Source organism: Sorghum bicolor, chromosome 3 (genome assembly GCF_000003195.3).
Source record: "Sorghum bicolor cultivar BTx623 chromosome 3, Sorghum_bicolor_NCBIv3, whole genome shotgun sequence".
In the NCBI taxonomy this organism is placed as follows: Eukaryota; Viridiplantae; Streptophyta; class Magnoliopsida; order Poales; family Poaceae; genus Sorghum; species Sorghum bicolor.
In genome coordinates this window covers 41,612,747-41,684,835 of record NC_012872.2, presented here as the reverse complement: position 1 = coordinate 41,684,835, position 72,089 = coordinate 41,612,747, and positions in this window count along the sequence as shown.

The following is a 72,089-nucleotide window of genomic DNA, read 5'->3' as shown; positions in this document are numbered from 1 at the left end:
TGACATGGGAGAAGACGAGTATGATCCACCCATCATCCTTGGAAGACCGTTCCTCAGCACCGTTAAAGCAATTATCTACATTGGAACCGGAGAAGTCCATATGCACTTCCCCTCAGACAAGGTACGCCGTTATTTTACTGACCCTAACTATATCATTGAAGAATCTAAGCAGGTCAGAAAGAGACGCAACCGCAACCAGAGGAGGCAGATCATCAAGGACGGATGGGCAGACTATGAAGGAGAAGTTGTAAGGTCAGAAAACGTAGAGTTTAAACAGAATTATCCAGAGGAGATTAAAGCACCGAGTCAGGTATGGAAAATGAAGATAACTATACAAGAAGACGAGGCACTGCCGGAAGTACCGACTACGCCACCCAACGAACCTCAGGACGATTAAGAAATTGGAGAGTCCTGTTCGGAGGACTTAACAACACCGAACGCCTTGCCAAGAGGTAAACTTGGTAGTTACCCTTTCCCTTTCAGTTATTTCAAATAGTTTACTTAGTTAAACATGCTCATGCTGTCTTGAAAAGAAAATAAAAATATGAAAAACAGTAAGCCCCATGTGAGTATACGAGTGGCATAAAACCCATAAGTACTTTCACTGTGGAGGCAAAAAAATAAAAAAATATTTTTCTGCTTTATAAAATAAAAAAAATTATAAAAACAGGGAGTAATAATTATTAAGGAGTCTCAAGATGATGAAGGCTATATATTTATGCCAACACTTAATTAGTTCCACAAGCTTTGTTGTCTATTTGAGCTCCACAGAATTTAAAAATCAAGAAGACTAGCAGAAGGAGGACATTCTAATCGCTGTCAAAATGCTGCTGACTTTCAAATACACCTCTGCCGCCTGCTAGCTACATCAACAGAAATTACGTCAAAATTCAGCTTGGGGGAGAGCACCCCCATTTACCTCGATAAGTATTTCTATCTATCTTTATACTTATATTATTTTAGAATATTAAAATACACATAAACTATGGAAAAACCAAATAAAGATTTTATGCTTATATATGTCTTTTGCTTAGTGTGTTTAATAAATAAATAAAGTGGCTATGCTAATCTGTATCTAAATAAAACTTAAGCATGGATATGATGGAAAGTTGCTCTGCCTAATTTGCAAATTTTAAAGTTCTCTCTCTCAAGTTTAGATATAACTGTTATAATTTAAAGCTTGCTCTAGATCTAAACTTGTGGGATAAAAACTTGATCTGAAGTCTAAGTTGTTAACGGATACGATATGGGAAGGCTGAGCTGCTGTTTATCTGTTCCTAGAGATGCTAGAATTCTGGAGAATTTTATCTTTGAAAATCTTTAAAATGTTGCATGATGAGTTCCTGTATGATGAGAGTTTAAATTCCTACCACAGCCATATATACATGCTTGCTATACTTTGAGCCACACATTTACTATTTACTGCTTATGAGCATTGAGTGTGGTCAAGCTGTGTAGACCCTTAGGAGCTTGTCATGTGGTTAAATCAAGATTTCACTTGCACGTTCACTCATATATGCTACTTCTATTCCGGAAGTACCATCCACATATATCCATTCATTTCCATCTCCAGAACCACCTAAAAATATTCTACTCCTAATTCGGGAGAGAATAGCCAAAAATATTTCTATTTTCCCCTTGTGAAATAAATGCTCAAGTTATCTTGTTACTACTACTTGCTATATTATCTCATGAGATGAATGCTCAATATTAAAAAAAATAAAAAATAATAATACGAGGAAATAAAAAGGAGCAAGTGCTCGGAACCTCGAAAGAAAAGAAAAAGTGAGACGAGAGGTGAAAATGGACAAGTGTCCGACAGTAGAATTAGGGGTGCAAGATACCCACCTGAGAGAAAAGAAAAAGAAGAGCATCTCATTCTCCTCATAAAGTTTCAAAAGCAAGGAAGGTATGTATCCCCTCAAAAGAGCAAAGTAGAATTAGACTTCCACCACCATTGTTTTCACCATTGTTATCACCATCATCACCATATACCATTCATTCGCCACACATGCACATCTTGATTAAACTTATTGACTTGTTACTTTGGATCCATTGTTTGACTATGCAAATAAATGTCTTGTAAGTATGTATACTTTATCTCCCACCTATGAGCTCCAGATATTAAAGCCTTATTAGAGTAGGGTGAGAGAGAAGGCAATGTCACTATGCTTTATACCACAAATACCACATATCTTGAGAGAAGGCATATACCATCACTGCCTTGGTAAGGATCCAAAAATACCACAAAAGAGAGACCTGAGAGAATCATACAAGGAATCTCTGAGTTTTATTTGAAAATCTGCAAAAATCCCAGAGCTATAGTTGATCAAGAATAAGAGACATGGCACTTGGCTAGACTGTTCTATCTTTTAACCACTCAAGACAGAAGTGACAGTTACAAGTCCCATGGTGAAGGTAAAGTAAGTAAGTTTTAAGTCTTAACAGTTTACTCTAACTCAGAGATAAGATCTTATTTAAAAGCATGTGTACCGTCAAATTTTTAAATATAATGCAACAACTTATGATCCATAGCTGAGTCTATCCTTGCTCAGGGACGAGCAAGAGGTAAGCTTGGGGGAGTTTGTTGACGGTCCTTAAGTATCAAATTTAATTATCATATAAATAAAGAAAAGGATCCAAATGAAATCAAGATCTAGACTTAGGGTTTTATCTGACAGAATTCCACGAGTTTTGGTGTTTGTCTATTTCTGCAGGGGGTTATCAGGAAATACGGAAGAAAGGCCCACATGTCAGGATAATGTAAAGATATTAACGTGCTGCGCAATTATCTTACATCTAGAAGACTCCAGAAGCCACGAGACCGAAGCGGAGGCGAAACGGGGCCAGAGGCAGGGCGCCCGCCCTGTCCTACTGGGCGCCCGCCCCCTGTTGGATTCCAAACAGGACTCTGCTTTGCGGGAAGTCTCCACCGACCTAAAGGATGAATCTAAACCATACAATCTATGTCGGTTTGATCCAAGGGCCCATATTCACTTGAAGGGACTATAAAACCAGACCCCCTGGCCCCTGGAGGAGAGAGCCTCTCAACCCTAATTCATTGTTCCATCAAGGGAGAAGAAGCCTCTGATCAAGATTAGAGCCACCACATCAATTAGACATCTAGATTAGCATAGCTACATAGGATTAGAACTAGAAGGAGTCAATCTTCGATTGGTTTCCGGATCTGTCAGGAGGATTCTTGGTAATTCTCTAATTGTGCTTCTAATTGCTTTCTAATTATCTTTGTTCTTCAATATTATGAATATGACTTTGTTCTACTTCAATATATTGCTTATGACTTTGCTCTACTTGCTTATATTCAAGATTATATTGTTCTTAGTTTATCATAGTTATGTACTTGGCTTAGTTAGATTGGATCTATATACATGCTTAGGATCGTATAGCGTTTACCCATCGGATCCATGGGTAAATGATAGATATTGTGTAGGCGTGGTGCTTATACCGTATTTATCTGCGATTGTACCCAATATGCCAGATCGTGGGGTGGTTCGTGATAGTGACAGCTTCATTGATTCTTATATAGTCCCCCTCTCGTGTATTGGGCTGGCAGAGCAACATTATTACAGGGGAGTGATTGCTATGTTTCTCATATTCCTTGCTAATATCACTATGCATGGGCGTAGTCTTGTCTCACAATGATTGCTAAGTATGCTTGCACTAACTATGATAATGCTAGACTATATAGTTGAGAATAACTTATGGAATATTCTTGTAGTTCGTTCTAATACCATGCTAATGACTTTCTAGAGTATCTAATTGAGGTGCTTATCACATTTATTATGTGGCTAGATCAGATTAGTTATCCTTGTCACTATTATTATTTCATATATCTTTTACGTGACACTTATCCCTATATGATGAGTTAGATATAATGTTCTCAATTATACATGCAATGATAGATGCTCAATCTCATATTCTATTCTGTAATCATTAGTGATGATTTCTAATCCCTTCCCAGTGGTAAAAATATAAATAACGATACCTGGAATACTTCCCGGTTAAAATGCTACATCGGTATTAATCTGTGCGCTTGCAGATCTCATTCATTATTTATTTAGAAGAGCAATTGCATATTTCAATACCGCGTCTCTTATATCATGCTGGGGATGACAACTTGGCTTAAGTGGTGTGAGGGATAGGTTTGGCATTTTTGGCACCGTTGCTAGATTTAGAACTTAGTCTACTTTTAGTAATGATGTTAAGAATACCCAACAAATACTAGGTTGTCATCCCCAGCATGGCACTAGAGTGTACTATGGTATTTATACGCACACAGATAATCCGCAAGCGCACGGATACCGTTGAAGCTTTTACCCGGTTAAAGGTTTTATCGTATCCACAGGGAAACGGGAGAACTGATCTACGCTCTAACTTAACCAAGATAAGTAAATAGGTGTGAATAGGAAAGATGGTAGAATCGAATAAGAACAATATTAAAGGTAAGATAACAGTGAGTGATAATATAGTAATAGAGAGTAGAGCAATTCTAGTATATGGGCGATGGTAGCAGAATAGAGAGGATAACTATGGTTTCTCTACTTCAAAGGGGTATGTCTATGTCTGGGACGAACCACGTGATAAGAGTACACCACAAAGGATGCTTATCCATAGGCCCATAAACCCTACCCGTCCTGCTAACGAGAGGTGGACTACAGGGGACCAACGTAACTGTCTCCTACGCGGCCTACCACACGATCCAGCTAGTCAGGGGATATCCACAAGTAATCTAGGTCTAAGCACCACGCTTACACCTATACTACAACTCTAACCTATAGGGTCCTATAGATTAGAAGTACTCAAAAGAGTTGTGAACCAGAACATACATGATTAGTAATTGCATAATGAATTAGAAGTAGATTACTAGAGTCATCCCATGAGCAAGCTTGATTAGAGCTTGATCATGACGAAGTACAACCGGAGGAAGAACCGACAGGCCGGCCTCTCCTCTAATCCTCCTTCGCTCTCCATCTCGCTACTATCTAGATCTACTCTAGTTTAGAGAAGAGATGAGAGCTCTCATCTCTAAACCCTAGCTTTTGCTCTGTCTATGAATAATGAATAATGATCAAGGGGGGTGCCTCCTCCAGGGGCCAGGGGGTCTGGTTTTATAGTCCCCTCAAGTGAACCTGGGCCGTCGGATCAAATCGACATTGATTGAACGGTTATTCTTGATCCTTTAGGTCAGTGGAGCATAATCCGCGAGATTGAGCGTGATTGGCCACAGGAGGTGGGCGGGCACCCAGTAGGACAGGGTGGGCGCCCTGTCTCTGGCCCCGTTTCGCCTCCGCTTTGGTCTCGTGTCTTCTGGAGTCTTCTAGATGTAAGATAATTGCGCAGCACGTTAATATCTTTACGTAATCCCGACATGTGGGCCTTTCTTCCATATTTCCTAATAACCCCCTGCAGAAATAGACAAACACCAAAACTCGTGGAATTCTGTCAGATAAAACCCTAAGTCTTGATGTTGATTTCATTTGGAACCTTTTCTTTATTTATTTGATAATTAAATTTAATACTTAAGGACCGTCAACACTTCCCCCACCGACAGCACGGGCCCACACGTCAGCCACGCGCCCGCTTTTCTTCTTCCTCCGCGCGCTGTGTTCGAGCAGGACGCGATCCCACCCGAACCGATCCCAGGAAACGCGCGATTACTTGCTCTTTTCGCAAACCGAGGGCCTATAAATGCCCCAAGCCTTGCCCCGCACCCCGTTTTCCAACTGCGCCGCGGGATCAAGCCCTAGGTGCCCTTAGCAAGCTCGGATTTGGATCTAGCTTAGGCCGAGCCGTCCCAACGCGCAGCGCGAGCTCCTTGCTTCTTCTCGGCCCTTGCAAAGTGGCTAGGTGAGTCCGCGGTGAGCTCCTCGTCCCTCTGGTGTTTTTCCTTTGGCTTTTGGTGCACGGTCGCGAGAAGGCCGAGAACGCCGGCGAGGTCATCCATGGCGCCGCCGTGGGGAGCTCTACTCCGGCCGGCAGCCGGCCACCCCTTTCCCCAGCGCGCCTGAGCCGTCCGTGTGCAGATCAAAGGCGCAGATTAGAAGATACCCCTTCGGGGGGTATTTTGTTTAAGAGCCCCTGGAGAAGTTGGAAATTAAACCCGCAGTCCAAAACAGGTTTTCCAAAATACGTTTTCTCTTTTCGGAAAGCGTAAAGGCGCCGGTTTGTTTCTGAAATACGCTTTTGGTTATTTACAAGATTGCCACTGAAATAGAATTGGTCATAAAATATTTATTTTAACTCCGTTTTTGTCCATTCAAATTGCGTTAGGTTCGTAATTATATGCTCTACATGTTAGAAATTTTAGTTTACTGTTTTGAAACTTTTTAATTCTGCAGTAGCATTTAATTAATTATTTCTCTATATGAAATCTTAGAAAATTCATATCTTTCACGTTTTAATTCCGATTTTCGTGAACTTTACGTTTGTGTGATCGTAGCGCTGCGTAGAATATTTTCATAAACTTTTATCTTTGATTTACCCCTGTCTGGTATGATGTTCTAATTATATCTTGTTTGCTTCGTGTATGATTGTCTACATTGGATTGCGTGTTGTTGATTGATGATTGGGATTAGACGGTGAGCCGTACGTTGGTGATCAAGACCAAGCTTTTGAAGACCAGCAGGCTCAGGAGAGCTTTGAGCAAGGCAAGTATAACTTGGGATCATCCTTGTTACCTATTCACTTAAGTACACATATATATCATATGCATGCTATCACCTTGTCGACCTTAACAAAATCATAGATGATTGTTACCTGTATTCCTTGTTACCCACTTGATATGCATTTGGTGTAGATGTGCTAGTGCTTGATATAATCCATGATCTTGTAAGATAATTAATAGCTATGCAATGAACGTAAACTGATGACAAATAACTATACGAGATCTTGTCTGTAAGTGATCACCGGGACAACAGTGCAACCATGGGGGCTATAATGGCTCTGGCTTTAGCTCAGTATGAAGACCTTTTCTAGCTTGTTAGAGGTTACCCGAAAGGGCGGAGGGGCTGAACCGTTTTGGGTATAGAGCGAGCCCCTGTCCCTATGTGTATAGGCTGCGCGTCATTGTGCCATTCGGAAGGGGGGTATCTATATCTGCGCGCAAAGGAAACCTTACGGCCCTAACATGTTAGACGAACTTTTGAAAGGCTTCATAGTGATCCCTGCCGACCTCCCTAGGAAGGGGGTTAAGAGATTAGCTACCTCGGGCGAAAGGGTAAATCATGACTCATGGGTAAAGATGTACAACCTCTGCAGAGTGTAAAGTTGGTATACTAGCCGTGCTCACGGTTATGAGCGGCCTTGGGGGTTCTTGCTGCGCCGACGATGAGCTTATTAAGTTGTTATGTTCATTTGATTATCGTTTATGCTAGGAATTAATTATGCTTACACTTGATCATGGGGTTAATGGATTATTTATGCTACCTTGACATTTGCTATTTAATGAACATACTATCCACTATTAAAAGCTAAATGCAGTCAAACCAGTGTCAGCTATTTGAGCCTCATGAACCCCTGGTTATACTTGTTGAGTACGATATGTGCTCACTTTTGCAATTTCCCAACACCTCAGGTTATGATAATGTGGATGACTGGAATGAGGATTATCGCTATGAGTACTAGGTTTGGAGTCAACCAGTCAACAGTGTCCCTGTATGAAGCTTCCGTCGAGAGCGTTGTTTACTCTATGCTATCATCTTTGTATGAGACTATGTGATATGTTATATTGCGCTATGTAATAAACACTGCAATGGTACATTTAAGATTTGTCTACTTATGTGTGCGACTATTCCTGGGGCACATATTAGTCTTTTTACGCATCCTATTTTGTTCTTAAAATATGGGTGTGACAAATTGGTATCAAAGCTTTGTTGACTGTCGGACGCAAGCCTAGTTAGAAATTGGCCGTCTTAAGGTTTTGAAATTGCTATAAAATTCTTGCTCTATAAACCTTGATATTTTCTTCTACACTATATCCTATTCATCTTCACCTTGTTGTTTACTTTAAAGACTTGTTCTCATCCCCACACCTTGCTTTGAATATGCTTTTGAAACTTTTCTTACCACCTTCTAACATCATTGAAATAAGAGTTTTAGGATCTTTACTCTTAATAGGAAAAGAACGATAGTACCGCAAGTTGAGTCAATGCTTGAAGTGTGAACCTTTGATGCTTGGTTTGGTTTGTTATTATGCTTATGCTTGATTTGGATCTTTGTAATGAGTGTAATGATCTTGTGGATTTCCTCTACAATTTCATTTAGTTTATAGGCTTAAGGCATGAGGATTAATGAACTAAATAGTTGGGTTTGGTTAAAATTCTGTTTCTGTCCCTTGCTGTTTTCTGGAGCAGTCTGCAAAGAATCTGGTACATCTCAAAATCTGTTTGTGCAATGTTCATCAAATGTTTCTGGGAACAAGTAGACTTTCATATCTTTCCAATGCCGCAAGAATGACCATATTACCTATTATGAGCGGCGAGTTATAACTGTTTAAAGTTGAGGTTTCTGCGCAGTCTGGAAGTCTGGAACAGTTTCGGTTGTACCCAGTTTTTGATTAACCTAATTTTGGAATATGGTAACATGATCTAAATGAAAGTTGTAGACAATTTCTTTGTCTTTCCAACGGTGTACAGCATGTATCCTTTTGAATTATGGAACCCGAGATATGATTGATTTTCTGATCTGCTGATGATGGATGATTACGCAGAAAATTTCAGATTCTGTTAACTCTTGTAATTGTCATGTTGAACATTACTAAGATGTGATTATATACCTTGGAATGCAGATGGCAGGAAGGGGAAGAGGCAGAGGCAGAGGCCGTGGCAATGGCAATGGTGGCAATGCCCCAATCACCGTCGAGGAACTCATGCAGACCCAAAATGAGATGATGCACGTTTTCATGCAACACCTACAGCAGCAACCTCCACCAACACCACCACCTGTTCATGTGAGGGATAAGCGTGGAGAGTTTATGAAGGGAAGACCTCCGGTATTTACACACTCAGCTGATCCCATGGAGGCAGATGATTGGTTACGTGCTGTGGAGAGGCAACTGAACATAGCCCAGTGCAATGATATGGAAAAAGTGTTGTATGCTTCTGGACAACTTCAAGGTGCAGCTCAGACATGGTGGGAGTCGTATCAAGCTGTTCGTCCCAACAATGCTCCTTCGGTCACTTGGTTGGAGTTTTGTAGAGACTTTAGAGCACGACATATCAATGAAGGAATAATGAGCTCAAGGAGGAGGAATTCAGATCTCTCAGGATGGGTTCTATGTCTGTGGCTGAGTATCATGACATATTTGAGCAGTTGGCTCGCTATGCTCCAAACGAAGTTAGAGAAGATGCTGACAAACAACGTCTCTTCATGAAAGGTCTTTACTATGAACTTAGGTTGCAACTAGCTGGAAACACATATCCTACCTTCCAGGCTCTGGTAAACCGTGCTATTGTGTTGGATAACATGCATAAAGGTCAAGATAAGAAGAGGAGGATGCTGGCACAAGGTTCTAGAGGCAACAACCGCCAACGTTTCAATTCTCAGCAGGGCGATCAACAGAGGTACCAGGGACCGGTTGGTCAATGGGATCGCAACCAACAATCCCAGCATAATCCTAATCAACAACAGAGTGGACAGCAAACTTCCCGCTCAGGAAATTCAAATGCCACCTCTATGAAGAGAAGTGCCCCCAATACCCCTACTAGGTGTTTTCGCTGTGGAAAAGAAGGACCTATGTCATATGATTGCCCGGAGAGATTTAACCAGCAGAACAACAATCAAAAGTCTAATTCTCATGGAGCAAAGGTGAACCACGTGGCTGCAGAAACAGTTCAGGAGGGACTAGAAATTATGATGGGTACGTTCAGTATCAACTCTAATCCCGCTACAGTTTTATTTGATTCTGGAGCTTCGCATACATTCATATCACAAGAATTTGTTAGAGTTCATAGCATTCCACTAGTTGCCATGAAAACCCATATGCTAGTAAACTCACCGGGAGGGACTATACCAGTTTCATATTGTTGCCCCTCAGCAAGTCTTTCTTTAAGGGGGTAGATTTCCCGGTTAGTCCCATGGTTATGAGAACCTCAGGCATAGATGTGATTTTGGGCTTGGATTGGATGAAGAAATATACTACGGAGATTAAGTGCAAAGAGAAAGTAGTAGTTGTGATAACGCCAAAGGGAGAAAGAATAAGTGTTGATGTAGCAGTGCAGGCTCCACCCACAGCTACAGTGAATCAGCTGGATGATGGTGTTGATCTTCACGACTGTGTAGGGAATAAATTTTCAGATAAGTTACGAGGTATGTTACTTGACTAGAGACATTGAATTTGCTAGTACAATGGAATTGGTTTTTAGAGGCAGAAGCAACTTGGGAAAGAGAGAATGATTGGAGAGAGTCATAACCACAGTGGTTTGTTTATGCACTGCTTAATCTCGAGGACGAGATTCTTTTAAGGGGGGTAGAGTTTGTAACACCCAAAAATTTGTTTTCAATTAATAGGAATTTAATTTGATTTAATTAAGCATTTTGGTGACCATTTAATCTAGTAAATATAAAATAGTTTTGGTCAAAATTAAAATTTATTATAAGGTTAGAAACATGGTGGTGCATTCATGCTGGAATCAATTTATTTGTTTACTTGCTTGCTTGCTTTTTGTCTATGTATTTTGTTTATCTCCAAAAGGATTTAAAATCTCTTTTCAAAAAGACTTTGGGGAAACAAAGGAGAAATAGGAAAAAGAAAACAGAAAAAAGGGGCAAACCCAACCAGACCCACCCCGGCCTGTTTCTTCCCCCCCCCCCCCCGCGGCCCAAACCCCCACCCCGGCCCAGGTCGCGAGCGGCCCAGCTCCCCAGGCTGGCGCGCCTTCCCTCCTTCCGCCGACAGCTAGGTCCCGCCTCCTTCCCCCACCGATAGCACGGGCCCACACGTCAGCCACGCGCCCGCTTTTCTTCTTCCTCCGCGCGCCGTGTTCGAGCAGGACACGATCCCACCCGAACCGATCCTAGGAAACGCGCGATTACTTGCTCTTTTCGCAAACTGAGGGCCTATAAATGCCCCAAGCCTTGCCCCGCACCCCGTTTTCCAACTGCGTCGCGGGATCAAGCCCTAGGTGCCCTTAGCAAGCTCGGATTTGGATCTAGCTTAGGCCGAGCCGTCCCAACGTGCAGCGCGAGCTCCTTGCTTCTTCTCGGCCCTTGCAAAGTGGCTAAGGTGAGTCCGCGGTGAGCTCCACGTCCCTCTGGTGTTTTTCCTTTGGCTTTTGGTGCACGGTCGCGAGAAGGCCGAGAACGCCAGCGAGGTCATCCATGGCGCCGCCGTGGGGAGCTCTGCTCCGGCCGGCCGCTGGCCACCCCTTTCCCCCAGCGCGCCTGAGCCGTCCGTGTGCAGATCAAAGGCGCAGATTAGAAGATACCCCTTCAGGGGGTATTTTGTTTAAGAGCCCCTAGAGAAGTTGGAAATTAAACCCGCAGTCCAAAACAGGTTTTCGAAAATACGTTTTCTCTTTTCGGAAAGCGTAAAGGCGCCGGTTTGTTTCTGAAATACGCTTTTGGTTATTTACAAGATTGCCACTGAAATTGAATTGGTCATAAAATATTTATTTTAACACCGTTTTTGTCCATTCAAATTGCGTTAGGTTCGTAATTATATGCTCTACGTGTTAGAAATATTAGTTTACTGTTTTGAAACTTTTCAATTCTGCAGTAGCATTTAATTAATTATTTCTCTATAGGAAATCTTAGAAAATTCATATCTTTCACGTTTTAATTCCGATTTTCATGAACTTTACGTTTGTGTGATCGTAGCGCTGCGTAGAATATTTTCATAAACTTTTATCTTTGATTTACCCCTGTTTGGTGTGATGTTCTAATTATATCTTGTTTGCTTCGTGTATGATTGTCTACATTGGATTGCGTGTTGTTGATTGATGATTGGGATTAGACGGTGAGCCGTAAGTTGGTGATCAAGACCAAGCTTTTGAAGACCAGCAGGCTCAGGAGATTTTTGAGCAAGGCAAGTATAACTTGGGATCATCCTTGTTACCTATTCACTTAAGTACACATATATATCATATGCATGCTATCACCTTGTCGACCTTAACAAAATCATAGATGATTGTTACCTGTATTCTTTGTTACCCACTTGATATGCATTTGGTGTAGATGTGCTAGTGCTTGATATAAGCCATGATCTTGTAAGATAATTAATAGCTATGCAATGAACGTAAACTGATGACAAATAACTATATGAGATCTTATCTGTAAGTGATCACCGGGATAACAGTGCAACCATGAGGGCTATAATGGCTCTGGCTTTAGCTCAGTATGAAGACCTTTTCTAGCTTGTTAGAGGTTACCTGAAAGGGCGGAGGGGCTGAATCGTTTTGGGTATAGTGCGAGCCCCTGTCCCTATGTGTATAGGCTGCGCGTCATTGTGCCATTCGGAAGGGGGGTATCTATATCTGCGCGCAAAGGAAACCTTGCGGCCCTAACATGTTAGACGAACTTTTGAAAGGCTTCATAGTGATCCCTGCCGACCTCCCTAGGAAGGGGGTTAAGAGATTAGCTACCTCGGGCGAAAGGGTAAATCATGACTCATGGGTAAAGATGTACAACCTCTGCAGAGTGTAAAACTTGTATACTAGCCGTGCTCACGGTTATGAGCGGCCTTGGGGCTTCTTGCTGCGCCGACGATGAGCTTATTAAGTTGTTATGTTCATTTGATTATCGTTTATGCTAGGAATTAATTATGCTTACACTTGATCATGGGGTTAATGGATTATTTATGCTACCTTGACATTTGCTATTTAATTATGAATATACTATCCACTATTAAAAGCTAAATGCAGTCAAACCAGTGTCAGCTATTTGAGCCTCATGAACCCCTGGTTATACTTGTTGAGTACGATATGTGCTCACTCTTGCAATTTCCCAACACCTTAGGTTATGATAATGAGGATGACTGGAATGAGGATTATCGCTATGAGTACTAGGTTTGGAGTCAACCAGTCAACAGTGTCCCTGTGTGAAACTTCCGTCGAGAGCGTTGTTTACTCTATGCTATTATCTTTGTATGAGACTATGTGATATGTTATATTCCACTATGTAATAAACACTTCAATGGTACATTTGAGATTTGTCTACTTATATGTGCGACTATTCCTGGGACACATATGAGTCTTTTTACGCATCCTATTTTGTTCTTAAAATATGGGTGTGACAACTCACTATTCACGAAGCCACCACTCTTGATGAGAAGATAGCTTCAAACCAGGGATGGAATGAAGAACGCACTCAATGAAGCAAGAGACGAGAAATGCATCAAGTCAAAGAGGTGGACATGTTGCCTGCGAAGATAGACCTACTCATGAATAAGATGGATGAACGTGATCAACAAAACAAAGAAGTCACATGCACGTCCACGATTCAGGCATAACTCGTGAATAGTGTGGAGGCACTGGTAACATGAGAAGCAACTATCCTAAAGTCCAAGAGGATATCAGCTACATCAACAACAACGCCAACTACCATCCTCAATAGACTCAAGGATGGAACAAACAAAACAAAGGGTGGAATCAATAACAAAGAGCAAACTACCTAGGTAACTACTCAGGTAACTACCAAGGTAACAATTTCATCCAACCACCTTTGATAGGTGTAACAGAACCGACCAAATTATAAGAGATTAAGCCTAACAGCGACCATTTGCATAGTCAAACCTTCAGGCTTAAGCCCATATAATCCCGGTAGTCCGTGAAATCTCAAAGGATTTCAAACCACACATCGTACAACAGCCAAGATCGTAATAAGTTTAGCGGTCGCCATCCACAAATACAACCAGATTACAACATTCATAAAATACATCGGAGTTCTTAAGATTATTACAAACCAAGTTCTTCAAGTAGCGGAAGCTTCATAGTTCAAAAATACAACACACACACTTAGTCTGATACAGTGCCATAGTTCGGTCATTCCCACAAAAGCAAAAGAGAAGACGGAGTGACCATCGCCCTTGGTCTAGTCATCACCCATGGCAGGGTACAGACAGAGGATGCAATAACCATAGTACATTTGACGATCTGCAAAACAACATGGGAGTAGAACCCTGAGTACGAGAAGGTACTCAGCTAGACTTACCCGTCATAAATGAAAATAAAGACTCTTTAAGGATCATGAAGGCTATATAGTGGGGTAGCTGACGACCATTTTGCAAAACCGCAAGATTCTATTATTATAAACTACATACATCTTTCTTCTTTTAATTTGCTCAAGTTGAAAGTAACATTACCTATTATCTAGGTTTGCACCTGCACTATCACAAGCAAGCATAGTGTTATGATAGTACCTCATCATAGCTTTTCTTAAAACCATTCCTCATTATAACCCAAGTGTTCCATAGTCCTTACTACGAGGACAGGGCTCATGTCAAGTGCTCACTATCCAGGAGCGATGGCGATTCGAATCGATTTCTAACCAGCTGGCGAGTTTATTCCCCACACAAACCACACTCACTGATCAAGTGAGCTACAGATCACCGTATTGCACTATCCAGGACCAATTCGCGGGTTCGACAGGCACCGCCCGTACCCGAGGACCGTTCCGGCGACCGAGGTATCCAAGGTATACCAAGGTTGCGTGCCGCACCCTCGTCGTTCTCCTCAACCATCACCAATACAGCGCGTACATCGGGCCGATTCCCGGCACGGATAGTGCTCAGGCTTCGCGGTCGGAACGACTTATCCTTCTAGCTAAATGTGGGGCATGCGTTCAACATGACAAGAGGGCCGTCAACGATCGGTCCTTAATCGACACAGGCAGGGGCTCTATGGTCAACCCACCATAAGACCCTGCCCGGTCTCCAATTCCATTCCGCACTTGGTTATTCTTTTCCCCAAAGCAACCACTGCTCAGTCAGGCAGGTATCCACCTATATCTCGCAGGTGACAGGGAATCACCCGACTTCTACCAGACTAAGCAAACTAAGCATAGACTCCGTGCCTATCTACATAGGACAAGGTAGATAAACGAGTAGGGATAACAAGGAGTACATATGCATCAACGGTATCAAGCAATTCCTATCACTTAAATGCAGTATAGTAGAACAAGCATAGTATATCCTGTAAGTTAGCGAGAATAGGGAGACTTAGAATGCTCCGGGGCTTGCCTTTCCCAAACGTGTTGGGTCGGTGATCCGGACACTCCTGTAGTTCCTCTCCGGACTCCTGTGCTTCCGGAGTTTCCTGCTCCGAAATCTCCTCTGGCTCCTCGGGTCCCACCTCGTTCTCCTGCGAGCCTGTATGCTGCATGTGTGCTCATGAGTGGAGTGCGAGATGCCCGAGGGGATGCTTGTATGAGAAAGTACCAAAGGGTCATGACATGATGCGTAGGCGATTTAATTGGTCATGCTCTTTACAAGGTAGTCAACATCATCCAAGAGTAAGCAATTGGATTAAACATCTAGTGCATTCTCTTCTACAATTATTTTTCAAGTGTGACCAGCAACCCACAAGTTGCTTCAAAGGTACACCAAACCCAAACTTATTCTATTCAACCTATACATACAACAATTCATAATTTTCTCTATTCATTTATAGGCCCATTAAAATTTACATGCAGTTCTGTTCATCAATAAATTCCATAAAAATTACAGGAGACTACCAGCCAAGCATAAAGTCTACTGTAAATTTTTCATAATTTTTGAATACTTATTTTGAGCTACAAAAATCACAAGATTAATTAATAAGGACCATTATAATTACTCTACTGTGGTAGAAGTGTCAACACCAGATTTCATATATTTACAATTTGTCTAATATCATAAGAAACACCAACAAAAATTTCCAGCTTAATTGCATGATCCAAATAATTATTAAAAATCATAAACCACTGCCATGCAAGCATTTAAATTACCATAAATTCATTTATACACCAAATAATGCATAGCAATATTTTCCCAGTGAGTAAACATACATGCAGAGCCAACAAATCTAGTTTCACATTTTTCATAGCTATACTTTAATTATTGTGCATTTTCCAAGTTTAGCAAAAACATGGATTAATCAATTCTGTCCAGGAAAAGTGGCCAAACATGACATGCAATTACACCAAACTGTAGATCTGAAAATCTAAAGTACACCAAAATTTATTTCATCAAATTTGGAGCTGTAGAACTCAAGATATGGATTTTCCAAGTTTTAAATCAATTTCTGGAAAACCTTTATTTAAGAAAACCGACGGAAAACGCTAGATTCACCCGGTTCCACACCCGCACTGGCTCTGATAGGTGGGATCCAGGGGTCGGGGCCCCACAGGTCAGCCATGCAGAGCTCCGGCCAACTTCGGCCGGCCGGCTTTCGCCGACGGCGAGGTCTCCGGCCACGGGGTGAGCATCAGCGTGCTCCCCGCAGCGAGGCGCATCCAGGGGTACCCTCGGATTGGCTGGAGGATGACCGAAACACCTCCGACGAGCGTGCATGGCGGCACGGCGGCGCTGCTCGCCGTGGCCAGGCCGCTCCGGTGCGGTAGAGCGCGCGCAAAAGCTCCTCCGAGCTTCCTCATCGAGCTACGGACCTAACGCGCTAAAGAGCGAGTGAAACTAGGCAGGATATCGCAAGATCCGTCGCGGCAGAATACTCCGGCGAGCTCGGGGTAATTCTAGCGAGCGATTCACGGCGCACGGCTGCTTCTCACCTCGGTAGAGCGTACGCAGGGGCTTACCGCGGCGACGGCGAGTGCGCTGGTGCTCTTGGCGTCGAGGTTGGGGCTCTGGTGCGACCGGCGGCGAGCGGCGGAGCTTTCTCCGGCAATGGTGCGGGCGGAGCTGCTGCTGCTGCTGCTGCGCGGGGAGGAAGAAGAGAGAGGGGGTGGCAGGCGACAGAACGGAGGGAGTGGTCTGGGGGCGCGGGGCGGCGTCCCGACCAGGGGGGGTGGAGGTGGCCGGCCGCGGCGCGTCCAACGCCGGCGTACGGCCGCCACGTGGCCGGCGCCGGGTGGAGCGAGGCGGGCGCCGCGCGCGCGGGAGAGAGGGGAGGGGGAGCGGGCCGCGCTGCCCAGCTGGGCCGAAAGGGAGGCGGGTCGGCCCAGCAGCGCCTGTCCCCTTTCTCTTTTTTTTTGAAATTCTTTTCTCAAATTCTTTCTAAATTCATTTGGACCAATTTAAAATCATTTTCACCTCTTGCTCCCAAAAACAAAGTTGTTCCAAAACAAAAACCCTACAACTTTGTTTTAATAAGCAAGACCAAGTTCCCAACAGAATTTGAATTACAAATTAAAACTAGTTCTAGGTTTTTAAATAAATTCATTTTGGACCTTTTGCATAAATTCCATTTCTCAAATTCTATAGCTCCAAAAATTGCACAAAAATATTCTTAGTTCTTCTTACACATAAATCACCCTAGTTTGAATTTTTCACATTTTTAGAAACAAGCACCATATTTTTAGCATAATTAAAACACACGAAATAAAGCACATAAAATCATATTTTGGGGATGAGATGTCATGCTCATGATGCTATGCTTGATGGGAGTGCTTATGAATGTTTTGCTAAGGCTAAATGCATGCTTAACACCTAGGGTGTTACAGCCCTTCCCCCCTTAGGGAAATCTCGTCCCGAGATTTTGGGTTACTAACCATTTCTTATGAAATTTTGGATAAACTGTTTTCAAGTAATCCTCTGTTTCCCAGGTGGCATCCCTATCGTCATGATGACTCCACACCACCTTATATGTTCTGACAATTCTGTTTCGGGTTACCCGTTCCTTGGTATCCACAATTCCCACTGGCTGCTCTTTATACTCTAAGTCTGCTTTTATTTTGATCCCTCGAGGTTCAATTCTTTGCTCAGGTACTTTCAAACATTTCCGCAGTTGCGACACATGGAAGACCGGAAAGATCGAGCTCAACTCCTCAGGTAACTGAATCTTGTAGGCCACTGGGCCTTTCCTCTCTAGTATTTGATACAGTCCCACATATCGGGGTGCAAGCTTGCTTCGAACTCGGAAACGTTGAACTTTCTTCATTGGCGTAACTTTGAGGTACACGTAGTCACCTACGTTGAATTCAAGTGGCCTTCTTCTCTTGTCAGCATAACTCTTTTGTCGTGATTATGCCGCTTGCATATGCTGTTGTATGACTTGCACCTTTTTCTCAGCTTCGTTCACAAAGTCGATACCATAGTATCTTCTCTCACCAGGTTCAACCCAGTTTAACGGAGTTCTACACCTCCGACCATATAAGGCTTCGAACGGAGCCATCTTGATACTCTCTTGATAACTGTTATTGTATGAGAATTCAGCCAGAGGTAACCATGATTCCCATGATCCCTTGGATGATAGCACACAGGCCCTCAGCATATCTTCTAACACTTGATTTAGCCTCTCAGTTTGGCCTGAAGTTTGGGGATGATACGCCGTGCTTCTTATCAGACTGGTCCCCAAACTCTTATGCATTCGCTCCCAGAAGTGAGCGGTGAACTGTGGTCCTCTATCCGATATGATGGTCTTGGGAATATCATGCAACTTGACAATCTCAACCATATATATATCGGCATACTCAGGAGGTTGGTAACGAGTCTTCACAGGAATGAAATGGGCCGATTTGGTCAATCGATCTATGATTACCCAAATCGAGTCATTCCCCTTCCTTGTCGTTGGTAAACCTATGATAAAGTCCATACTGACCTCTTCCCATTTCCACTCTGGAACTGATAACGGTTGCAACAGACCTGCAGGCTTCATGTGGATGGCCTTAACTCTGCAACACGTGTCACAACGGGCTACATATGCAGCTATTTCTTTCTTCATCTTGGTCCACCAAAAGTGGGGTCTTAGGTCCTGATACATTTTACTGCTGCCAGGATGAATAGAAAGCTTCGAGAGATGGGCTTCATCCATGATACGATTCTTCAATTCACGATCTTTCGGGACTACTAACTGATGTTGAAACCACAGTACCCCTTTTTCATCAACTCAAAATTGAGTCTTTGGGTCATCTTTGATCTTCTCCTTGATGTGGAAAATACCCTTGTCTGCTTTCTGAACTTCAATGACTTGACTCTCGAGTGAACAACTGAGTTGTATGTGGCATAAGACTTCAGGATGCATGAGATTGAAACCATCTTCAAACAACGGTTGAACCACTTGGTAGTGCAGTTTACGGCTCAAAGCATCTGCTACTACATTAGTTTTGCCTGGGTGGTAGTGAACTTCCAGATCATAGTCCTTGATTAACTCTAACCACCGTCGTTGCCTCATATTCAGCTCGGACTGAGTGAAGATGTACTTCAAACTCTTATGATCGGTATAAATGTGACACTTATTCCCCAGTAGATAGTGTCTCCAAATCTTCAAAGCGTGCACTACTGTTGCTAACTCGAGGTCGTGAGTTGGGTAGTTGACTTCATGCTTTCTCAACTGTCGGGAAGCATAAGCTATCACCCTGCCATCTTGCATCAACACACACCCCAAGCCACTTTTCGATGCGTCACAAAACACATCAAAAGGCTTCTCTATATTGGGTTGTGCCAGAACGGGAGCAGTGGTTAGCAACTTTCGCAAGGTGCGGAAGGCTAACTCACACCCCTCCGTCCAAACAAACTTATGGTCCTTTTGTAGCAAACTTGTCATTGGCTTAGCAATCTTGGAGAAGTCAGGTATGAATCGACGATAATACCCGGCCAGACCAAGAAAACTTCTAACTTCCAAAACAGAAGTTGGTGCCTTCCAGTCCATGACCTCTTGCACTTTTGACGGATCCACAGCAATCCCTTCTTCAGACAGAATGGGCCCTAGGAAAGGAACTTTCTTTATCCAGAACTCACACTTGCTGAACTTGGCATATAATTGATGCTCTCGTAATCGTGTAAGCACGATTCTCAGATGCTCGGCGTGATCTTGCTCATTTTCTGAATAAACCAGAATATCATCGATAAACACCACAACAAACTTATCCAATTCTGGCATGAAGACTGAATTCATCAGATACATAAAGTATGCAGGAGCATTTGTCAACCCAAAGGACATGACAAGGTACTCATACAACCCATATCTGGTGGAAAAAGCAGTCTTCGGGATATCTTGCGGACGAATCTTGATTTGGTGATACCCAGACCTTAAGTCTATCTTGGAAAACACTTTTGCCTTGGAAAACTGATCAAATAAGATATCGATCCTTGGCAAGGGATACTTATTCTTGATCACTGCATTGAGTGGACGATAGTCCACGCACATGCGCAATGACTGATCCTTCTTTTTCACAAACAACGCTGGACAACCCCACTCCGACAAGCATGGCCGGATGAACCCTTTATCCAGTAACTCCTTTAGTTGATTCTTCAACTCAGTGAGTTCATTGGGTGGCATCCGGTACGGCCTTCTAGATATTGGTGTTGTACCTGGTATTAACTCGATTTCAAACTCTACCTCCCTATCTGGGGGAAGTCCTGGTAAATCCTTGGGAAAAACATCAGGGAACTCACATACCATGGGTATGTGTTCTAGTGGAACCACCTGTACTGCACACGAAAGACTGGTGAAGTCTAACCGTCGAGGTAGCTTGACCTGAAGCACACCCTTCCCTTGCGGGTCTCTCAGGGAAAGAGTTCTATTCCCGGCATCTATAATCGCGCACCAGTCAGTCATCTTGTTCATTCCAATGATGACATCAAAACCAGCCCTGGCATGACCACAAGGTTTACACGAAACCTCCGGCCACTGATGTCGAAGGTAACTCCCGTTACCATTTTATTAGTCAACACATCGGCTCCGGCTAAGCTGATGCGATAGCCATAACCCAACTCAGTAACTGGCTGGTCATGCTTTTGTGCAAATGCTTGGCTCATGAATGAATGCGATGATCCAGAATCAAACAAAACAACTGCAAGATGGTGGTTGACAGGAAACATACCAGCTGTGACCGGTTCTCCTTCCGGGATTTCCTCAATCGAGGTATGGTGCACACGAGCTGGATAGGTTGGCTGCTGCCTCTTGGGGTAGGGGCATTCCTTAGCAAAGTGCCCCATCTTGTGGCAGTTATAGCACGGACCCTTGGGCGCATTGTTGGCGGCAGGTGGTGCAGCTTGAATCGCCACCTTGTACGGCTTCTGCTGCGTTGGATGCCCGGTGCTCCTTCTCTGTGGCGGTCGGAACCTAGCACCTGGGGCAGGAGGACGATACTGCTACCGCCCTGTCACGGGTGCCCTGGACTGGGATGATCCAGCTTCAAAAGCCCTCTTATGTGACTTGGATGCACTGTAGTTGTTGTTATTGTTCTCCTGGGTCAGACAGACACTGATATAGGCATTGAAGGTAGCCCTGGCTCCTGTACCCATGGTCTTTAGCATCTTTGGATTTAAGCCTCTCTGGAAACTAGCAATCTTTTTGGCCTTCGTGTTCACAAACTCAGGGGCATAGCGAGCGAGATTATTGAAAGCGTGTAAATACTCCTTCACAGATTTCGTCCCCTGGGACAGCCTCATCAACTCCCCGATCTTCATTTCAACTAAACCCGGAGGAATATAATTTCCCCGAAAAGCGGTGGTGAAGCGGTTCCAGGTAATTGGGGTCCCCTCTGGGTAGGTGGTACGGTGATGGGACCACCAAATTCTAGCAGGTCCTTGCAACTGATGTGCCGCATACTCAGCCTTGAGTTCTTCGGTCATCCGAAGAAGACGAAACTTCTGCTCCATGGTGTTGATCCACTCATCTGCCTCGAGCTTTTCCAAAGCCTCTTTGAAGATTGGTGGCTTGGTATCCATGAAGTCCTTGAAAGAGCTGCACTGATTGGCTTCACGGCCGCCCTGGTTATCCCCACGACGGGTGTTGTCAGCTATGTTACGCAGAGCTTCTTCCATGTTGCGCTGCATCTGTTCCATGTTGCGTTGGCTTCCCAGAAACTACGCGAAAAACACGTCCGCAGTGTACGGAGGAGGCGGTGGTGGTGGCGGTGTTGGTGCCCTGTCTTCATTCCGTTGAGCCCCACCTCCGGACGTACCCGCTCCAAGGCCCGGGTTGCTGTTACCCCCGCCACGTGTTTGCACCATCTGCACACGTGAATGATAAGCAATAGTTAGGAGTTGCTATCAATGGTAGACATGTGTAGAATTATGCCGTACTGAATTTACTGAGGGAATAAATTCGCACAATAAACAGAGGCACAACAATTCATCATCCACGCACAGCATCACCAACATATTACTTAACATTCAAGCAACAAGGTTCGCATGCATCCAACTTGCCAGCATACACACACTGGACTTTCAGCATTAACTCATAAAGTTTTACATAGACCAGATCCAAAAGTACAGGACATGCCATGCAACATACAACAACAAAAGAAGAAGGACTAGCTCTAGAGCCCTAGCATCTACTCGCTATGATCACTGTCCATGCCGGAGCCATCCTCATCCTCATCTCCACTAGCAGCTGCTCCTATCGCGGGATCCGCGTCCATCTCGTCCTCAGAGTCTAACTCAGCTGCTCCAGGCAGGGGGTGAGGATGGAGCTGGTTATGCAGCTGTTGGATCTCCTCATGCAAGTTCTCATTGTACTCTTCCGCATTAGCTAGCTGCTGCTCTAGCTCCAGCTGTCGGGCCCTCAAAGTGTCCTCCTCGTGCCAGGCTTCATTCCTCTGTCCAAGCACATGGACTAGCATGCGCTCGCAGTTCCTGTGAGCAGTAGTCACCCTGTCCTTCTGCTCTCGCACTGCAAGCAGGTCCTGGCTCAGCTCACTGTTCTTCTGAACTGCCTGGTCTCTCTCTCGGGTCACACGGACCAACTCTGCCTGTAGCCTCTCGACCTCAGAGTCGAACTCACGCTGCAACTGACGCTTCTCATCCTGGATGGTGAGAAGAGACACGGACAAGCGACCCAAACAACGCTCCAGGCCTCCATAGGTCTTCATCAACGCGTACATGGCACTCATAGCTGCGCTATCACTGTGCTGGTCCTCATCCGCACTCTTCCCTAGAGCGTTCACCTCGGACTGATCCCACACCGAAGTGTAGGGGTCACCCCGGGGAAACACCCCAGCGAAGGCGTGGGCCAGCTCGTATGGAAACCTCTCCATGAGGTCCCTCAGAACTGCGAAACTGCCCTGCTGGCACCGTGGAAAGGCGTGATACCTCGGGACTCGTACACCCAGCCACCCCAAGCGGGGTCTCCTCCACTGGTAGGGACAACTGCCTCGATCCCCACCAGTGTCTCGTCACCAAGCGGCTCCTTATCCCAATAATAGCGAGGCTCCCTTCCTTCACGATACCCCATCGAGCTAAGCACCCTCCAAAGCAAAGTGGGCATCCCAAACTCCTCCAGGAACTTGCTCTTATGTCGTGAGCTCCTAGCTGCCAACGGATGGCGAGGAGCCTAGTGCGTGCCATCTGCTGCAAACGGAATACCTTGGGTAAGAGCGAGGATTATCTTTAATTATTTTATTTAGAATGGGGACAGATTTAATTAAGGGGGAAAGTGAGCAATGATATGAAATAAACATGATGCATGCACGAACTTACGATCTCACAAACTTAGAAACAGAAGTTAACACTAAGCGGAATATGCGGTGGCACACAACGTTCTCTCATAACGTAGCTAACGTTCTAAGCGAGAACGTGGTCAGTGTACCTGCAAAAAACTCATTTCAGCCCACCCACAGTATGATCGTACAAAACAGGAATTTTAAAACTATGCACTCCACATACACAGACACCCGTCCATGCACATGACGTGTCACTACCCACATCATCGCCCTAATGACGGCATCGCCTCTCAGGACGGAATTCCCAACATGCGGTACTGTTCCCAACACACACCCAAAACATGTGTGCATGACACAGTACCTAACAACACTCCCCTAGACCGGCAGTGTATCCGATCATGCTCTCACAGCTCCCACTTACCGTGGCGTAGAGGAAAAATGGTTCCATACATTACCACTCAAATGAATGGCACTCATACTATTGCACGCCGTATGAGCAACGAAAATAGAAATATGATGCATTAACCCCCGAGTCAGTACTTAACTAGCCACCTTAGAGTCCTTAACTGGCCATAAAGGATATGACCATGGCACACTAGATAGTTTTCCCAAAACTTGGTTTAACACCTTGATCATTATTGATTAAATAATAAAATCTTTTATTAAACCGGTTTAGATTTTTGTTTAGAACGTACTTATGAATAGTAACTCGCTAAACCTTGCTCCGATGCCAGCTGTAACAGAACCGACCAAATTATAAGAGATTAAGCCTAACAGCGACCATTTGCATAGTCAAACCTTCAGGCTTAAGCCCATATAATCCCGGTAGTCCGTGAAATCTCAAAGGATTTCAAACCACACATCGTACAACAGCCAAGATCGTAATAAGTTTAGCGGTCGCCATCCACAAATACATCTAGATTACAACATTCATAAAATACATCGGAGTTCTTAAGATTATTACAAACCAAGTTCTTCTAGTAGCGGAAGCTTCATAGTTCGAAAATACAACACACACACTTAGTCTGATACAGTGCCATAGTTCGGTCATTCCCACAAAAGCAAAAGAGAAGACGGAGTGACCATCGCCCTTGGTCTAGTCATCACCCATGGCGGGGTACAGACAGAGGATGCAATAACCATAGTACATTTGACCATCTGCAAAACAACATGGGAGTAGAACCCTGAGTACGAGAAGGTACTCAGCTAGACTTACCCATCATAAATGAAAATAAAGACTCTTCAAGGATCATGAAGGCTATATAGTGGGGTAGCTGACGACCATTTTGCAAAACCGCAAGATTCTATTATTATAAACTACATACATCTTTCTTCTTTTAATTTGCTCAAGTTGAAAGTAACATTACCTATTATCTAGGTTTGCACCTGCACTATCACAAGCAAGCATAGTGTTATGATAGTACCTCATCATAGCTTTTCTTAAAACCATTCCTCATTATAACCCAAGTGTTCCATAGTCCTTACTACGACGACAGGGCTCATGTCAAGTGCTCACTATCCAGGAGCGATGGCGATTCGAATCGATTTCTAACCAGCTGGCGAGTTTATTCCCCACACAAACCACACTCACTGATCAAGTGAGCTACAGATCACCGTATTGCACTATCCAGGACCAATTCGCGGGTTCGACAGGCACCGCCCGTACCCGAGGACCGTTCCGGCGATCGAGGTATCCAAGGTATACCAAGGTTGCGCGCCGCGCCCTCGTCGTTCTCCTCAACCATCACCAATACAGCGCGTACATCGGGCCGATTCCCAGCCCGGATAGTGCTCAGGCTTCGCGGTCGGAACGACTTATCCTTCCAGCTAAATGTGGGGCATGCGTTCAACATGACAAGAGGGCCGTCAGTGATCGGTCCTTAATCGACACAGGCTGGGGCTCTATGGTCAACCCACCATAAGACCCTGCCCGGTCTACAATTCCATTCCGCACTTGGTTATTCTTTTCCCCAAAGCAACCACTGCTCAGTCAGGTAGGTATCCACCTATATCTCGCAGGTGACCGGGAATCACCCGACTTCTACCGGACTAAGCAAACTAAGCATAGACTCCGCGCCTATCTACATAGGACAAGGTAGATAAACGAGTAGGGATAACAAGGAGTACATATGCATCAACGGTATCAAGCAATTCCTATCACTTAAATGCAGTATAGTAGAACAAGCATAGTATATCCTGTAAGTTAGCGAGAATAGGGAGACTTAGAATGCTCCGGGGCTTGCCTTTCTCAAACGTGCTGGGTCGGTGATTCGGACACTCCTGTAGTTCCTCTCCGGACTCCTGTGCTTCCAGAGTTTCCTGCTCTGGAATCTCCTCTGGCTCCTCGGGTCCCACCTGGTTCTCCTATGAGCCTGTATGATGCATGTGTGCTCATGGGTGGAGTGCGAGATGCCCGAGGGGATGCTTGTATGAGAAAGTACCAAAGGGTCATGACATGATGCGTAGGCGATTTAATTGGTCATGCTCTTTACAAGGTAGTCAACATCATCCAAGAGTAAGCAATTGGAATAAACATCTAGTGCATTCTCTTCTACAATTATTTTTCAAGTGTGACCAGCAACCCACAAGTTGCTTCAAAGGTACACCAAACCCAAACTTATTCTATTCAACCTATACATACAACAATTCATAATTTTCTCTATTCATTTCTAGGCCCATTAAAATTTACATGCAGTTCTGTTCATCAATAAATTCCATAAAAATTACAGGAGACTACCAGCCAAGCATAAAGTCTACTGTAAATTTTTCATAATTTTTGAATACTTATTTTGAGCTACAAAAATCACAAGATTAATTAATAAGGACCATTATAATTACTCTACTGTGGTAGAAGTGTCAACAGCAGATTTCATATTTTTACAATTTGTCTAATATCATAAGAAACACCCACAAAAAATTTCCAGCTTAATTGCATGATCCAAATAATTATTAAAAATCATAAACCACTGCCATGCAAGCATTTAAATTACCATAAATTCATTTATATACCAAATAATGCATAGCAATATTTTCCTAGTGAGTAAACATACATGCAGAGCCAACAAATCTAGTTTCACATTTTTCATAGCTATACTTTAATTATTGTGCATTTTCCAAGTTTAGCAAAAACATGGATTAATCATTTCTGTCCAGGAAAAGTGGCCAAACATGACATGCAATTACACCAAACTGTAGATCTGAAAATCTAAAGTACACCAAAATTTATTTCATCAAATTTGGAGCTGTAGAACTCAAGATATGGATTTTACAAGTTTTAAATCAATTTCTGGAAAACCTTTATTTAAGAAAACCGACGGAAAACGCTAGATTCACCCGGATCCACACCCGCACTGGCTCTGACAGGTGGGAACCAGGGGTCGGGGCCCCACAGGTCAGCCATGCAGAGCTCCGGCCAACTTCGGCCGGCCGGCTTTCGCCGACCGCGAGGTCTCCGGCCACGGGGTGAGCATCAGCGTGCTCCCCGCAGCGAGGCGCATCCAGGGGTACCCTCGGATTGGCTGGAGGATGACCGGAACACCTCCGACGAGCGTGCATGGCGGCACGGCGGCGCAGCTCGCCGTGGCCAGGCCGCTCCGGTGCGGTAGAGCACGCGCAAAAGCTCCTCCGAGCTTCCTCATCGAGCTACGGACCTAACGCGCTAAAGAGCGAGCGAAACTAGGCAGGATATCGCAAGATCCGTCGCGGCGGAGTACTCCGGCGAGCTCGGGGTAACTCCAGCGAGCGATTCACGGCGCACGGCTGCTTCTCACCTCGGTAGAGCGTACGCAGGGGCTTACCGCGGCGACGGCGAGTGCGCTGGTGCTCTTGGCGTCGAGGTTGGGGCTCTGGTGCGACCGGCGGCGAGCGGCGGAGCTTTCTCCGGCAATGGTGCGGGTAAGTCAGAGTCAATGTTCAAGATGCATCTTGAAGAGAAACCGAGATGGTCACTCAATTCTCTCCAAGACAACATAATATCCTATTTGAACATCCGAAAAGCAATTCCCCCCTCATAATATTGTAAAGTGCAAAGAAACTCAAGGGTGAGAAGATGGGAACCCAGCTCAGTTATGTTCCAAAAATTTGTCCATCCCACCATCTGGAAAACTAAATCGAATTCAGTATCCATACTTATTTCTTGTAGCAAGATAGGATCAAGAGTGGGGGTGTGAATGAAATCCTTGTTCTTTAGCTGCTGGAAAACTTCCTTTTCCCTGCGGGTCTTTATTCCAAGGTCTCCTATCTCGAGAAGGACCTTGACTTGCTGATCAGATGAAGATGATGGAGCTTGCAGGGGTGTCGGGTCGATGCTCATCTCTGAGGAATGTCGGGATGAACTCCTTGTACCTATGTTCTTGAGGGCCTTCTCTGCGTTCTTCACCTTCTTGAACATCCTGTAGACAAAAGTTGACACACAAAACTAGTGAAAAATGTGAGAGAAAATGTTAGTGGTCAGCTGTCTGAAATGTTCGTAGTCTAGGGGTTAGTGTTTAAGACAAGTTTTTATTTTGGTAGCACCTCCCCCTAAACAACTTTTACTTCCGTTCTGGACAGCGGGATCACTACTAACTAGGTGAACCTTACTCTCTCACTCAGGGACTACCAACCTCTCTTACACTCTCCTCTTCCTCTCTACTCTCTTTCTCACTTCACTACAAGAGCTCCTTCTCTGGAAACTGAAACTTGCGTGGTTTTTTGGAATGTTTGTGTGAAGATTGGAGGCAGGAAGTGGCAATTTATAGGAGGAAAGGGGGCAGGGCGGGCGCCCTCTGTAGGTGGGCGGGCGCCCACCTTTGGTGGCCATCCTGGCTGCAACTTTTCTATTTCCTCCTTTGCTTGGCTCTTACGCAGAATAATAGTTCATGGGTGGTGGTTGGTCGGTGGAAAAGTGCTGGTGAGTGGAGTTATGTTGGTGGATCAAATAATGTGGTGGGATGTGTGTGAGGTGTGGTGTATGACATGTGGGACCCAAAGAGTGTGGGCCATGCTTCTAGAAGGTTGCTATAATTAAATATAATGCAGGAAAATCTATTGAAACTTATTGATAATGGAAAATATTGTCGTGCCTCCACAATAATTAATAAATATGGGTTGTCACACACCACAAATATTATTTGTATGGGGCTTTTCATTATTATAATAATGCTATGAATAAATATAACTAATACGAAAATTAAATATGCAGAAATTTAATGTTGCAGATAAATACCGAATTACCTCCCAGTGAGGGTTTGGGATTTTTGGGTCCCCCAAGCTGGACCTCCAAATCTTTTAATCTTCTGAATTACCTTCCTCCGGAGTTGGTGTCTCCAGTTCTTCTTCATGAACTGCATTCACTGTAGAGTCTCTCTCTGGTCTGGGCTTGAATGTGAAGTGTTCTTCTTTTCTGTTTATGTTGAACTTGATTTCTCCCTTCCCGACATCAATGTGGGCATTGGCAGTGCTCAGAAATGGCCTTCCAAGGATGATGGACACTTTTGAGTCAGGACTCATGTCCAGTACCATGAAGTCTACTGGCACAAGGAAATCTCTGATATTTGCTGGAATGTTTTCGACGATGCCCAACGGGTGTCGAACTGATTGATCTGCTAGTTGTAGGCACATTGATGTTGTTTCTAGGGTCGTATGCTCAAGCTTCTCGTAGACTGATGCTGGCATCACACTGACACTTGCTCCGAGGTCACAAAGTGCATTGTTGAAGTGTTGGTTTTTGTTTGAGCAATCAATAGTGGGACATCCTGGATCCTCCTTCTTCCTTGGTGGTTTGTTGAGGATGGCCGCACTACATTCTTCTGTCAGCTTGATAACCTTAGTGGTGGGCAGTGGTCTCTTCTTGTTAAGAATATCTCTGATGTACTTTGCATATGTGGGTACCAAACTGCTCATCTGACTGTAGTCCTCTGTTTCTTCAGGGAAATGGCAAATAGTTGGTGTCGTAAAAATCTTTCCTCATTTCTCCAGTTCTTGGTGGTTGTAGCAGATCTTCTGCTTCAACTGGGCTTTCTTCTTCTATCACTGCTGGTTGCACTGGTGCTGATGTTCTCTGTTTCTCTTTTGGGTATGGGGGATCCCTGGTGGCTTTGCCTCCTCTAGTAGTTATGTTCTTTACCTGCTCAATGTTAGTGGCAACAGGCAATGCAGTAGCTAGCTTTATTAATTTAAGATCTACCCTTTTATTAAGAGTGTTTTGCTCATCAAAGGTAGTTAATAGAAAATCCATTTTATTGTGTATATCTTTTAGAGATGATTCATTTGTGTCTAGCCTTTGTTTAACTTCATCATTAGTTTTTATTTGTTGAGCAATTATCTCTTTTAATGAAAGTTGCTTAAAAGTGTTACCTGAATTCATACCTTTGCTATTGGGTTGACTCAAAGTAGGTTGATATTTGTATGCTGTCTAAATGGCCCTTTGATCTTCTTTGAACTTGGCCCTCTGGTCAATCCAATGGAGCAAATTTTCCATCTTGGTTGATAGTGCATTTACTTCTACTGGCATTTCTTCAGTTTGATGACATTGTTGAGCTTTATCTTGGAACCATCTTTGGTTTTCTGCTATCTTATCCAAAAGTATCTTTGCTTTTCCAATTGTAAGATCCAAGAATGATCCCTTAGCAGATGCATCTAGGTACTCACGAGCCTTCTGGGTTAATCCATGATAAAAGGTCTGCATAAGTAACCATGTGGCCATTCCATGGTGAGGACAATCTGATATGTATCCTTGAAAACGCTCCCATGCTTCTTGAATGGTTTCTGTCTTCTGCTGTTGGAAATTGACAATATTTCCTCTTAAGGCAGCTGTCTTGCCCATTGGGAAAAACTTTGATAGAAAGGCATCTGACAAGTTCATCCAGTTGTTGATGTTATCTTGATGAGTGTAGAACCACTTCCTCGCTTTTCCTTCTAGTGAGAATGGAAAAAGGCGAAGTAGTACGACGTCTTTGTCGACTCCGTCGATGTGGATTGTGCTTCCAATCTCTAAGAAATTCTGTAAGTGTGCACTAGCATCTTCATGTGCCTTTCCACTGAATGGTGTAGCTTGTACCAAATTGATGAGGCTTGACTTGAGCTCGAACTCAGGTGCTCCTTCTTCTACTGCAAATCTTGGACCAGTTGGAATGTTCTCAAGGCTTGGAGTAGAGAATTCTCGTAAGGTCTTTTGTGTCATAGCTTCAGCAATTGGTAGGTAGCTTCTTCTTCCTTTCTTGATTGCTTTGGTTCTGATGATGAAGAGTTGAATGTACCAAAGTCAATCCTGATATACCCTGTATAAAAATATAAACATAGAAAAACAACAGGGTGAACCTACCAAAGCAGAGGTGCCTTGTTATGATTTCTCACTTAGTAGCTGTTTCATGCAATTATTTCTCTCTAGTCTAGTCTAATATTTTATGTGAATAACCTTGACTGATTTCCTGACTTTCCTTACCGTTCCCCATCTTCCCCGGCAACGGCGCCAGAAATGCTTGTTGACACTTACTAACACCACTTAGATACTAGGTTGTCATCCCCAACATGGTGCCAGAGTGTACAAAGGTATTTATGAATATGAAGGCTTTCTAGAAAATAATCTATTCTATCCGCAAGCGCACAGATAAAATACCTTATTGTAGCATTTCACCAGGAAAGTATTCCGGGTATCGTTATTTATAATTTTGCTTAAGAGAACGGTGGAGGTAAATAAAATCTATCAAGGCATAGACTAGAGATAAACTTGCAAGAACATGAATACTAATGAGAAACTCGTCACACAATCACTTACTTTGGCAGGGGGTAAGCCATAATAATAATGATAATGAAATATAAGCTCTTGGGTAAATAACACAGCGATTAGAAAATAGACTACTCCTAATATATGTAAGGTGACATCGGATTAGCTGGAGAATGGATTCTAAGTTATCTACTATCTACTAAGTCATAACCTACTCTAGTTATCTACAAGATCATATATAGTATAAAAGACTCTTTATTCATGTATAAGGAACATTGCTAAAGTAAATCAGAACATCGCAAGACTTACTCCGCAGTACAAATTCTGCCTGTCCTATCAATAGAGGGTGGACTATATAAGAATCAACAAAGCTGTCACTAACGCGAACTACCACACGACCCGGCCAATAGGATACATTTGCAGGTAAATAACATCTAAGCACCACGCCCACATGTGATCTACCACTTAACTCCCGCGCGTCAAGAGCTAAGCGCTTTGCAAACTTATACATAAACTCATTATCAATCATAGCTATATCAAATATAGAACTAGAGCAAACTAAGAGCATAATAAATAGAGACATAATGCAATTAGAACAAAGTATTAGAGAAAGATATGAAATAATACCAATCTTTATTAACAAAGATCCGAATCTAGAGCGCTAGGCTCTACTTCTCTAATTCTATCTAATCAATCCTATAGAACTTGAAGGATTAGAGAGTAGCTAATTCTAATTCTCTATGGGAGAGAAGTCCTAAAACACTAACTTTGATGGCTACCTCTGATAATGATTTCTCCTATCTCCCCCTGGGGTGGAGAGGCCTTGATTATATAGTTCTTTCAAGTGAATTTGGGCCGTCGGATCAAACCGACATTGATCGCATGGTTTTCCTTGTTCCTTTAGGTCGGTGGAGCACGATCCAAGAGATTGGTTCTGATTGGCCCCGAGGCCAGGGCGGACGCCCAAGGGGGGAGGGCAGGCGCCCTGCCCCCGAGCCCGTCCGATCTCCTGTTCGTTCCCGTGGCTTCTGGATTCTTCTAGATTGAGGAAAATTGTGCGACACGTAATTATCTCTTTGTAAACATGACATGTGGGCCTTCTCTCCATATTTTTTGATAACCCCCTGCAGAAATAGATTAACACCAAAGCTCGTGGAATTCTGTCAGATAAAACCCTAATTCTAGATGTTTAGTGCTTATTGATCCTTTTCCATGTTTAGTTGATATTTAATTTTAGTACTTAAGGACCGTCAACACCTTTTGTCACAGAACCGACCAAATTATAACAGTTCAAGTGTAGAAACGATCGACCAGCAATCAAGTTTCCAAACTTGAGCCCATATAATCCTGGTAGTCAATTGAAATCACGAAGGACTTCAAACCAACTCGCAACAAACCAAGATCGTAATAATTCAACATAAACACAGCGAATGTTACATAGTCAAACATTGCCGTCGAAGCGGCACCACATCGGAGTCTTAAGTTATTACAACACCTGTCCAAAGTAGCGGAAGCAAGATAGTTACACACACATTCCAAAGTTCAGTTCATAAGTTTAAGTTACTGCCAGAGTCTACACCGTCCTTCCAAAAGCAACAGGTACGAAGTTGTTAGAGAACCGTGCCCATCGGTTAGTCCTCATCCCCAGTGGGATGGAGACAGGTCTTGCAGAAACCGTCATAGAAGATGTCATCTGCAACAGGTGGGAATAAACCCTGAGTACGAGAATGCACTCAGCTAGACTTACCCGTCTAGTAAAACATAAAAGACACCAAGGATCATGCAAGGCTAAATATCAAGTGGAGCAGGTTGACTCACCTTTTGCCAAAAGCTTAACTTACGACTAAGTTATTTTAAAAGCATCATATTTATTTATCATTAGCCTATCGCTAGATTAGCACCTGTACTACAACACATCACTTGATTATTACAAACAATAATAACCACATCAAATTCATCATATGTTCTTCTTGCTATCCTCATTTTCATGAACCAAGTTCATTAGTGAATGCTACGTTTGCCGCTCCTCTGTCAAGTTCTCACTAACCGGGAGAGACGGCGATTCGAATCGAATTCCTATCCAGCTGGAGGGTTATTCCTAGCACTCACCCAAGCATCCCCTGCCGGAGAGCTAACGGGTCACCTTTGGTACAACTCAGGAATCGCGGCTCCGATCAGCGCCGCACTCCCAGGGCTACCACTCTGCCAGGGAGGTCAGGAATTTTAACTCACCTACCTTTGGACTTACGCCAATGGTCCCCCGCACACCGCACTTCCTCCGGTAGTGCGCACTTTATACTTGTCGGTCTTCCGGCCTGAGTCATACTACTCGGCTTCGCGGTCGGAACGAGTTATCCGGCCAACTAAGTGTCAGGCATGCATTCAACTTGACAAGAGGACGTACAACGATCGGTCCTTAGCTGCCACAGACGGAGTGACTACAAACTTGCAAAACTCCGCCCGGCTTAAGTCCATTTACTCAGGTTCCATCCACGATAGCACATATAGACCATCGCGATCCAACATCACCCTATATCGCGCAGGTGACAGGATATCACCCGACTTCTACCGATTAAAGCATGGCTAAGCTGCTACTCGATCCTAACTCTACAACCAGGGTGGGGTGGATTATCTGGACAAGGATAGAGTAGAATGCAGCAAGGGTTTCATCACAACTCCTATACGTAATGCATCAATAGATATAACATATTAATTAAACTTTTTGAAAGTAAAGGGAGACTTAGAATGCTCTGGGGCTAGCCTTTCACGAACGATGCCGGCTCGTGATTCGGGCACTCAACTTCTTCGTCGGGCTCTTCGAGTCCGGCTTGCTGGACCTCCACCTCTTGGCTGCCCTCCTGACCTTCGGGATTCGCCTACAGCTCGTAGGAGACGGTCGCGTCCGATGCACCTATTGCATCCTCGAACAATAAGAAGATGCACATGCTAAAGATGAATGTTTAACAACACAAGCAACTCACTTGACACTCATTTACGGAGCAAAAGTTATACAAGCTCACACAAGTAAACAAGTTAGCTTAGCCCCAAAACCTATCATGTTACCAAATCAACAAGCAACACAAAACAGGAGTAACCTTGTAATTAAATCATAACTAATGATAGACAGATCCAACAAACACAAATGAAGATATTCTGGAAAGCTTATGAAATTGTCTACAAATCATCTTTAAACATCACAGCATGACTCATACATTAAACCAGTCATTTAAACAAGGTTCCAGGTTCTGTCCCAGAAAAACAGAGAACACCTATTTCTGGAACCCAACTTGGAACAGCCATAACTTTTAAACTACTGAACCAAAAGATCCCAAATTTAAACCACATCTAGTTCAATAAGTTTACTACAACTTTGATTTAGACAAGCCTCCCAGAAAAGCAAGTTATCATTAAGGAACAGTTAAATTACTCCCTTGCTGTCCAGAACAGCTTTTAAACCCACTAATTAATTATTTAATAACATGACCAAGACACAAACCATGCCAACCACATGGCTCATGACCACAAGCATTTTATAATACAACCAGAACACCAGATGGAAACTTTCAAACATTTACTTAACAAGGCATTTATTAATTAATTCTAGAAAGAAGCATAATTACAAGATATTAGTCAAGATGCTCAGAAAAATCTATAAAAATTACAGAAGCACCAGGATAGCATCAAAGCATTGCCATAAAAAGTTCAGAGCAATTGCACATACCAAATTAAAGATATAAATTTAACATGTAACTAGGTGCTTATTTCATAAATTGGAAAACATGACTTATATGGTGTCAAAGAACAGATTTCAGATTATTTATATCTTAGGGATACCATAAACATGTTTACTACCAAAGTAGAACACCAGCATAAGCACCAATTATTTTATATGATTTAATTAAAGAAACAAGCCACATTTCAATCATAAAATATATATCAAATCTGCAGTACACCAAAAATCATGAAATATTTACCAAAGCACTCTAATACCATACAGAGACTACCATAAAATTTTCATGGCAAAGTAAACAGTATAACAAGATATATGAATTTATCCATGAATAACAAGATTAAATACTTAGTAAATATTTTTCCAGATATATGAATTTATTCATTTTATATTTTTATTAAAAACTAGCCATCTCAAGGAATACCACAAAATTGGTTTCACAATTTTTGGATCTAAGAAACAGGAGATATGATTTTTACAAGAAATCCAAAAATCAGGATTTTGAATAAAAGAAAAGGAGGGAAAGAGGAGACACTGACAGTGGACCCCATCTGTCAGGTCCTTCTTCCTCGCGGCCGAGGCGACGTTCGCCGGCGATTTCTCCGCGACGGCGAGGTCTCCGGCCAAACCAAGGGCATCAGCGTGATCCCCAAACCCTAGCGACTCGATTGACCCCCTTTTCCCCACGGCGGAGCCACCGGAAGGGGCTCACCGTCGATGATGGCGGCTCGGCGGAGGTGCTCGGCGTTACGCCGGAGCCCTCAGGCCGGTAGAGCGCAACCTAAGGCCTCCTACAGCACCAGCGGACTACGGCGAAGCTTCCTTGGTACACAGCTTGGCCTGGATCCTCGTGGAACACGCTGGCCACGAGAGCACCCACCTCCGGCGGAAGCACGGCGGCGCTGCGCACCGTGTCCGGTGACGGAGGGCTTGGTAGAGCGTCCACCAAGCGGCGCAAAAGCTCGCTAAGGACCTAAGCTACCTCTAGGACCTAACCAGAGACGACGAGAGGCTTCACAGAGCTCAGCATTGAGTTCGCCGGAGAAGAAGGTCACGGCGACCCGATTTGGGGGAAGAAGGAAATGTCGGCTCACCGGTGGGTTTCTCGGCGAGTTAGAGGGTGGAGAATGGAGAGCGGTTCACGGCGGAGCTTTGGGTGAAGTTTGGTAGGCTGGGACGCAGCAAGGAGCGCGCACGAGCTCGCCGGAGTGAGCTCGCGACGGTGAGCTCGCTGCGGACGCTCTTCTGGCGAGTGGAGGCGTGAAAGGCGAGAGTGGACGCGTCCACTGTGTCCGGGGCGACGCCGTGGAGGTCATGCATGCGAAGAGAGCTGACAAGCGGGGCCAGGAACGGCGTACGGGCGCCAAATGTCGACGGAGCTCTGCCGCCGGTTGGCCACGTCGACGAGCTCGGCTTCGATTCAGAAGAAACGATGACAGTCTGACAGAGCAACTTCACCGAAGATTATCTCCCAAACCAGCCCGAGTTAGAAGATGACGCAGTTGACAAAGTTGGAGTTCCAATCGAGTTCTACAACTTTGTCAACTAGAGCAAAGGCCAGATCGGCCGGGATTGAGAGATATAGAGTTTTCAAAATCGATGGAGCAAACTGGTTTCGTTCCAAGACTTAGAAAATTTTCTAAGTGTTGGAAACAGCCCCAAATCTGCCTTGTGGGTCACTTTTGAGCTATTTGTGGTCATTTTCATGAGATGGCCATAAAACAACTTTTGTTCCTTATAACATTTGCTACAACTTTGCTGTAGGAAGTTTTGACATGCAAATATTTTATGAAACACTTTTTAAAAGCCTAATCAAAAGAGGTTTCTAGGGTATATTTGCATAAGTATGACTTCAAGGCCTATTTTGGAGGAATGATCAACATGAACATTGTTCCCAAGGTTAAGTTAAGCATAGACAAACTAATTACCAAAGCATTGAACACAAACACAAGCATGGTTCACTCAAACATAAGCATAGAAAACATATTTAAGCAATTTAAAACACATTTTTGCAAAGAATGACATGGCTCAAGAGAGATGATGATCATGATATGCTTTGAGTAGATGATGATGCTCATGCTATGCACATGATTGATACAACCATAACACTGGGGTGTTACAGCCCTCCGCCCTTACAAAAATCTCGTCCCGAGATTTGAAAGCTTACTGATTTTCGAAGATGGTTTTGTAAACTTCTTTTAAATAATCCTCCGTCTCCCAAGTGGCATCTTCTTCCCCGTGGTTACTCCACAACACTTTGTAGAGCTTAACCACACGATTACGCGTCTCCCGTTCCTTGCGATCAAGAATCGCTATGGGTTTCTCCTCATACACCAAGTCTGACTTCAACTTGATATCTCGAATTTCCACTTGCTCCTCCAGTACACGAAGGCACTTCTTTAATTGTGACATGTGGAATACAGGGAAAATAGCCCGAAGTGCAACTGGAAGTTGAACTTTGTACGCCACATTCCCTTTCTTTTCGAGAATCCGATAAGGTCCCACATAGCGAGGTGCAAGCTTTCGCTTGACTCCGAACCTTTGTACACCCTTCATTGGAGACACCTTGATGTACACATGGTCACCAACTGAAAACTCAATCGGCTTCCTTCTCTTGTCGGCATAAATTTTCTGACGAGCTTGAGCAGCTTCCAGATGTTGCTGGATAGTCCGAACTTTCTGCTCTGCTTCGTTCACGAAATCGATGCCATAAAACCTTCTCTCTCCGGCTTCTACCCAATTCAACGGGGTTCGACACTTTCGACCGTACAGGGCTTCAAATGGAGCCATCTTGATACTCTCCTAATAACTATTGTTGTAGGAGAACTCGGCTAATGGCAACCACTTAACCCAAGAACCTTTTGAAGAGAGAGCACACGCCCTCAACATGTCTTCAAGGATTTGGTTAACTCGTTCAGTTTGACCAGCTGTTTGGTTATGATAAGTAGAGCTGCGGAATAAATGAGTACCAATTTGCTCATGTAGACATTCCCAAAAACGAGCAGTGAACTATGGTCCACGATCTGATATGATTGTTCGGGGCACACCATACTGACGAACAATGTGCTCGAAATACAATTCTGCATATTGATGCGGACGATAATCAGTTCGGACTGGAATAAATCGAGCAACCTTGGTCAAACGATCTACAATCACCCAGATGGAGTCGTAACCCTTAACAGAAGTTGGGAGTCCACTGATGAAATCCATGCTGACTTCTTCCCATTTCCAACTAGGGATTGACAAGGGTTGAAGCAAACCAGCTTTCATGTGAACAGCCTTCACACGACAACAATTGTCACAACGAGCGACAAAAGCAGCAATCTCCTTTTTCATCTTTGTCCACCAAAACAAAGGTTTTAAATCCTGATACATCTTGCTACTACCAGGATGGATAGACAATTTGGATGAATGAGCTTCAGATAAGATCTGATTTCGCAGCTCGCGATCTTTAGGAACCACAAGTCGATCCTTGAACCAAAGGATCCCGTTCTCATCGACCCGGAAATGCTTGGTTTCTTCTTCCTTCATTTTCCTCTTTATATGGTGGATGCCTACATCTGTTTGCTGCAATTCGATGACTTGATTGCGAAGAGCACTCTCCAAGGAAATCTGGTTGAGCACAAGTGGATGCATAAGATGTGACAACAACGGATCTTCCACTTGGATTGAGTGACAGTGCGCTTTCCGACTCAAGGCATCCGCCACTACGTTTGCCTTGCCCGGATGATAGTGCACTTGTAGATTATAATCTTTAATCAAGTCAAGCCACCTTCGCTGCCGCATGTTCAGTTCAGGTTGAGTGAAGATATACTTGAGGCTCTTATGATCGGTGTAGATATTACACAGATTACCCAGCAAATAATGCCTCCAGATTTTTAAAGCATGAACAACTGCTGCCAATTCTAAGTCATGAGTAGGGTAATTGACCTCATGTTTTCGAAGTTGGCGCGAGGCATACGCGATAACGCGACCTTCTTGCATTAACACACTGTCGACGAAAGCTGGTCGGCAGTCTACCTTGGGGTATACCCACGGTAGTAGTTTATCGGTAGACGGTGCGCAAACTACGAACTCGATGGTGACGCAAGACACGGACAAGCTTTTTATCCAGGTTCGGCCGCCGAGTTGGCGTAATACCTACGTCCTGCGTCTGGTTGTATTGATTTGTGTTGAGAGAATATGATGTATGATCTGTCCTCTAGGGGACCCCTGCCCCTCCTTATATATCCTGAAGGGACAGAGTTACAAGCAAAGTATCCTATTTGGTACAAAATCTTGTAGCCTTGCGGTGCACGCCGACCAGTCGTGCGCCGCACGTCTTCATCTTGTGGGCCGAGCCACCTCTGATGGTGCGGCCCATATAGGCCCATGAGGGTATAGGGGTTTATACCCCCACAGCTAGTCCCCGAGCACCATGTATTATGATGTAACACGCCGTCTTGAGCTTCTTCGATTAGTGAGGCTTGACGTCTTCAATAAGCAGGAAAGTCGCCCAAACAGTTGCAACGGTATTTTGACAAACTCAAAAGACAGTTGATCAACATTGACATCGAAGAAGCAGGTTGTTCGAAGAATGCATGGTGCTCTTAATTAAAAAAGATTTCTTTCCTGGTGAAGTGTGCCCACTTTACTTTTCTGAAAAGTATAGACCTCAAAATAGCAAGCATATTCACCGCAAGGTGAAGTGTGCCCACTTAGTCCTCGAGCCTGGTAGTAGGTGACGTACACACGTGGTGCCAGGGTCAAAAGAAAAGTTCTTAAAGAAATTCTGAAACTGAGATGCATCGCCAGATGCATCGTACCGATGTAGTCCCCGAGCTTGCTGGAAGGCGAAGTATGAGCCTTGTAGCAAGGTCTAAAAAATTGAATTTACCAGTCCCCGAGCATATCATGCTCGTCTGCAATTGAATAGACTAATCGACCAGTCTCCGAGCATATAACGCTCGGTGGTCGGTACAGTCCCCGAATTCTCATGGTGGGCTGGTCGACCAGTCCCTGAGCGTATAGTGCTCGGTGGTCGGTGCAGTCCCCGAATTCTCAAATTGGTGGGCTGGTCGACCAGTCCCCGAGCGTATAGTGCTCGGTGGTCGGTGCAGTCCCCAAGTTCTTAAATTGGTGGGCTGGTCGACCAGTCCCCGAGCGTATAGTGCTCGGTGGTCGGCACAGTCCTCGAGCACGGCGTAGGGACCGACGGACAAGTCCCCGAGCGTGGTTGGGAACGTAAACGTGCTCGGTGGTCGGCACAGTCTTCGAGCATAGCATAGAGAGTAGTCGACAAGTCCCCGAGCGTGGTTGGGAACGTAAACGTGCTCGGTGGTCGGAGCAGTCCCCGGGCACAGCGTAGGGAATAGTCGACGAGTCCCCGAGCGTAGCTTGTCGACTGGGCCAAACCCCTGAAAAATAAATATAAATAATAGGTAGTACATGATGTATAAATAAACTTTAGATAAAAATCAGTACTGAGATAAGTTTTAGATTTTTTGTTATAAAATTAGCACAAGTAGTTAATTCATCCTAGAGCTTGTACCAGCTCTGGTCTAGCCAACAATCAGCATGAGGTGCGGAACCTAGACACGCGTGGGATTGCCAGCCTCGCCAGAGAGCTACTGCCGACCACCCGGAACGCAGAGGGCGGATCTCGTGCACGTGTAGGGAGGAGTCGGAGACAGTACCGGCTCTGGAAAGCTCGTGTAGGAGAAAAAACTAGTGTGGCTAAACAAAAGGTTGTTTTTGAAGGATAATAAAAAATATTATGCCAAAAATAAATAAGATATTAGAAGTGTACTTATCTTTGGATGAAAGTCTAGTCGGTGACGACAAAATTGTCCGGCCCTCGAGCTTTTCGACTTGTCATGACGGTGGTCGCTGTTGTCGTAGCGTCGTTCTTCGCGGCGATTATTATTGCGACTGGTGGTCAGAGCAAGTAGGCTAAACAATTTGGTCGATGGCCCGAGCAGGTCGGTGTTGTCGATCTGCCTCCCTTTGTAGCAGGGAAGCGGGTGACGCGTTGTCGGCGTGGTCGGAGACGTTGCTGGAGTAGTCGGAGTCGTAGCCAGCGTGGTTGAAGCCGCCGCCGACGTCGATGAAGAAGTGGTTGGCGCAGATCGGATCTACACCTCCTCCGTGGTCATGGCGGTGAAGTTGTTGAAGCTGACGGTGAACGTGAAGTCGCCCGCCATGGCCGCGAAGTCAGGGATGATGGCCATCTTGTTCGTCGGAAGAGCTGTACGCACACCCCCTACCTGGCGCGCCACTGTCGACGAAAGCTGGTCGGCAGTCTACCTTGGGGTATACCCACGGTAGTAGTTTATCGGTAGACGGTGCGCAAACTACGAACTCGATGGTGACGCAAGACACGGACAAGCTTTTTATCCAGGTTCGGCCGCCGAGTTGGCGTAATACCTACGTCCTGCGTCTGGTTGTATTGATTTGTGTTGAGAGAATATGATGTATGATCTGTCCTCTAGGAGACCCCTGCCCCTCCTTATATATCCTGAAGGGACAGAGTTACAAGCAAAGTATCCTATTTGGTACAAAATCTTGTAGCCTTGCGGTGCACGCCGACCAGTCGTGCGCCGCACGTCTTCATCTTGTGGGCCGAGCCACCTCTGATGGTGCGGCCCATATAGGCCCATGAGGGTATAGGGGTTTATACCCCCACACACATAGCCTAAACCAATACCTGACGCGTCACAAAAGACATCGAAAGGTTTCTCAATATCAGGCTGAGCTAGAACTGGAGCTGAAGTCAGCAACGTCCTCAACTTGTGGAATGCTTCCTCACACTCAGGCGTCCACACAAACTTCTCATCTTTCTGAAGCAGACGAGTCATAGGCTTGGATATCTTTGAGAATTCAGGAATGAACCGACGATAATATCCAGCCAGACCAAGAAAACTCCGAACCTCGTGTACCGAAGTTGGAACTTTCCAATCTAGCACTTCTTGCACCTTAGCCGGATCCACCGATATGCCTTCTTCAGATAAGACATGGCCCAAGAAAGGTACTTTCTTCAGCCAAAACTCGCATTTGCTAAACTTGGCATAAAGCTGATGTTCACGCAAACGCGACAACACTATACGCAGATGCTCTGCATGCTCCTCTTCATTGCAGGAATATACCAGGATATCATCAATGAAGACCACCACAAACTTGTCCAATTCGGGCATGAACACCTAATTCATGAGATACATGAAGTGAGCAGGTGCATTCGTAAGACCGAAGGACATGACAAGGTACTCATACAACCCATACCTCATCGAGAAAGCTGTCTTAGGTACATCTTCAGGACGGATCTTGATCTGATGGTACCCAGATCGCAAATCGATCTTGGAGAATACCTTAGCTTTAGACAACTGATCAAACAAGATATCAATGCGAGGAAGAGGGTATTTGTTCTTGATAGTAACCGCATTTAGGGGACGATAGTCCACGCACATGCGCAAAGATTGATCCTTCTTCTCCACAAAGATAGCTGGACAACCCCAAGGAGAAGAACTAGGACGAATAAGACCCTTCTTCAACAACTCATTTAGTTGGGTCTTAAGCTCAACTAATTCATTGGGTGGCATTCTATAAGGCCTTCTAGAGATAGGAGCGGTGCCGGGAATCAATTCAGTTTTGAACTCTACATCCCGATCCGGAGGAAGCCCGGGTAAATCATCAAAAAATACATCCGGAAACTCACACACCACCGGAATATCCTGAATAGCCTTAGATGTAACTGCATTCACAGTGCTACGGATTTGAATATCACGAGGAAGTTGCACTAGAAATGCCTCCTTGGTGTTTGGGTCTTTCAACATCACTACACGAGTGGTGGTGTCGATAAGAACTCCATTGCCACTCATCCACTTCATCCCCAAAATTACATCTATGCCCACACCGGGTAGAACAACCAAATCAGCAAGAAACTGATGGCCTCCTATTTCCAGAGTTGCCCCCAAAACCACTTGATTGGTGGAAATATCATTTCCCGTAGCACTAATACAATAACTGCCCTTATCAAGTGTAATGGCCTTGATGCTGTGCTTAGACACAAATTCAGAACTCACAAAAGAATGCGATGCTCCTGAATCGAAAAGCACAAGTGCATCATGTTGATTGACGAGAAACTTACCAGCCGTGACTACCTCACCAGCAGGGATTGCTTCCACAGTTGTTAGTGAACACGCCCCTGACGGACATTCCCCTGGTTGCCCTTCTTTGGCGGGTAAGGACAGTTGCTCTGCCAATGCCCGGTCTGATTGCAGTTCCAGCACGGACGGTTGGCAGGCGGAGTCTTGGCATAGTTGGGACCCGTGTTGCCCCTAGGAAGAGCAATAGAGTACCCCTTACGAAAACCTGTCTTTGCCTGATTCTTCTTCACCGGAGGGCGGTACCGCTGGTTAGGCGTTGGAGCACGAAACGGTGGCTTAGCTGCCACTGGAGCCTTGGACTGAGATGACCCAGCCCCAGCCTCAAAAGCCCTCTTGCGAGTCTTGGTCGCAGTGTACACAGTGTTATAGTTCTCTTGATTGAGAGCATCACTGACAAACTCATTGAAAGTTGCACACTTAGTGCGGCCCATCGTCTTCAGCAATTTGGGTCCCAAACCCCGCTTGAAACTAGCAATCTTTTTTGTCTCCGTGTTCACAAACTCAGGAGCATACCTAGACAAATGATTGAAAGCATGCAAATACTCCTTCAAAGCCCTGTTTCCCTGAGTTAACTACATGAACTCAGTATGCTTCATCTCCATGACACCAGGAGGAATGAAATGCCCTTTAAAAGCATCACGGAAAAGATTCCAATCAAGCACGGTGTCGGCGGGAAGAGCTTCATGATACTGATTCCACCAGATGCCTACTGGGCCCTGCAGTTGATGAGCTGCATACTTTGCCTTCAAACCTTCAGTCAACCGAAGCAAGCGGAACTTTTGTTCCACCGTGTTCAGCCATTCTTCAGCTTGAAGGGGTTCTTCAGCTTCTCTGAAAGATGGGGGCTTTGTGTCCATGAAGTCCTTGAAGCTACTGTACTGGTTAGGAGCTGGCCCTTCATGTGCATTACGACCACCCTGATTCACCATCCGATTGATGGTCTCAGTAAGCATCCTCTGATTGTCCACCATCATTTGCATCAGCTCAGCTGGATTTGGTGGTGGGGGAGGAGGTGGTGGATTCATGTTTGCACGCTGTTCCGCACCTCGGGTGCCACGAGACATCTGTAAAGACACAGTCAGTGAGTATTGATGATGACAAGATTTGCCGCAGAAGAACTTCTATTTATGCCTGAAAGTATTCGAGAGAATAGCTTTACAGAAAAGGCACAATAATTCAATTCCACAAAACAACATCACCAATCCAACACATGACAGAGATATCCGCAATATGCATCACAACAGAAAACATCGCCATAACATAACAAACATGTTAAGATTGCACATTGGGTCCACAAAGTTATTACACCATCACAGTACATGCCATGAGTCAAGGTCAAAGTTTTGGACTACAACATGGTTACAAAAGCTCCACGGCCGACTAGCACACTGCAAAAGATCCTCACAACACACTACTCACTACTCCCTACACTCCAGGCTCGTCGTCCGAGTCAGTGTCGAAGATCGCATCTCCATCCTCGTCGCTAACCGGCTCAAGCTCCTCGTCCTCCACGTCCTCGTGCAAAGGTGGTGCAGCCGCTGCTGGTCCATCAACCTCCATACCATCATCATCGGCCACAATCACCTGAGGTCCCACCTCTGGATACACGGGTATAGGGCGAGGAATAGGGTGTAGCAAGTTGTTGAGACGGTGAATCTCCACAAGACCAGCCTCAATCTAATCCTGCAGATAGTTCTCCCGCTCAAGCGACTGAACTCGGTGCATCTCCCATGCTTGGCGCCTGTTCTCCGACACACAGAGTGCAGTATCCCTCTCACGAGTGAGCTGCACCAACCGCTCCTATAGGGTCTCCCTCTCTCTAGCTAACTGGCTCATCTGATCCTGCTTATGATCTCTCTCCCTGATGGCCTTCACCCACTGCTGCCTACGGTACTCCGCAATGCCTTCCCAGTCATTGCGGTCCTTCTGAGCTTGCTCCAGGAGTCTAGCTTGCTTGCGAAACTTGCGAGCACGCCTTTCAGCCTTTCGCTGCGCCTCCTGAGCCCTGTGAACAGCCACCATCACCTGGGCATAGGTGCCCTCTCGCTGACTAATCAGCTTGAGCACAGCCATCATAGCACTCATAGCAGGACTAGAACTCTCAGCTCTCTCTCCCCTGCCTCGAACCAGAGCACAACCGTCAGCCTGTTTCCATTCCGCTGTTGCTTGGTCAGCACTAGGAATGGAGGCTGCTGGTCCTCCCGTCAGCTCATCACCACACCTCTGACAGATATCGAGCAGAATAGTCTGGGCTGCAACCTGAGCTGCCGCCCAAGGAGTCTGCCCATCTGAGCTACAAGTCCATCCTGTCCATGCAGGCTTGTCCCCATGTGGAGGAACAACTCCCTGCACAGCAAACCACTGAATCCCTCCTGTGCTCTCCATCTCCCACCAACAATACTGTGGTGGCTCAGTATACCCAACAGTCCGTAACACCCTCCAGAGCAGGGTAGGAGTACCAAACTCGTGCAAGAAAGTGTCACTGGGACGGGGTGAAGCGGGTGCGTCCATCTGTGGAAGGGAATAGGAATACCATGGTGAAAGAGGATTAGTTTAAGCAACATTTATTCAATTAAAGGGATGAAATTGTAAGGGAAGGAGTAGACAGAATGTATGTATGAATGCGACATGATGCATGCACGAACCGTACGTCCTCACAAACTTGGAAAATTAATATTCTAACGGATATACGGTGGCATACATTCGTCTCTCGATACGATAAATATCGGTTTACACGTGCGCTGTTAGAGTACCTGCAAAAAACTTCATTTCAGCCCAACAGTTCCCAATATATCACTCAAGAAAGCAGTAAACTAAGTGCACATTGCTTGGACATGCCCAACTTGCACAAACAATGACACCACAGCTACCCGAGAAATTAAATGCTCCCCAATTAAGTTTCTTTCGTGGTTCCATGGTTTTGACATGTAACCGCTCTAGAAAACCACCGCGAACACTCTCCTAGACCGCCGTTTGGACGATCATGCTCTCACAGCTCACACTTACCAGGGCGTAGGTGCGACGTTGCATAATTTAAATCTAGCGACATATGTGGCTAATTCACATATGAAGGCTACCTCCACCATTAGACCACAGGATAGCATAGTGCGGTCATCACACATCCATACCTGAGTACTGCCGGAGATGCGTAAATAAAACCCCCCAAGTCAGTACTTAAATAGCCACCTATAGTCCTTATGTGGGCAAGGAGGATTCGACCACTGGCATAACTTAATTATTTATTTTACACCATTTTATTTAAAAACTCTTTTGTTTTAAATACACAAACGCTGCATTTATAATGCTGAACTTGCTCCGATGCCAGCTGTCATAGAACCGACCAAATTATAAGAGTTCAAGTGTAGAAACGATCGACCAGCAATCAAGTTTCCAAACTTGAGCCCATATAATCCCGGTAGTCAATTGAAATCACGAAGGACTTCAAACCAACTCGCAACAAACCAAGATCGTAATAATTCAACATAAACACAGCGAATGTTACATAGTCAAACATTGCCGTCGAAGCGGCACCACATCGGAGTCTTAAGTTATTACAACACTTGTCCAAAGTAGCGGAAGTAAGATAGTTACACACACATTCCAAAGTTCAGTTCATAAGTTTAAGTTACTGCCAGAGTCTACACCGTCCTTCTAAAAGCAACAGGTACGAAGTTGTTAGAGAACCGTGCCCAACGGTTAGTCCTCATCCCCAGCGGGATGGAGACAGGTCTTGCAGAAACCGTCATAGAAGATGTCATCTGCAACAGGTGGGAATAAACCCTGAGTACGAGAATGCACTCAGCTAGACTTACCCGTCTAGTAAAACATAAAAGACACCAAGGATCATGCAAGGCTAAATATCAAGTGGAGCGGATTGACTCACCTTTTGCCAAAAGCTTAACTTACGACTAAGTTATTTTAAAAGCATCATATTTATTTATCATTAGCCTATCGCTAGATTAGCACCTGTACTACAACACATCACTTGATTATTACAAATAATAATAACCATAGCAAATTCATGATATGTTCTTCTTGCTATCCTCATTTTCATGAACCAAGTTCATTAGTGAATGCTACGTTTGCCGCTGCTCTGTCAAGTTCTCACTAACCGGGAGAGACGGCGATTCGAATCGAATTCCTATCCAGCTGGAGGGTTATTCCTAGCACTCACCCAAAGCATCCCCTGCCGGAGAGCTAACGGATCACCTTTGGTACAACTCAGGAATCGCGGCTCCGATCAGCGCCGCACTCCTAGGGCTACCACTCTGCCAGGGAGGTCAGGAATTTTAACTCACCTACCTTTGGACTTACGCCAATGGTCCCCCGCACACCGCACTTCCTCCGGTAGTGCGCACTTTATACTTGCCGGTCTTCCGGCCTGAGTCATACTACTCGGCTTCGTGGTCGGAACGAGTTATCCGGCCAACTAAGTGTCAGGCATGCGTTCAACATGACAAGAGGACGTACAACGATCGGTCCTTAGCTGCCACAGACGGAGTGACTACAAACTTGCAAAACTCCGCCCGGCTTAAGTCCATTTACTCAGGTTCCATCCACGATAGCACATATAGACCATCGCGATCCAACATCACCCTATATCGCGCAGGTGACAGGATATCACCCGACTTCTAACGATTAAAGCATGGCTAAGCTGCTACTCGATCCTAACTCTACAACCTGGGTGGGGTGGATTATCTGGACAAGGATAGAGTAGAATGCAGCAAGGGTTTCATCACAACTCCTATACGTAATGCATCAATAGATATAACATATTAATTAAACTTTTTGAAAGTAAAGGGAGGCTTAGAATGCTCCGGGGCTTGCCTTTCACGAAAGATGCCAGCTCGTGATTCGGGCACTCAACTTCTTCGTCGGGCTCTTCGAGTCCGGCTTGCTGGACCTCCACCTCTTGGCTGCCCTCCTGACCTTCGGGATTCGCCTGCAGCTCGTAGGAGATGGTCGCGTCCGATGCACCTATTGCATGCTCGAACAATAAGAAGATGCACATGCTAAAGATGAATGTTTAACAACACAAGCAACTCACTGGACACTCATTTAGGTAGCAAAAGTTATACAAGCTCACACAAGTAAACAAGTTAGCTTAGCCCCAAAACCTATCATGTTACCAAATCAACAAGCAACACAAAACAGGAGTAACCTGGTAATTAAATCATAACTAATGATAGACAGATCCAACAAACACAAATGAAGACATTCTGGAAAGCTTATGAAATTGTCTACAAATCATCTTTAAACATCACAGCATGACTCATACATTAAACCAGTCATTTAAACAAGGTTCCAGGTTCTGTCCCAGAAAAACAGAGAGCACCTATTTCTGGAACCCAACTTGGAACAGCCATAACTTTTAAACTACTGAACCAAAAGATCCCAAATTTAAACCACAGCTAGTTCAATAAGTTTACTACAACTTTGATTTAGACAAGCTTCCCAGAAAAGCAAGTTATCATTAAGCAACAGTTAAATTACTCCCTTGCTGTCCAGAACAGCTTTTAAACCCACTAATTAATTATTTAATTACATGACCAAGACACAAACCATGCCAACCACATGGCTCATGACCACAAGCATTTTATAATACAACCTGAACACCAGATGGAAACTTTCAAACATTTACTTAACAAGGCATTTATTAATTAATTCTAGAAAGAAGCATAATTACAAGATATTAGTCAAGATGCTCAGAAAAATCTATAAAAATTACAGAAGCACCAGGATAGCATCAAAGCATCGCCATAAAAATTTCAGAGCAATTGCACATACCAAATTAAAGATATAAATTTAACATGTAACTAGGTGCTTATTTCATAAATTGGAAAACATGACTTATATGGTGTCAAACAACAGATTTCAGATTATTTATATCTTAGGGATACCATAAACATGTTTACTACCAAAGTAGAACACCAGCATAAGCACCAATTATTTTATATGATTTAATTAAAGAAACGAGCCACATTTCAATCATAAAATATATATCAAATCTGCAGTACACCAAAAATCATAAAATATTTACCAAAGCACTCTAATACCATACAGAGACTACCATAAAATTTTCATGGCAAAGTAAACAGTATAACAAGATATATGAATTTATCCATGAATAACAAGATTAAATACTTAGTAAATATTTTCCCAGAAAACATGGTTCATTTTATATTTTTATTAAAAACTAGCCATCTCAAGGAATACTACAAAATTGGTTTCACAATTTTTGGATCTCAGAAACAGGAGATATGATTTTTACAAGAAATCCAAAAATCAGGATTTTGAATAAAAGAAAAGGAGGGAAAGAGGAGACACTGACAGTGGACCCCATCTGTCAGGTCCTTCTTCCTCGCGGGCGAGGCGATGTTCGCCGGCGATTTCTCCGCGACGGTGAGGTCTCCGGCCAAACCAAGGGCATCAGCGTGATCCCCAAACCCTAGCGACTCGATTGACCCCCTTTTCCCCACGGCGAAGCCACCGGAAGGGGCTCACCGTCGACAATGGCGGCTCGGCGGAGGTGCTCGGCGTTACGCCAGAGCCCTCAGGCCGGTAGAGCGCAACCTAAGGCCTCCTACAGCACCAGCGGACTACGGCGAAGCTTCCTAGGTACACAGCTTGGCCTGGATCCTCGTGGAACACGCTGGCCACGAGAGCACCCACCTCCGGCGGAAGCACGGCGGCGCTGCGCACCGTGTCCGGCGACGGAGGGCTTGGTAGAGCGTCCACCAAGCGGCGCAAAAGCTCGCTAAGGACCTAAGCTACCTCTAGGACCTAACCAGAGACGACGAGAGGCTTCACAGAGCTCAGCATTGAGTTCGCCGGAGAAGAAGGTCACGGCGACCCGATTTGGGGGAAGAACGAAATGTCGGCTCACCGGTGGGTTTCTCGGCGAGTTAGAGGGTGGAGAATGGAGAGCGGTTCACAGCGGAGCTTTGGGTGAAGTTTGGTAGGCTGGGACGCAGCGAGGAGCGCGCACGAGCTCGCCGGAGTGAGCTCGCGACGGTGAGCTCGCTGCAGATGCTCTTCTGGCGAGTGGAGGCGTGAAAGGCGAGAGTGGACGCGTCCACTGCGTCCGGGGCGACGCCGTGGAGGTCATGCACGCGAAGAGAACTGACAAGCGGGGCCAGGAACGGCGTACGGGCGCCAAATGTCGACGGAGCTCTGCCGCCGGTTGGCCACGTCGACGAGCTCGGCTTCGATTCAGAAAAAACGATGACAGTTTGACATAGCAACTTCACCGATGATTATCTCCCAAACCAGCCCGAGTTAGAAGATGACGCAGTTGACAAAGTTGGAGTTCCAATCGAGTTCTACAACTTTGTCAACTATAGCAAAGGCCAGATCAGCCGGGATGGAGAGATATAGAGTTTTCAAAATCGATCGAGCAAACTGGTTTCGTTCCAAGACTTAGAAAATTTTCTAAGTGTTAGAAACAGCCCCAAATCTGCATTGTGGGTCACTTTTGAGCTATTTGTGGTCATTTTCATGAAATGGACATAAAACAACTTTTGTTCCTTATAAAATTTGCTACAACTTTTCTGTAGGAAGTTTTGACATGTAAACATTTTATGAAACACTTTTTAAAAGCCTAAGCAAAAGAGGTTTCTAGGGTCTATTTGCATAAGTATGACTTCAAGGCCTATTTTGGAGGAATGATCAACATGATCATTGTTCCCAAGGTTAAGTTAAACTTAGACAAACTAATTACCAAAGCATTGAACACAAACACAAGCAAGGTTCACTCAAACATAAGCATAGAAAACCTATTTAAGCAATTTAAAACACATTTTTGCAAAGAATGACATGGCTCAAGAGAGATGATGATCATGATATGCTTTGAGTAGATGATGATGCTCATGCTATGCACATGATTGATGCAACCATAACACTGGGGTGTTACACCTTTGACATGGCCCACATCATCTGATATATTGCTTCGTGTCTTCGTACATTGTAGGCCAGTAGAATCCACACTGCCAGATCTTTGAATGTGTACGGAATGCTCCATAATGACCTCCATATGGTGATGAATGACATCTATCAATGATCTTCCATCCTTCCTCGGTGGTCACACATCTCCTGAGTAAGCCATCAGAGCATACTCGGAAGAGGTATGGCTCATCCCATATATGTGAACGACTTTCTTGAATAAGCTTCTTCTTGTTTGCTCCTGGTGGTACATACCTTGAAACCATAAAATTAACATATCTGCATACCAGGGGTCAGACCTCTTAATCTCGTAGAGCATGTCGTCCCGGAGTGAGTCATTGATGGGGTTTCCTATGGATTCTTAAAATACATTATAGACAAGTGATCAGCAACATAATTTTCTACTCCATTTTTATCTTTTATTTCCAAGTCAAATTCTTGAAGTAATAAGATCCATCTAATTAAGCGAGGTTTAGCATCTTTTTTAGTGAGTAGATACTTTAGTGCAACATGATCAGTGTAAACAATTATTTTAGCTCCAACTAAATAAGATCTAAATTTATCAATGGCAAAGACAACTGCCAGAAGCTCTTTTTCAGTGGTTGCATAGTTAAGTTGAGCTCCTGTCAAAGTTTTACTGGCATAAGCAATTGCATGATGCTTCTTGTCTTTAGTTTGTCCTAATACTACCCCCACAGCATAATCACTAGCATCACACATAATATCAAAAGGTAACGACCAATCAGGGGGTTGAATGATTGGTGCAGAGATGAGTGCATTCTTTAATAAATTGAAAGATGTTAGGCATCCATCATCAAATTGGAAAGAAGCATCCTTGGCTAGCAAAAGAGTAAGTGATCTAGCAATAAATGAAAAATCTTTTATGAATCTGCTAGAAAAACCAGCATGACCAAGAAGGCTTCGAATTCCTTTTATATTCACAGGTGGAGGTAGTTGTTCAATTACTTCAATTTTAGCTTTGTCTACCTCAATACCTCTTTCAGACACTAGGTGTCCTAGCACTATTCCTTCCCTAACCATAAAATGTCATTTTTCCCAATTAAGGACTAAGTGCTTTTCTTAACATCTTTGCAAAACCTTGTCTAAGTTTTCAAGACAACTATCAAAAGTTTTTTCAATTACAGAGAAATCATCAATGAAAACTTCCATAATTTCTTCAATAATATCAAAAAATATAGACATCATGCATCTTTGAAAAGAAGCTGGTGCATTACATAACCCAAAAGACATTCTACGGAAACCATAAGTTCCGTATGGGCATGTAAAAGTGGTTTTGGTTTAATCATCGGGATGGATCGAGATCTGGTGAAACCCTAAATATCCATCTAAGAAACAGAAGAACGAATGGTTCGCTAATCGCTCTAGCATCTCATCTATGAAAGGTAAAGGAAAATGATCCATTCTCGTGGCTTTGTTTAGTTTTCTATAGTCTATGCACATCCGCCACCCTGTGACGGTGCGTTGCGGAATTAGCTCGTTCTTTTCATTCATAACGACAGTCATGCCTCCCTTTTTAGGCACAACTTGAACTGGGCTCACCCACTCACTGTGCGGCATAGGATATATAATCCCTGCATGCAGCAACTTTATAACTTCCTTTTTAACTACCTCTCTCATTGCGTTGTTCAGTCTACATTGGGGCTCTCGAGAAGGTGAAACCGAAGGATCTGTCGGAATACGATGGGTACAAATCATAGGACTGATTCCTATAAGATCTTGGAGTGAGTAGCCAAAAACTGAGTCATGTTTCTCAAGAATGGTCATCAAACGCAGAGTTTGCTCCTGAGTGAGTTTATCACTAATGATCATAGGAAACTCTAGATTATTGTTTAGGAAAGCATAGATAAGACCGGGTGGTAAAGTTTTAAGCTTTATGGGAGGTCTAGGTGTTTCTACAAACTCGTCTAAGGGTTCAGGTTTAGATGGTTCAGCTTCTTCCTCTATGAAGAAAGGAGCTTCGTCTTCCAAGTCTGGTTCATCTAAAATCTCTAGAGATGTAGCCTTTACCTCCTCCGTAGTATCGGGCAAAAGATATGACTCGGTCTTATTATTTAAGGAGTGAGAAATCGTTATTGGAAATTTAAAAATTTTCCATAAGAAATGTTTAGCTTTCCAGTATGACCTTCATGAAGGAGTCTTCTAAAAAGTTGTCCTATCAACAGGTCAAAGTCCCATGTATCAAAGATATAGAAGTTCAAATGAACCATGGAGCCTTCTACCATAAGGGGTAGGACATTAATAATTCCAAGACTGGGGACTAATCGTCCCGAAGATTCCTTTATGACCTTTGTTGTGGGGGTTAAGACCACATTTTTAAATAATTTAAGTGCAAAAGATTCAAACATGATGTTGATCCCCACAACAGGATTATAGAGAGCATCAAATTGATCAGAATCATAAGCACAACGTATAGTTATAGGAGGTGTGTCCAAACGGATCACATCAGAGGAAAGCTCTGACTTCTCCAACCATTCGCTACTCATGACTACGATAAGCTCTCTCAATTGATGTTCAGTTGGCAAACAAATGCTAAAATGGCCGTTTTGGGGTCTGTCAATAGAATGGTAGTTTGAAATGTTTCCAAAATCGACAAAAGATCAGATTCTATATCCAGCATGAAATCAGGTGGTGGAATTTCTTCCTTCTGTGGCTCAGAACTTGGGATAGCTAAAGTTGATAGAGAATTTGGCAAAGTGTCTACTTCGGCTTCTTGGGTTTCATCATGAAGGGTATTATCCATCTCAGCTTCTAGGATTCTATCTAGGATCGCTCTAGCGTCATCAGTAGGGATGCGAAAGAAAGAACCTCTTGACATTGTATGTAGCATTTGTTTATGATCATTCTGAAGACCTCGAAAAAAGTGAAATAAAAGAACAGGGTCTTCAGGATTAAGGTTTGGACCAGATTCTAAGAGATCAGAAAAATGTTTCCAGGATTTTCCCAAAGTTTCATTATCTTTTTGTTTAAAAGATAGGACTTCGAGTCTAAGGTCGCCGATACGGTCGAGGGAATAAAAATCTAGGCAAAAGATGGCTCGTAAAACTCCCCATTCACCTCATTGTTGACCTACCTTCTGATTATACCATTGTCTAGCTTCTCCCCTTAAAGAAAAAGGAAAAAACTTCCAACGTAAAGTTTTATCATAAATGCCTTTAATGCGAAGACAATCACATGTTTGCTCAAAATCTCTAATATGAAGGTAAGGGTTTTTGTCTTCCTTTCCTGAAAAGGATAGGTTTTGAATCATGGCAATCAACCTGGAACTTAACCTATACTGGGATGTTTGGATAGGCTGTGATGACTCCCATGGTAAAAGGTCAGTTTCTGAAGGTGTTGCAAATTGATAGATCAATTTAGAATCTTGGTTTTCCAGAAGGTAAGAGTAAAGAAAATAAAGAATATAAAAAGATAAGAAAAGATAAAAGTATAGATACAAGCTAGTAGTAAGACTCAAGGTTATCTCACCAAACTGTCTTTCTCCCCGGCAATGGCGCCAGAAATGCTTGTTGATATTTGGTAACGCAATAAGGAATTGATCCGCAAGCGCACAGATATCGGTGAGCACTTCACCCGGGATGTTATCCAGAGTATCGTATTTATATTTTTACCACTAGGTGAAAGCGTGCATCTGACTAACCCGGTCTATTACTACTAACCTTTAGGCTACAAAGAATGTGACTCGATGTGAGTGATGTATAGTGAAGACTACAACCATAATCTCGTTCTAACCTTGGTAAGGATGATCTACTGTTCTGTTGGGGAGGCTCACGGAATCTAGACATCACAGAGGATGTTCGACCCGCACCTATAAACCCTATCGATCCTACTAACGGGATATGGGCTACAAAGGTAACTCGGAAATGTCACGTTCCTCGCTACTACCACGGTCCACCTAGTCAAGGGATATCTATGAGTATCCTAGCCCAAACACCACGTTTACGCTAGAGATGATTACTCTAAACTCTACGCGAAGAGATCAAAGTAAACTCATAAACCAAAGAACAATAAAACAAGAACTTACTAGAATTTAGAAGTCGAAATACTGAAGAATCCTAGGAGCATGCCTCGGGTTAGAAGACTTGATCCTGCAGGTACAACCTCGGAATAGACACCGATAGGCTGGGCTTCCTTCGATCTACACCTCCACTCTATCTCTCTCAATCTAGTAGAACTAGTCTACTCTCACATTGGATGCTAAGCCCTAAGTCTATGTAGAGGAAAGGTTATCCTTCGAGGGCACCTCTCAACTCTATAATGAACTTGTTCTCCTCTAGGGGCCAGGGGGTCTGCTTATATAGTCCCCTCAGGTGAACGTGGGCTGTTGGATCAAACCGACATTGATTGAACGGTTATCCTTGATCCTTTAGGTCGGTGGAGCATAATCCGCGAGATTCACCGTGATTGCCTACAAGAAGTGGGCGGGCGCCTAGGGGGGTAGGGCGGGCGCCCTGGCCCCGGGCCCGATCGCCTTCCCGTTCGTTCCCGTGGCTTCTGGAGTCTTCTAGATGATAGAAAATTGCACGGCACGTTAATATCTCTATGTAATTCAGACATGTGGGCCTTTCTTCCTTATTTCCTGATAACCCCCTATAGAAATAGATAGACAACAAAACTCATGAAATTCTGTCAGATCAAACCCTAATTCTAGGTGTTGTTTGTATATTGGTCCTTTTCCTTGTTTATTTGATAATTAAAATTGATACTTAAGAACTGTCAACAGGCCCCACACCCAAGCAAGGCCCATGACGTGAGAAGAGGCTCATATGGCATGATAGAGGCCCAAGAGAGGCGCCCCAAGCTGCTCCCTTGAATGAGCTCACATGAGGGATCTGGAAGGCCCAAGTTGATGTATAATAGCCCAACAGAGCAAACGGTGGAAGAATTAGTCCTACATCGCCTGTCCACAAGAGGTGGGAGGCTTTTCTAGGTTATAAATAAAGAGGCAGACCCCCCTCCCTATGGGCACCACATTATGAAGATGTAGAGGTGTCCCTTGAATGGATGACCTCTCACCTCTTGAGAATTAAGGCTAAACTTTCCAGTGTAATAAGTTAGTTCTAGTTGAGAGTTTGGGAGAGTGGCGCTACGCCTGGGTTCTGGAGGAATCTTCGGAGGAATAATCAGAGTTCTGGTATATCTTTGTATCTTTTCTTGTAAGACTTATTCTTTGATATTGTTGGTGCAAAAGTGGATCTGCAAACACAAAGGGCTAATAACCGATTCAAACGTTAAGGCGTGCCAGCCGATTTGAGCTTACAATCGAGAAAGGTGATAACTCGAATACTTTGGTCCCGACAACAGCGATGCGCCCGGATGTCACGGCCAAGAGTTATTCACGCGGAACTTGAGAACTCGTCGAGGTTGACTCAATGAATCCCTAAGAACTCGTAAGTAAAAAGAAAATATGCGAGTTGGCGAAGTCATCGAAAAAGTAGATGCTGGAATAAATGTAAAAACTTGTGTTTGATTGATTGTGTATCTTCATTACATTGCCACGGGGTCTACATTTATACCCTGTTCAAACAGTTACAATCAGACACGACTAGAACTCGAATTCCAAATTGAACGGAATCTGTATGCAAAGCAAACTCTAATAACTATGGAAAACATTAATTTATCCAACACAACCGATCAGCACACCATCACCATCCGATCGACAATTCCTACGCCTAATTTATCCAGCACAACCGATCAGCACACCATCACCATCCGATCGACAATTCCTACGCCTCCTTTATCCATCAGCAAATCACCTTTCGTAGCCATCGGCAACTATCAGCATCAGTCATCGGCATAGATCCATCACCACTCCTGGACTTGGCCACATTCTGTTGTTTCATCATCGATATCAACCCTCATCGGCAACTCCTCTATCAACCAGTCACCACTTTATTTGCCTGCCGATCTACACCTCATTATCTCCCAGATACGTGTCCAAAAACGGTGTCAACAGTAGGTCTCTTGGGAGCTTTGTACTTTGAAATCTAGGACAAACCAGACCTTGATCCTTAAAGCAAACCAGTACACTCGTGTGGCTCTATCCATTGGGACAAATTTGAGCAAAAATCATCGAGTAGATTGCATGTAAAACGTCGGTAAAGTTCGAGTTCCAGTCACTGCAATGGTCGGCTTCATTCACCTCCGGCCGTGATTCTTCTTCCTACAGCTTCCCCTTGCTTCACTATTGCTCATCTTTAACCTCTACTAGGTCGCCATGGCCCCAGCTCGCCGGCGTACCGCCGCACAGCGCCGCCGCTCCGCCATTCCCGACGGCGAGCCCCCTAGAAGCGAGTAGAGCGCGGGCCAAGTAGGTCAAACGGAACGCATGGAAGAGAGGAACATGACGTTGCCCTTGGTTTCCCCAGAGACCTCGCCGTCGTTGAGATCTCCTGCTACCGAGCTCGCCTCTGTCCTTTGTGTCGCTGACGCGTGGGACTCCTCTGTGAGCCTCTGTCCCTCTCTTCCCCTATTTCTGTTTTTGGCAGATTTAGAGTGTTTTTGGAAAATTCATAACTTGAGCTAGGCAGATCCAAATGGAGTGATTCCAGTTTTGCTGTACTCTTGAGTTAGTCTAGTTTTTAATAAAAATATGAAACATGCCATGTTTTTGCAGAAATAAATAGTTATGATTTACCTCTTTTAATCCCTAATAAAAAGAGGGCAATTATATCATGAGATCTGTACGTCCTATGACCATGCAAAATTAGGAGGGTGTTACTTATGCTATGAATAGGCTCTGATAAATTTCTCATGATTTTTAGATGCCTTATGTTGAAGTTATAAATATCCCTTTTTTAAATAGGAGTTTCTTGTGGTATTTTTAATAAATATATTATAACACCTTTTGTGATGAAACTTGCCGGGTGATGTAATCTTGTGAAGCTAAAGCTATGAAAAATCTAAAATATGTTGTTTGACTCTTTTTGATAGGGTTTCTCATTTATGCCATTAATGCCTTTGGTAGCTTGTCATTTTTGTACACTACATTGTACATGTGCACTGGCCATGAGAATTTTACAGTAACCTTGTTGTGGCATGAGTAGCTTGTCGTAGTTTTGTTGGAATTGTTGGAGCACTGGTACTATATGCTCATTAATTCACCTTAATAATCAAATAAATAGAAAAGGGGATATTAAAATGAGTTTCGACCTTGTCATGATGTTTAATGGTGTTTCTTAGACAAGTTATAGCTGCTGGTACTTTTGGTTTGAACCAATGGTACTTTCTTAATATGTGCTAAAATATTATCTTTGCTATTTAGGCCTCATCTAGAGCAAATTCTGGGTAGTTGGTAGAAGTTCCTTAAGAACTGCTTGCAGATGAAGTTTTCCGGAAAACTTGTGTCTAGCAAACTTGTAGCTGACGTATTTTTCTATCTTGTGTCCAAATTTCATGGCATTTGGCTGAATAGTTTAGAAGTTATGGCTGTTACAATTTGCTGTCGTGAAATGCTTGCTCTCTGGATTTTCCAGAGTAGACCTGGGACTCTCTCTGTTTTGACCTGTTTCTGTTGGGGATCTTTCTATGATGTCTAAAAGTGAATTGTAGACATTTTGTTAAGCTTTCCAGAAAGTGCTCACTCACTTCATTTGGCCAACTGGTGACCAAGTTATACCTGATTCTTGTGACCACCCAGTCTGTCCCTCAACCCAGTTGCTGAGTTTAGGTAGTTGAGGTTGAATAGCTTCTATAGTTAGCCTTTCTACCGAAGAAGAAGTATGCACTTACTTGTTAATCTGTTATCTACTCAATCTTAGAATCTTTTGATGATGTTTGCACCTTGTTACATGTTCCTTAGCACCTCATCATGGCATATTGCATCCTATGTGCATTCCCTATGTTTATCACCTTGTCATGCATACCTAGGTGCATCCAAAGGAGTGACAGTTTTGGAGTTCACCCCGCCCGAGCTAGAGGAACAGCAGAGGGACCAACCTCAAGAAAAAGGAGCTGAGGAGGAGGACTTGCCGGAGTGCCCCAATCATCGCCCGTCCACGTACATCGAAGGCAAGCCCCGGAGCATTATAAGCCTCCTACTATTTTTGTTATCATGCTCAAGAGTCAATTAACTATGGTTATGTATTGATGCATTAAGTGTTAGGCGTTTATATGACAACCTTGCAGCATAGTGACTGCCTTGTCCACCTTATACCTCACCTTGAGTTGGTCTAGGATCGAAATACTGCTTAGCCATGCTTAGCTCGGTAGAAGCCGGGTGATTTCCTGTCACCTGCGAGAGATAGGTGGATATCTGATCTCGGTTGGCTATATTTGCTATCGTGGAAATAACCATGTGATAATAATGAATGGAGACCGGGCTGGAATGCGATAGTGAAGCAACAAGGCAGAGAGGTCTTGGGTGAGGATCTATCCCCGTCTTTGTCGGTTAAGGACCGATACGCTGTACGTCCTCTCGTCATGTTGAACGCATGCCTGACACTTAGTTGGCCGGATAAGTCGTTCCGACCGCAAAGACTATGAGTCAACTCAGGCCGGGCACCCCGTTCTGTTTGAGTGCGCACCTCGGTTGGTAGTAAGTATGTGCGGGGAGTCAATGGCGTAAGCCCAAGGTGTCAGGTTACTGTCCTGACCCAGGCAGATTGTCGTCCTTGGGGATGCAGCGCTGTTCGGACCCACGAATTGGTCATGAGTTGTGCTAAAGATGACCTATGGCTGCTCTTGCAAAGTTCGCCTGGGTGAGTGCTAGGAATACCCCTCCAGCTGGATAGGAATCCATTCGAATCACCGTCTCTCTCGGATAGTGAGAACTTGACTTGAGCAGCGGCAACGTAGAACTCACTAAATGAACTTAATGGTTATGATGAGAATGATGATGTCTATGTGATAATCTGGATATGGTTATTACTGCAATGCTTAATAATCAAGTGATTGCTTAGAACAGGTGCCAATCTAGTGAATAGCTCTTTAAGTAATTAATTTGCTGCTAATAAGGAGGTAAATGTGTTACGTCAAACTACTTTTATGCAAAATGTGAGTCAAACCAGCCCACATATATGAGCCTTGCATAATCCTTGGTGTCACTTTATTTCTGGTTTGTGACAGGTAAGTCTAGCTGAGTATATTCTCGTACTCAAGGTTTTATTTAACCTTGTTGCAGATGACATCGTGTATCACGGTTACTGCGCTAACTGTCACCATCCGGCTGCGGATAAAGAGTAGATCTAGGGCAAGATCAGCTCTAGTTGCTTTACTTCTGCTTTTGTTGGGTTGATCACAAGACTGGCATGTAACAAGACTATGTGTGTGTGACGTTTCAAATCTACTTTGCTTCCGCTATCAAACTGGTGTTGTAATAAGTTTCACATGAACTCTAATGGATGTAAAACTATGTTCTATGTTGAATGTTTGTAATCTGTGATGCAGATGTTTGATCATGTACGATCTTGGTTGTATGTTGGTTGAATCGAGATCTTTTGATGTTTCGTCGTACTACCGGGTTTATATGGGTTGAAGTCCATTGGCTTGACTGCTTTCGTGGTCGCTAATTCACTTGAATTCTTATAAATTAGACGGTTCTGTTACATGATTCTTGTTGTGTTAATACTCATTATTTATTGTTTAGTGCTCTACATTATTTATGTTACATTGATCATGAGATTGTGGGATCTATAATATCATATTGCTATATTTGCGGAGTTCGACATGAACTCACTCTTGCTATTTTCCCAGAATCCAAGAGGAGTTTAGCCATGTGATCAACCAGTTAGTTTGGATCTTGTAGAGTGGAGTTAATACCCGAGTGAGTTATCTTTCGTTGTTTGCTGCCTAAGGTTATCTCTGATATACTAAGTTTGTTATATAATATATGCATGTCTATTGATATTACCCCTTATTTGTAGCTATATGTGAGATTTGACTTTTAAGACTCACATATGGTGTATATCTAGTTTTGTCCTTAAAATCGGGTATTATAAAGTGGTATCAGAGCAATGCTGACTGTAAGACAGAAGCCTAGTTAGAAATTGGCCCTTAAGGTTTTAGAATTCTCATGAAATCCTTGGTCCATAAACCATAATATTTTGACCTATACTACATCTCTTCCCTTGCTATTCCTCTCTATTTTGTTGCTTTTTTAAAAGTACTTGTTCTCATCTTCACTCCTTGATTTGGTAAGCTTTTAGAATCTTCTCTTGCAACCTGCTGACGTAGTTGAAAGACAGTCTTAGGATCTTTACCTTTAATATGAAGAGAACCATAGTATCACAAGTTGAGTCAATGTTTGAAGTATAAAACTTTAATGCTTAGTTGGTTTGTCATTATTCTCATGCTTGATTTGGATCTTTGTAATGAGTGTAATGACGTTGTGGGTTTCTCCACAATTTCATATAGGTCTAAGGTATAAGGATTAATGACATTAATAGATTGGTAAGCGCTATATGAACAAAGGCATAAACACAAAGCTAATCCAACTATGCTAAACATATAATCAAAGTAGGTAATGAACATTATAAATATGAAAATATAATGATACCAATTCATTTCCAGTATTTGACTCATACACAAACTAGAATAAGAACTATAGGAAACATGAATTAGACAAGAACACGATGAAATAGACAAGAACTAGACGAACTAGAACAATAACAAGATGAACTAGACGATCTAAATGATGAACTAGAAGAACAAATATATGAAATAGAAGATAAACACAATGAACTAGAAGACAAATAACATAAATAGATTAACAATGTTGAATACAAGAGAGAAGTACAATGTGTATCTAACCTCCTCGCGACTAGATCTAGAATCCAAGCGTTGCTTGACTCCTCTAATTTATATTCTTATGTTTCCAGCAACACCCTACACTACTACATCAAACCTTTTCTGTGACCTTTCCAAAATAGCTTTGGAGGCGGGCTGCTTTTTCAACCGTCTTGGTTAATGTCCTAGATTAAATGAGATGGTTTCATTAACCAAGGTAGTCATAAATAACTACCTCACAAAATCCATTAATGAAGGCGGTTAAAAATAACCACCTCCTAAAATCTATTAACTAACGCAAGCCTTATGAAAGGCATATCTTAGAAAATAAGGCCATTTTCAACGGTGGACATCCTAACTTGCCCGCCTTAGAAAAAAGGTTGAGGCCCAAACAAGCCTTGGATTGAGGCCCAATAAGCGCTCTATGTATAAACATGTAACCCTAGGGTTTCATTATCACTCTTTTGTTCTCCCTGTCCTATGACTGAGGACATCGTCACCTTTCCCCTCCCTCGCTACGCTGTTGCCCTTCCCCTCCCTCACGACTCCCTCGCGGCACCGTCACCCTTCCCCTCCCTTTCTTGAGTAGTGTCAAAGCAATGCCGCCGCCCTCTCGTTCTCTCTCTTCCTCTTTCTTGCTCAGCTCTTTGGTGCGGCGAGCATGGTGCTCCTCTAGCAGCGGCATGGCAGGCATGGCCCCTCTCCCTCACCCCATCTGGATTTGGCTGCATCAATGGCGAGCACCCCCCAATGGCATCAAGGTCACTTGTGGTGGCATGACGACATCGAGGTAGTTTCCCATCTCCCTCTCTTCCTTTCTTCCTCTTCTCACTATTCCCTCTTCTCCCACAGATGAGCAACACTGATACCCCTCCTCCCTTCCGTCAATGGCATAGATCTAGCAGGAAGGAGTCATTTGGTGGTAAATCTAGTGGGAAGGCACCCTGTAGTGGTGGATCTGGCCACCAGAGGCAGCGGGGGCGTGGATCTGGTGACCTACACCACCTGCCGGTGGTCTCGACGAGTAGCAGTGTGCATAGGCGGATGTTGTAGCCATGGATAGGCTTGGCGGGCCTGTCCATGGATTTCTCTTTTTTTTTGGTTTTTATTATATTAACCGAGGCAGGCATCGAACTGCCTAGGAAAAGGTTAGATTTACCGTGACCATTCATCCGAGGCATTTTTGTTGCCCACCTCGAAAAATAAAAAAGGCCCGCCACGGAAAATAAAAAATGTAGTAGTGATAACTAGTGCAACTCTAGGTTATCCTTTCAAGGGACACCTTTGAACTAAATAGTGAGCCATGATTGTGATGGATTGATGCCTCTAGGGGGGTCAGCCTCTACTTATATAGTCTGATGGGATGAACCACAACCCCTAGATCAAACCGACATAGAACAAGGATCAAGATGCATCATAAAAGGACAGTTAGAGGCCGTCACACGAAGGAGAAGTCACCTTCAAGATTAAGGTTTGGACCAGATTCTAAAAGATCAGAAAAACGTTTCCAGGATTTTCCCAAAGTTTCATTATCTTTTTGTTTAAAAGATAGGACTTCGAGTCTAAGGTCGCCGATACGGTCGAGGGAATAAAAATCTAGGCAAAAGTCGGCTCGTAACACTCCCCATTCACCTCGTTGTTGACCTACCTTCTGATTATACCATTGTCTAGCTTCTCCCCTTAAAGAAAAAGGAAAAAGCTTCCAACATAAAGTTTTATCAGAAATGCCTTCAATGCGAAGACATTCACATGTTTGCTCAAAATCTCTAATATGAAAGGGTTTTCGTCTTCCTTTCCTGAAAAGGATAGGTTTTGAATCATGGCAATCAACCTAGAACTTAACCTATACTGGGATATTTGGATAGGCTGTGATGACTCCCATGGTAAAAGGTCAGTTTTCGAAGGTGTTGCAAATTGATAGATCGATTTAGAATCTTGGTTTTCCATAAGGTAAGAGTAAAGAAAATAAAGAATATAAAAAGATAAGAAAATATAAAAGTATAGATACAAGCTAGTAGTAAGACCCAAGGTTATCTCAGCAAACTGTCTTTCTCCCCGGCAACGGCGCCAGAAATGCTTGTTGATATTTGGTAACGCAATAAGGAATTGATCCGCAAGTGCACGGATATCAGTGAGCACTTCACCTGGGATGTTATCCAGAGTATCGTATTTATATTTTTACCACTAGGACAAAAGCGTGCATCTGACTAACCCGGTCTATTACTACTAACCTTTAGGCTACAAAGAATGTGACTCGATGTGAGTGATGTATAGAGAAGACTACAACCGTAATCTACTATTCTACTGTTCTGTTGGGGAGGCTCATGGAATCTAGACACCATAGAGGATGTTTGACCCGCACCTATAAACCCTATCGATCCTACTAACGGGATATGGGCTACAAAGGTAACTCGGAAATGTCACGTTCCTCGCTACTACCACGGTCTAGCTAGTCAAGGGATATCTATGAGTATCCTAGCCTAAACACCACGTTTACGGTAGAGATGATTACTCTAAACTCTACGCGAAGAGATCAAAGTAAACTCATAAACCAAAGAACAATAAAACAAGAACTTACTAGAATTTAGAAGTCAAAATACTGAAGAATCCTAGGAGCAAGCCTCGGGTTAGAAGACTTGATCCCGCAGGTACAACCTCGGAGTAGACACCGATAGGTCGGGCTTGCTCTCATCTACACCTCCACTCTATCTCTCTCAATCTAGTCAAACTAGTCTACTCTCACATTGGATGCTTAGCCCTAAGTCTATGTAGAGGAAAGGTTATCTTTCGAGGGCACCTCTCACCTCTATAATGAACTTGTTCTCCTCCAGGGGCCAGGGGGTCTGCTTATATAGTCCCCTCAGGTGAACGTGGGCCGTTGGATCAAACCAACATTGATTGAACGGTTATCCTTGATCCTTTAGGTCGGTGGAGCATAATCTGCGAGATTCACCGTGATTGGCTATAGGAAGTGGGCAGGCGCCCACGGGGTTAGGGCGGGCACCCTGCCCCCGGGCCCGATCGCCTTCCCGTTCGTTCCCGCGGCAGATTAATATCTCTATGTAATTCAGACATGTGGGCTTTTCTTCCTTATTTCCTGATAACCCCTTGTACAAGCAGATAAACAACAAAACTCATGGAATTTTGTTAGATCAAACCCTAATTCTAGGTGTTGTTTGTATATTGGTCCTTTTCCTTGTTTATTTGATAATTAAAATTGATACTTAAGAACCGTCAACAGGCCCCACGCCCAAGCATGGCCCATGACGTGAGAAGAGGCTCATATGGCATGATAGAGGCCCAAGAGAGGCGCCCCAAGCTGCTCCCTTGAATGAGCTCAAGTGAGGGATGTGGAAGGACCAAGTTGATGTATAATAGCCCAACAGAGCAAACGGTGGAAGAATTAGTCCTACATCGCTTGTCCAAAAGAGGTGGCTGTAACACCCCAGGTGTTTGTCTTGCATTTTGGCACTTACATTTCATGAGCATAAGCATCATTTGTTCATATATGATAGTATGAAACATACTTCGATGTGGCGACAAGTGAATGCTTGATGATCCTGCATAATAAAGCTTGTGGGTGTTGATGGTGCTTCTTTCATGTGTATTATCTCCATCTCTACCTAGGTTGATCACTCAAAAAGTTTCATGAAGTTTGGATTCAAAAGGTCAAATCAAAGGATAAGTTACATGCTTGTTGGAATGACCTTATTAAGTGAATGGAACCTTGGGTTACTAAGCTAATCTTGCAATCTTGACCAAATGACTCTAGATGAACTCTACAACAAAGGTCATGAAGGGTTCATGTTGAGCTTGTGCCAAGAAAATGCTTTATTTGCTCTAAATCCCTAGTTTGAGCTTTATCAAGTTGCTACTTTGACCAAAGTGAATGTTTGACTTTGGTACCAGTTATGAGGTTTGACCTTAAATAAAGGTTGTAGTTTTGCTTCTGTAGAACAAACTTTATTTAATGGTTAAGAGCTAGTTTGGTACATATCCTAGTCAAATGAAGCTCACAAGATTCAATGCAGTGCTGTTTTGGATCTCAAAAATTTTTGGCAAAGTCCTCAAGGTGCTCAGTTTCGGGTATCATAATTGGGAGCTTTGTAGGTTCCTAACCATGCTGAACCAGTCTTTGACCCTTTAACAAAAGTTGTAGCTCAGTTCATGTTCTACAAACTTTGTTTAAGGCCTCTTATCTGAATCATCTTTTAAGCACCTCAAATAAAGGTCAAAAGATTGAATCTGCTATAATTTCCAGCACTTCGAATTTCTAAGTCTGGGATTGCAGTTCATCACGTTGGCATTCCGTGTTCTCCAAATTTTGTTGAACAACTTGAGTTGACCCCTTAGTAAAAGTTGGAGTATATATTGTGGACAAGAGCATACCAAAAGATGACACCAGTTTGACTTTGTTTCGGTCATCAATTCTTAGTTTTGCTAATCACCATCAATACGTTGACACTCGTGGCTTGGCATCTAATTATCTCCAAATCTGTTACTCTAATGGCTTGGCACTCTTAATCAAAGTTGGAGAGAAGGCCGAGTTGAGCAAACTTCATTTTTAGCCCAAGGTCCAATTCGGCCTGAAAAAGGCACAAAATTGCCTCCCACGCCGGCCACTTCGTTGCACGCCACGTGCTCGACGAAATGCCGACGCGTTCTCCATGCAAGCTGGGCGCCCCCACCATAGCAAAGCTCCACTGCCATGCGCCCCTGCTCGTCTAAAGTGGACGCCAAGCCACACCAGATGCTCCCCATCCCCAGGCGCTCACTCTCCACTCTCTCTGGTGTCATCTCTCGCTCTCCTCGCCCTTGCTTGTCCAGTTCCTCGCCATGGCCATGGCCACCATTGCTGAGCAGCAGAGCTCCTCCCACCCACCGCTGCTCCCTCTCCTCCTTCCCTGCATAGCTCTACAGCGCTCGATTCCACGTCGTGCGCGCGTCCACGCTGAAACCCTAGCCGCACCGGCCCCTATACCTTTCCTTTCCCTGCAGCGCCGGCGACGGTGCCTTGCGTGGTCGCTGCCCTGGTGCTGCTGCTCCGCCTGCAGCTCGGGGCTAAGCCAATGCCAGACACGACCGTGACCTGCCGCTGGCAAGCCCCAGAGCCCTTCCTTCGTTGCTGCCAGTGTCCACATCCGTCTGAGTGCTCGGAAGAGAAAGGACCTCAGGTTAGAATAAGAAACAACTCAGGGTTCCAGATGCGAAGCCAAGACTCATATGAATAGTGTTACTGGGCTGTGCCGTGATTCTTAGAAAAGCTAGGGTTCCTGGTGCAAGATCTTTTTCCTTTTCTTTTATTTTTGCAGATTTTATGGATGAACTTTGGAAATGCATAGAAATTCGTAGAAAAGTCGTAAAATAGCAAACGCGGACTTTTTGGAATCCTTATGAAATTCTCTATGCAGTAGATCTATATTATTGCATTTTTTAGTTTGAAGTTTTAACGGTAAAAGTGGATTTGTGCAGTTCAGTTTTAATTGCTTATTATATTTGTCTTTTTCATAACCGCTATATTATTTCTCAAATAAATGTGTAAATATTGTGACATGCTTTAAATATAATATTTATTGTCTGCTAAAAGTTTCATGAATTTAATCATGACATATTAAGAGTTATAAAAATGACAAATACCCTGTGTTGCTTTGCTCCTATTCTGAGTAGATCTGCATGTTTGTATTGTTTGGCTCAGTTAGGTTGTGAATCATGCCTGGATGAAAATATATGAGTTGTAGTACTTTTAATAAGCTTTCCATCAAGCTAAATAGCATAATTTTTGGTCGAGCATATGTTTAGTTTTAGTAGTTTAAATTATAATTTCAGTTTCTGTCTAAACCCAGACAGGGATGCATTGTTTGTTATGTAAGACCTTGTTAGTCGTAGATTTAGCTCTAGATGTTTATAACAAAGTTGTTCACAATTTAGTAAGCTTTCTAGAAAGTACATAAGCATAATTTATGGGCATATGAAACTCAAGTTATGGCTGTTTAATGTGGTATGACAGATTCTATCCATGTTTTGAACAGAGATGTCTTCGTGGGGATTGATAAATAGTTTATAATTATAAATAAAAATGTAAAAATAGAAAATGTTGTTCCACTACCATTCTGTGATATTGTTGTATCATGTTGATATATATTATGGTCATGTGTTTGAAGAAAATATGAGTTTTAAATTTATCTTGCTCTCACATGGTTAATTGCAATAGCAATTTGTCTTTTTCATAGAGACTGCTATGTTTGTTAAAATACAATGAAATTTGTATAGTAGCCTATTTTTAGTATGTAGAGGCTACTGTAATTTTGGTGGAATTTACTGGGCAATTTTGTTATATATTCTTTAATTCACCCTATTATCCAAATAAATTAAGAAATGCATTAAATAAATTTATTTGGTAATGACCACTATGTTTTATGGTGTTATTTAGATATGTGCAAACTGTTGGTAACAATGGTTTTGCTCAAATGCATGTTTGAAACATAAGTTAATAATTAATTGTTTGCAATTGTTGTTTCTGGATAGTTTCTGGAACTGTTTGATTTACAATATGTAAATGATGTTTTCTGGGAATCTTGTTTATAGCAAAGTTATAGATAATTCATTTATCTAGCTTCTGTTAAAATTTGGTAGTATTTAGCCTTGTGGTTTGTGAGTTATGTCCGTTCAAAGTTGAATTCCAGAAATAGCTGCTCTCTGTTTGTCAGGGACAGATTCTGGAACTTTATAATTTCGACCAGCTTAAGTTGAGAATCATGCTTTGATGTCTAAATATCAAATGTAGATAATTTCTTAATCTTTCTAAAATGTCTTCTTGCATGTCTTTTAGAGTTGTGTAACTCCAGTTATGATTTATTTTCTCAGCTGCTGTTAACAGTCCTAAAAATGACAGATTCCTTGTATTGCTGTTGCTTGGTATATTGCTATGTATGACTCATGCCTTTGATAATAGCCAAGTTAATACACCTGAGATATTGTGAAACATGTATGCCATGCCTGATATACTTCCTCGCATTCTTTTCTATCTTAGTATGTTGGTTGTGTAATCATTAAGTTGAGCAGTGAGATGTGCTTAAGTATGTTTAGTGTAACCATGCTCTTGCCGTGCTTCTTGTGTGTGATGCTTTGTCTATTGCACTTCTACGTGTTCATACACTTGCATCTTGCATCTCATTTAGGTATGCTAGATGAACCACGTGAAGGGCATGACGGTGGACCTATCGGGATGATGGAAGGACTACACAAGTGTTGTGAACTTGGATGCCGTCAAGATGGCGCAAGCTAACTTAACTGACTTGTGTCGGATTCCAGGCAAGCCCCGGAGCATTATAAGCCTCCTAATTTTTGAAAGTGAATGAGTATATATATGTTATATATGTATTGTTGCATTAAGTATAGGAGTTGGATGAAACCCTTGCTGCATATATACCCTTCCTTGTCCAGTATATATAACTTGAATCCAATTTAGTCAGGATCACGTCTATGCTTAGCCATGCTTAGCTCGGTAGAAGCCAGGTGATTTCCTGTCACCTGGAGGATATAGGTGGATTCCGGATCACGGTTGGCTATATTTGCTATCGTGAAAAAGAACCATGTGTAATAATATGAAACGAGACCGGGCAGGATGATGATAGTGACACAACAAGGCATGGAGGTCTTGGGTGTGGATCTATCCCCGTCTGTGTCGATTAAGGACCGATCCTTGTACGTCCTCTTGTCATGTTGAACGCATGCCTAACACTTAGTTGGCCAAATAAGTCATTCCGACAGCGAAGCCTAGTAGTATGATTCAGGCCGGAAGACCGGCAAGTATAAAGTGCGCACTACCGGAGGAAGTGCGGTGTGCGGGGGACCATTGGCGTAAGACCAAAGGCAGGTGAATTAAAAGTCTTGACCTCCCTAGCAGAGTGGTAGCCCTGGGAGTGCGGCGCTGATCGGAGCCACGATTCCTGAGTCGTACCAAAGGTGACCTACTTGCTCTCCGACGGGGGAAGCATGGGTGAGTGTTAGGAATAACTCTCCAGCTGGATAGGAATCGATTCGAATCACCGTCTCTCCCGGATAGTGAGAACTTGCAGAGCAGCGGCAAACGTAGCATTCAGTAAACAACCTAATGGTTCTATGATGATGATGATGATCACGGCCTTGATAAACCTGATATGGTTATTATTGATGGATATTAATCAAGTGATTGCTATAGTACAGGTGCTAATCTAGTTGATAGGTTAATGAGAATTAAATGGATGATAAATAAGAAAGGTTTAACCATTTATTCTTGAGCTTTTTATGGAAAATTTTGTCCAGCAAGCTCCACTTATATATCAGCCTTGCATATTCCTTGGTGTCATTTATTTCTGGTTTATGACGGGTAAGTCTAGCTGAGTACATTCTCGTACTCAGGGTTTATTCCCACTTTTTGCAGGTTGTGATGTATCATAGCTACTGCAAGATTTGGATGACTCCTACTATAGGGAAGGAGTAAGATCATGGGCATGATCCTTCCTACTTACCTCATCTATGATGCTTTTGTTGGAATGGACCATGGTACTGGCATGTATTTGAAATAAAAGTGATATTGGTTCCAAATTACCTTGCTTCCGCTATTTGTAAACCTGAGTTGTAATAACCTTATCAAACTCCGATGTATTTGAACTACTTGCGAAATGCATGTAACGTGTGCCTTGTTATGTTGAATCACTACGATCTTGGCTTGTATGTTGGTTGGTTTGAAATCCCTCGGGATTTTGTTGGACTACCAGAGTTATATGGGCTCAAGTATGATAAATTGATCGCTTCGGTGATTGTTTTTGTACTTGTGCTCTTATAATTGGGACGGTTCCGTGATAGCTGGTATTGGAGCAAGGTTCAACAGTAAACATGTCACATGTGTATTTAAAACAAAGCTTTTCTTTATAAAAATCAGTTTTGGGAACTTATAGCTATATATAGGTGTGTTCAAATTTAAACTTTTAAATCTAAGTATGCCAGTGGTCATTCCTCTATGCCCAACTAAGGACCTTTAGGTGGCTTAGTTAAGTACTAACTATGGGGGGATTTACTTACTGTAATTTTTATTTCGTCGTCCATACGGCGTGCTATTGTATGGATGCCATTCACTTGAGTGGTAATGTATGGATCAATTTACATCTACGCCCAGGCCAAGGTATGTATGTATGATGACCGCACTATGCTACCCTGTGGTCAAATGGTAGAGGTAGCCCTCATATATGAATTAGCCATATATGTTGATAGATTCAAATTTTGCAACATCGCACCTACGCTCAGGTAAGTGTGAGTTGTGAGAGCATGATCGTCCAACCATCGGTCTAGGGGAGAGCTAGTTTTGGTTAATGGAATATTTACATGTTACACACATGTATATATGCAGGTACTTAATTGTGGGTTAGTGGTACAGCCGTATATACATGTCTCTATGTATGTATAGGCGTATTTCATTTCGGGTACTTTGATGCTGAAATATATTTATTGGGATATATATATATATATATATGGAAGCATCTAGCTTTCAACCTAGAGTCCAGTATTTCATTTCATGCACTTATATCATTGTTGGGTTGGGCTGAAATGAAATTTTCTGCAGGTACGCTAACCACGAATGCGTAGATTGTTTGTAGCTAACGACTAGCTGTATGTCGAGAGTGTGCATCTTATGCCACCGATATAGAACGTGATTACCACCTTAGGCTGGTAATTTTGTGAGGACGAATAGGACGAAGCATGCATCATCATGATTGATTGCCCTATGCATAACTTTGCTCTTGTCACCCTTGTTCTAACAATAAGTAACTTTTGAATTAAAATGATGTCACTCTGCTTGTGTAAAGTTAGATAAAATGCCTTGCTCTATGTTGCTTGAGTAGCTATGCTTGATGTTTGGTTCTTCCTTTGTAGCTACCTACACAGTAGTTCTTTTTATGTGTGGTTGCCTTGCTTTCTAGGTGTGGTTGCAGCACAAGTTGTCTAACCTCTTGTCCTCAGTAAGTCCATGAGTTGTCATCCAACCTTATCATTGTGCTTATCTCATAAGTTGCCTCCAATACACCTTCTTGCTTAGAACACATGAGCTGATGCGTGTGTACCTAACCAAACCTCGTTGGGTTCTCTTGAATATCAACTTTTGCCCATGATATGTCCTGGTTTGTGCTTTTGCCCAAATTTTCTTTTGGACCCTTTGCTACCTATCTAAAAAAAATCATCCTGTTCCTAAAGACATGATCATATCTACCTACTTTGTGGTACAATCTCGTATCATGATCCTTGTCCTCAGAACCAGATGTTGGGTTACATAATGGTTATCTGTCAAATCATGAAT